We start from the raw sequence: 71,790 nt of genomic DNA on the forward strand, positions 1-71,790 counted from the left end.
GGGAGAACAGCAAATGCTCTGAACAGCCGACATCTCTCCACTCCTCTTCGTTTTTGGAGAGTGTCTCCTTACATAGCCCAGGCTAGCCTAGGCTGCACTGTGTAATGTAGGCTGGTGTCTAACATGGTAACCTCTCTACCTCAGCCTCCCCGGTGCTGGGCTGACTGGTGTTCATCCAAAGTGGCTGACTTCCAGCTCTTCTTCAGCAGACCAGCTTTATGACCAACCTGCCCCATCACAAGGGCAGGGCCCTGGTAGTTCTCTGAAGTCCGAGATGAAAAGCAGGTGGGGGAGAAACTGGGTTTTGGGGTCAGACAGGCAGGGCTGGGCTTGAAACTTGGTACTGGTCTGATAGCCTCTTAAACCTACATTTCATGATCTGAAGACCAGGGCTAACTCATCTGCCTATTAAATAATTCTTTTTTAAGATTTATTTTATGTATACGAGTACACTATGCAGCCATGAGCACTCGCTGCTCTTCCAGAGGGTCAGAATTTGAATCCCAGCCCTTGACTCTAGTTCTAAGAGATTCAAATCCTCTTCTGGATTTACATGCATGCCGGCAAAATACACATACACATAAAATAAAAAAATAAGAAAACATGGGCTGGAGAGATGGCTCAGCGGTTGGGAGCACTGACTGCTCTTCCAGAGGTCCTGGGTTCAATTCCCAGCAACCACATGGTGGCTCACAACCATCTGTAATGGGATCTGACGCCCTCTTCTGGTGTGTACTCATATACATTAAATGAACAAATAAATCTTTAAAAAAAGAGAAAAGAAACCAAGTCAAAAGACGGCAGGGGGTATGGCTCAGTGGTAGAACACCTCTCTACTATCATGGAGTCTTGGGTTCAATTCCCAGCACTGGAAAAAAAAAAAAAAAAAAAAGAGGATGGGAGATACAGAGGGAAGGAAGGGAGGCTGGGGGGGGGGGGGAGAGAATATGTTGTCCGAGCCTGGAAGCCAGAAACAGACAGATCTCTCTGAATTTGAGATCAACCTGCTCTACATAATGAATTCGAGGTCAACCAGAGATATATGAAGGGGTAGGGTGGGTATGAAGGGTAGGGGGAAGAAAAAGGAGCAATGTTATCATCTAGAGATTTCCCTGAAGTCTGTGGTTAATAGGCCGTATCCCCATGCCTTTCATTGCCCTCTGCGGAGTCTGGGGTTTCCTCCATGCAGGTCCTCCTGTTTGTAACCTCAGTGTCTGGAGCACTCTGAGAAGTGAGTACCTCCTCCCTTTGCGAAAGTGCCTGCGTTTTTTGGCCATGCCAGCCACACCCTTGACAGGCCTCTGCCATCTGCACCCCAGCCAGCCCCTCCCTTTCTGGCTCAGCTTTAGAGAACACTCTGGAGTCTTCTGGGAGCTGCCAGGCAGAGAGGCCTGACAGCTGATGGATTGCACCGGTCACTGGCTTTACTGGGTACCAGAAATAAGCACAGTCAGTCGCTGGTATAGCACACTTGATGTGGGGGTGTGTGGGGTCTTTCCCAGAACATCTCAATGTGTCTCTCTGGGAGTCCAATTTCCCTGATGGCCCGAAGGTCATGTATCTCCATTATTATTATGGAAAGGGGACCAACAAGGGGCCAGGTGACAGGACTGGGGGCCATTGTCCATCTCCAACTGTTCTTGGCTGTAGAGCAGAGAGAATCTGTTTAGCCAGGGAGTCTGGGGACCTGAATGCTTTTGACCTTGGCCAGAAGCCAGCAAATGTGACTCATTTTCTTCATCTGCACAATGAGACCATTGGACTGGATGTTCTGGAAGTCTCCAGGGCTGTGAATCAAGTTTCTCCTCTGCTGTTGCCTCCCCCGCCCCCTGTGCTGTCCGCTTCTTTGCTGCTCTGTAAAGGCTGAAGGGCTGCGGTATGTGTGCAGAAGAGACCGCCTAACCGAACAGCCTTTTCCTAGGCCTTTCTTTATACTCACTTGTCAAACTCAGTCTTAGCAAAACCATGCTACGTGAGCTTTGTGTGGGCTGCTAAGATGGCTTAGTAAGTAAAGGCACTTGCCACCAAGCCTGAGGACCTCGGTTCGAGTCCTATGGCTCCCATAGTGAAAGGAGAGAACAGAGAATGACCTCTGACTTTCATACGTGTGTCATAGTATGTGCAGTATACCCACACACTCACACGTGTGCACACAGATAAATATATGTAATGAAAAGAATCTGGAATCTTTCTAGGTTGGCTTAGCTCAAATCTGCTTCACCATCCTAGTGTTTCTTTCCTTTCCTCCATCTCTTCCTTCATTCCAGCCCAGCCTTGAACTTCCTGTGTAGCTAAGGATGAGCTTGAATTTCTGAACCTGCGGCTCCTACCTCCTGAGTGCCAGATTGATCACATCCCTCTCCTCCTCCTCTTCCCTCTCCTCCTCCTTCTCCTCCCCCTTTTCCCTCTCCTCCTCCTCCTTCTCCCCCTCCACCTCCTCTTCTTCTTTTGTTTCTTCAAGATGGAATTTCTCTATATAACCTGGCTGTCCAGGGCTGGAGAGATGGCTCAGTGGTTAAGAGCACTGACTGCTCTTCTAGAGGTCCTGAGTTCAATTCCCAGCAACCACATGGTGGCTCACAACCATCTGTAATGAGATCTGGTGCCCTCTTCTGATGTGTCTGAAGACAGTGACTGTACTTATATATAATAAATAAACAAATCTTAAGAAAAAAAATAACCTGGCTGTCCTGGAACTTGCTCTGTAGACCAGGCTGGCCTCGAACTCACAAAGATCTGCCTGCTTCTGCCTCCTGAGTGCTGGGATTAAAGGTGTGTGCCACCATGCCTAGTACACTTTTTTTTTTTAATTTTGTATTTTATGTGTATGAGGAGTGCTTTGCCTGGGCATATGTAAGTGCACTGTGTTCATTTCATGCTGGAAGAGGGGTTTGGTGTTTCTAAAATTGGAACTACAGACACTTGTGTGCCACCATAGGGGTACTGGGAACAAAATCCTGGTCCTCTGCAAGAGTAAATGCTCTTAATCTTTGAGCAACCTCTCTATCTGCCCCCCCCCCCCTTGAAACAGGGCCTCTTGTAGTCCAGGCTAGCCTAGATTGGAATGCAACTCAAAGCAGATCAAAGGCGAACATCACTGTACCTGTTGACCTTGAATTTTCAGTCCTGGCTCCACTTGGGGTTACAGTTGTGTATACTACACCCAGTTTTATCCGGTGCTGGGGATCAAATCCAGGACATCATGTATGCTAGGCAAGTCCTCCACCCACTCAGCTATAGCTTCTGCTCTTTCACCTTCCAGTTTCTTCTGAAACCTTTTCCCATCATTTACTCCTAACCCTGCTCCTTGGCCCAGTTGCCTGAACAGTGAGTTTATCCCCACCCCTGCTATGGTCCTATGTGTGTCCACATGACAGCATGATCCCTGCCCCTGCTATGGTCCTATGTGTGTCCACATGACAGCATGATCCCTGCCCCTGCTATGGTCCTATGTGTGTCCACATGACAGCATGTTATCCACAAATATCTGAGGCCTCTTCTGACCCCCTCTGGCAAAGCACACATACATAGAAAATAAAGTAAATACATCTTTAAAAGTAATAAAACAGGGGGGGCTGGAGAGATGGCTCATCACTTAAGGGCATTGACTGCTCTTCTAGAGGACCGGGGTTCAAATCCCAGCGCCCACATGGCAGCTCATAACTGTAATTCCAAGATTTCACATTCACACATACATGCAGGAAAAACATATAAAATAAAGATAAATTGATTTAAAAAAACAAACAAATCTAGCCTGGTATTGTTGTTGGTGGAGCATGCCTTTAATCCCAGTACTCAGGAGGCAGAGGCAGAACTCTGCAAGTTCTAGACTAGCCTGGTCTATATTACCAGTTCCAGAAGCCAGGGCCACCTAGTGAGACAGTGTTTAAAAAACAAGCAACCAATATAAATGACTATAAAGTGAAGAGAAGGAGGGTAAGGTAGAAGCTCCCCAAACCATGAGACCAACAGTCCAGTCTTGAGATGGTCTTAGGTGTCCCCCAAGACAGCCTAAAATGTAGCCAGGTAGAAGTGGGGGCCCTGAGACTGGGGCAACTCATTTTTGTGGCTTGCCTGGTATATGGTGGCTAGAGCCAAATTTATTAAATGAATACACATTTTGTTTGCGTTTTCAGACAGGGTCTTTTTGTGTAGCCCTGGCTGTCCTGGAACTTGCTCTGTAGACTAGGCTGGTCTCAAACTCAGAGATCCACCTGCTTCTACCTCCTGAGTGCTGGGACTAAAGTCACTACTGCATAACTGAATACACTTTTTGATGACAGATGCAGGTTTGGGAGGGGTGGGGTCCACTTCTGGAAGTACCTCAGAGAGTCAAGGATTACAGATAGCAGTAGACTCACCCAGGTTTATGTGTTACATTGGTAACTTTCACTGATTACAGACACGGACATAGGGAGATAGCTTTGTTGGTAAAATGCTAGTCCTGCAGATATGAAGATCCAAGTTCGATTCTTAGTACTCATTCATTCGAAAAGAAGCCAGGCATGACGATGTATACTTGTAATTCCAGAGATAAGAAGATGGAGACAGACGAATTCCTGGGCTTGTAGGACAGCTATCCTAGGCTCTGAACCAGTGAGAGACTGTCTCTCAAAAAACAAAGAGGATGTCACCGGAGGAACAACACCCACAACTGTCCTCTAGTCTCCATAGGCACACAGATGTGCCTTTCCACATACACGTAATTTACAATCCTTCCAACACACACACACACACACACACACACACACACACACACACACACACACACGGGGTGGGGGACTGAGGAGAGAGGGCCTGGTCTCTTGCTGTTGTGTGTTGGGATAGAAACCATGGGGATGCTTCATGTGAGTTCCATCTGATAAAGGTTGACCAATATAGGAGTGAGTAGCTACATCCCCAATCCGGAAGAGCTAGTTCCAGGCTCCAGAGCCTGGAGTGCCAAATGCCGACATCCTGGGGAAGGACGGCCCCGCCCATTCTCCAGGCAACGGGGGCAGGGATCCTTATTTCCTGTTTTTGCGCAGTGATCCCAGTCGTGTGTTTTCTCGGTCCCGCAAGAAATAGAGCAGAGGGCGGGCAGGCTGAGCCCGAATCCCCGAGGCACTGGGGTGCTGAGTTTCCTTACAAATACCCAAGGGAGGCTCAGGAGGCTGGGAGTCTCCCGCGGGGAGGTATCCTCTAAATCATCTTTCCACCACCACTCTCTGTCTCCCTCTAGTGCCTGCTCGCTGCCAACAACCTTATCTTTGATTCAGAGGTTCTGGAATTGCTGAGGGTCGGGGGTTGCTTTGCCTTTCATTCGTTTACGCATTCAACAAACGTTTCAAAGGTAACTGTGGCGGGGGAGGCGAACACCTTTAATCCCAGCACTTCGGAGGTCAAGGCAGGTAGATCTCTGTGAGTTCGAGGCCAGCCTAGTCTATAGAGTGAGTTCCAGGACAGCCAGGGTGACAAAGAGAAACCCTATGGGGTGGGGTGGGGTTGGTAATAACAGTGTACCGTCTTGGAAAGGTATTTCCTTTTTCCTGTGGCTGTTTGGCCTGGGAATCTGACAGGATGAAGGTCTCTGTGCTTTAAGAAAAAAATAGTGTTAGGCTGAGATGGCTCAGTAGGTAAAGGCATTTGCCAAAATGAGCTTAGTAACCCGAGTTTGATGCTGAGAACCCACGCAGGGGAGGAAGGAGATAACTAACACCACAAAGTTCGCCCACTGGCCTCCACAAGCGCTTTGTGGCATATCTCACACCAACCACATACAAGTGAAAGGCAAAAGCAAACTAGGGGTTGGGGAGATAGCCCAGTGGTTAGCTTTTACAGAGGGCTGGGGTTTAATTCCCAGCACCTGTACGGTGACTCACAACAGGGGATCTGACCTTAGTGGGCACAAGGCATGTACCTGTGCATACATGCAGCCCGAGCACACAGGGTGTACAATAAAAAAAGTGAATGAATGAACTAAAGAGAGAAAAGGAAAATAGTAAGAGAGAAGCGGTGTGTGTGTGTGTGTGTGTGTGTGTGTGTTTCTTCTTGTTTTGAGACAGAGTCTCTCTGTGTAGCCCTGGCTGTCTGGAACTCCCTATATAGACCAGGCTGGCCTTGAACTCTCAAAGATCTGTTTGGTTTGTTTCTCCCACTTACGTGCTGGGATTAAAGGCATGTGCTGCCACCACCCAGCTGTAATTCGCCTTAAAAGAACTGGGCTCCAACACCTCCTGCCTCTGCCTGCAGAGAGCTGGTGTTACTGTTCTGTAGCATCTGGACCAACATTCATGATTAGGGGGTTGAAGCTCTGCTGAGAGGCTGGCTCTTGACTTCCGCCACAGTTCCAGGGAATGCTTGACTCAACACCTGGTTACAGTCTGGGATTCAGCTCGGTTGGTTAAGCGCCTGCTGAGCCAAGCATGAGGATGTGAGTTCGGATCTCCAGGACCCACGTAAAAGCCACATATGGTGGCAGACATAACCGTAGTGCGGGGGTTTGGGGGTGTGTAAAGCAGAGACAGGCAGTACCTAGGAACTCCAGGTAGAAAAGCTTAAATAGAGGAAAGACATTTAATGTTGGTCTTTGTCCTACACTCACACACACACTACCCCCCTACTACACACCATATATATCACCCCCACACACATTACAAACCATACCCTACACTACACACACTACACACATCACACACACAGTACACTATACACCACACACACTATACTACACACATAGTACACACACCACCCACACTACACACCTCCCACACCACACACACACACACACACACACACATACACACACACACAGAGGTTAAACCCCATCACTCTGAGACAAAAAGGGTGGTGGGCAGAAGGAAGAGGAATGGGAGGACAAAGCTCAGCTAGGGCATGGTGGCCTGTGACTGAAATCCAAGTAATCAGGAGACGGAGGCAGGAGGATTATAGAGAGTTCTAGTCTAGCCTGGTCTACCAGGCTAGTCAGGGTTACATAGTAGTTACCTCACAAGCCTGGTGGTCAGAGTTGGATCTCGTAAATGTGGAAGAGAGCTCACTTCACACAGTTATCCTCTGACCTCCACACACATGCGGTGGCACATGCATCCTCACACATCTTGCACACCTATACACAATAAATTATTTTGGAGGGGATTGTGAAGCAGGGGTTTCTCTGTGTAGCCTTGGCTGTTCTGGAATTTGCTCTGTAGATCGGGCTGGCTTTGAACTCTTGGAGATCTGCCTGCCTCTGCCGCCAGAGTGCTGGGGTTAAAGGCGTGTGCCACCACTGACCAGCATCACACGCAATACATTTTAACAGAGCCTACAAATCCTCCCGGCTGGAAAGACATTTTCTGGACTCCATCTTTCTTCCCACTTGAACTTCAGAAGGCTACGAAGTCTCTTGCTCAGAGGCAGGTGACTGGACATGATGGGAACTGGTTTCTTGACGCCGCTCACCTCTCCTCACTGGGCCCTCAGGAGGATGAGAGTCCTACTCAGTCCTTACAGGGAGAGAGACCCCAGTCTTTCTCCCTGATGCTCGCAGTCACAGAGACACAGTCGCAGCCTGTCACCCGGGCACCTAGTGTATTTATTACAGTCCAAATGTTTTCCCGCACTGCGGAGAAAGAGGGAAGGGGAAACTGAGAGAAGGTGGGACTCCGGATCAGACCCCAGACTCCTCCCCCCACCAGAGCCCAGGGCATCTACCCTATTGGGCCAAGGAAGACTTCGAGATCCCTGAGGGCCCCAGCAGGGGGGTGGGCGGGGCTGGGTGCTGCAGAAGAGGGATGGAGGGGGGACCACCTCATCCCCATCTTGTCCCAGGCTGAGGGCTTTGGCTGGAACCTACCACCCCAGTTCTGAAAGCCTTGACCAAACCTGCCCCATCAAAGCCTGGTAAGGAGGCCTCCCTTGGGCAGGCTCCGAAGTGCACCGCGTGTTAGTTAGCTTGTGACCATGAGCTATCATTTGGTCCGTAACCCAGACAGCAGCCCGTACCAGTCTCCCAGTAGCCCTTGACCTGTTTGGTCATCTGACTGCATTGTTTGGGCCCATGCTTTAAAAAAAAAAAAAAATCGGATGCTTTCTACCCGTGTTCTTTCTTATCTTCTGACCTGAATTCCCAGTCTCTCCCTTTTGAGACAGGCTCTCCTGTACCGCAGTTTGGATTTGAACTCACTATGTAGCCTACAATGACCTTGAACTTCCGGTCTTCCTGCCTCTACCTCCAGAGTGCTGGGATTACAGGCATGCACTAGCATGCTTGGTTTTATGCTTTGTGTTGGGATGGAACCCAGGACTTCATGCATGCTAGGCAAGCACTCTACCAACTGAGCTACAGTCCTCAGCCCCTGAACTACCTTTGACTTCAGGGTTAGATACAGATGTGGTATATGCCACCTCTTGTGCTGATGAAGGCCCGGAGGGTGTGGCCTTGATGTGAGGGGAAGGAAGAGAGATGGGGCCAAGTGCGAACTTCTCATTCCCCTGGTAATACGCAGGAGTTAGGTGGTCCTTCCTTCTCTCTTAGATCTGGCTCGCTTTGCCATTTTCAGATCCACCCCGTGGGAGATTAAAAAGGAGGGGAAGGTCCCAGGCGTGGCACCTTCCAAGCTGTGCAGGGGTCCACTGAGCTCAGGTGAGGTGACAGCCGACAGTGGACTCTTGTGCCACACACAGGCAATGGGCCCCAGGCTGGTAAGCTGGCCTCAAGCAGAAGAGGGGCGTGGTGATCTGATCCCTGTGTTCACAAAGGCTCCTTGTTCCCTGGGTATGGTGGGTGGGCAGGGCGTGGGGATGGGCACACTTTAGGGACAGGACAATTTGATTCCTCCTCGTGGGCGGGTCACCCACCCTAGAAGAAGCTCTTCTCTAGTCCCACTTGCCCACGTGCTGCCCCACCCCACCCCGGGACCTCTGTAGCAGTATAGGGGTACAGACCCCCTCTTTCTCGGGTCTCAGGGCCCCAGCCTCTCCTTTTTCCAGGGCCTTCCAACCCTAGATGGGTCCTTCTGGGCTTAGAAGCCCCCACTCTCGGAGCTGCTCCGGCTGTGGTAGCTGGTACTGCGGCTCCTGGAGACACTGCAGGAGCGGCTGCGAGTCCCGTGGCTGCGGCTGCTGTGGCTTCCGTGGCTGTGGCCAGGGCTTGGGCTCCGGCTGTGGCTCCGGCTGGAGTAGTCAGTGCTTAAGAAGCTGGAGGAGGAGGAGGGGCTGGGCCGGTAGTAAGGGATGGGACGCTTTCGGGCACTGTGGGAGAGAAAAAGTAGATCCTAGGTCACCCAAAGCCCCAAGCTCTGTCCATCCGTAGCCCTCAGTCGGGCCCCAGTTCCCATCCAGCAGTGGCAAGGGCTTCCTGCCTAAGTTTCCTCTGAGTCTTGGCCTCAGGGACAACCCAAATTCCAAACTTCTGTGTCCTTTGCCAAATTCATATTGATTGTTTTGTTTTTTTTCCTTGTCTGCCTGTAGGGCAAAAGGCTCATATTCTTTATTGATCTGAGCATGTGCTAAGGAATATTTTCTGAATAAATGAAAGTTTACTGTGTCCATGTGTTTCTTTTTCTCCCGTTTGTTTTGCTGGGGATAGAGGATAGAGCTTCACAAATACGAGGAATGTTCTAGTACAGTTGAGGTACACTCTGAACTTCACAAAAGAAACTTTCTCTTTTTAAAAATATATTTTAAAAAATTTTAATTATGTGTCTGTGGGGGGGGGTATGTGCGTACGTGCAGGGGCCTTGGAGGCTGGAGGTTGTTGGATTCCCCAGAGCTTCAACATGAAACTTCCATGTGTGTCCTGGAACTTGAACTCGGGTCCTCTGCAAGGGTAGTAAATGCTTTTAACCCTGGAGCCATCTCTCCAACCCAAAATTTAATTTCGTTTTTCTTTTCTTTTTCTTTTTTTAAAGATTTTATTTTATTTATATGAGTATACCTTAGTTGTCAGACACACCAGAAGAGGGCATCAGATCCCATTACAGATGGTTGTGAGCCACCATGTGGTTGCTGGGATTTGAACTCAGGACCTCTGGAAGAGCAGTCAGTGCTCTTATCCACTGAGCCATCTCTCCAACCTTCACTTTTATTTTCTAAGGAAGGGTTTTATATAGCTTGGACTGGTTTCACTGTGTGGCCAGGGCTGGTCCTGAACTCCTGACTCTGTCTCCTGAGTGTTAGAATCACAGGCATGTGCCACCATTGTTTTTCTTCCTGCTTTCGTCTTTCCTTTGTTCCTTCCTTCCTTCTTTTCTTGCTTTATTTTAGACAGTGTCACTGTAAAGCTCAGCTAGCTTGTGATTTTAAGTCTTCTTGCCTCAACTTCGGAGTTCTGGGGTCACAGACGTGTGCCATTATTTATTGCCCTGCATGAGTGAAACTAGTTTCCTTCCCCCCTTTCTCTTCCTTTCCTTCCTTCCTTCCTTCCCTCTTTCTTTCTCTTCCTTCCTTCCTTTCTTTCTTTCGACAGAATTTCATGTATCTCAGGCTAGCCTCAAACCTACTGTGTAGCAGAGGATGTCCCTGAACTTCTGATCCTTCTGCCTTTAACTTCCTATGTGTTGGGACTGGAGGTTTACGTCAGCAGTTTGTGCATGAGGGCTCCGTGCCAGCATGTTTGCAGAGCACTGGGTTCTATGCATGTTCTGTAAGCATTCTCTTCACTAAGACACTTCCATAGACCTTTGTTTTGTTATTTTATCCACAGACCTTTGAAAGAGCTTTTAAATAGGGATGGCTGGCAAGTATCATTGAATATGGCCAAGTCCTGTCTCTCTGCCTCCCCCATCCTTTCTCTGAATAGAATATTTAGATTCTTTTGTCTGTTTTTTTTTTTTTTTTTTTTTTTTTTAAAGACATGGGTTCTCTCTGTAGCCTTGGCTGCCCTGGAACTCACTTTGTAGACCAGGCTAGCCTTGAACTTTGGAGATCCACCTGCCTCTGTCTACCAAGTGTTACGATTAGAGGCTTGTGTCACCAGCATCTGGCTAGATTCCCCCCCCCCCCCCAGACAAGGTTTCTCTGTGTAGCCCTGACTGTCTTGGAACGCTGCAGACCAGGATGAGAAGATTTAGACTTTTATAGTCACTCAAAGGGAACAAGGAGGAGACCCCTGGCCACTGCTGTCTCTTTTCCAGCTTGCCCCCATCTCCCACCTCCATCCCAACCCTTCACTCAGCTTCCTCCCGCTGGCCCAGAGTTAGTTTGAAGGCAGGGGGCTATGATCTAGAGAAAAGAAAAGAAAGTGGTTAATGAGGCTCTAATGCCCCTCCACAAGGGTTAATTCTGAGGAAGAAAACAGCTGAGCATTAGTATCAGGGAGGCAGCCTGGGACAGAGGAGCTGAGGTGGGCGCCCAGCTGGAAGATGTGAAATTCTGGCCATCTTAGGACCCTCATGTAGAAATGAATATGTCTGGGATGCTGCTATCTCTAGTGTGGTGGTCTGGCCTTCAGCTCTGAGTAAAGGAGGCAGCCTCAGCCTCAGAGTATCAAGAACTAACAGATGGTTCTCGACCTGTGTGGGTTGCAACCCCTTTGGGACCTCACATCAGATATTTACATTATGATTCATAACAGTAGCAAAATAGTAGTTATGAAATAGCAACAAAAATATTTTTATAGTGGGTGAAAGGTCACCACGACATGAGAGACTATATTAAAGAGACACAGAATTAGGAAGGTTGAGAACCACTGAACTAAGGAGAAATTAATTCGAGAAGACTGTCTTGGAGTTGAAAAGATTCTTAGGGATTTCAGCTAATTAGACACATCTGGCCACTGAGGGCTAGAGAGGTACATTCAGACTTCCTCAGGTGCCTCAGCAGGGCAAAGCTGGGCTCAGAACTCTGCCAACGGCAATCTATTCATACTGGGGTAATCTTGGGCTTCAGGGTAATTTTTGATTTGTTGGTACTAGGGATTTAATCTAGAGCCTTACATATACTAGGCAGATGCTCTACTATGGAGCTAGGTCCCCAGTTACTGACCGTGTGATTCCAGGCAGGTGCTCTACCACTGAGCCACGCCCCCAGCCCCTCACTGGGGGATTCTAGGCAGGGGCTCTACCCCTGAGCCACGCCCCTAGCCCCTCACTGGGGGATTTTAGACAAACATTCTACCAATCCTTTTAATTTGAGGCAAGTTTCTCAGGCTCGCCTTGAATCCTCCCCCACCGCCTTCCTACCTAGTAGATAGGATGAGAGGCCTGAGCCGCCACCAGTCCCAGCTTTTGGGTGATTTCATCTGCACACTCAGACCCCCCTGGAGTTCTCCATCACCTCAGCCACACCCCTCATTCCGCAGCATGGGGTTCCTCAGACAGCTGCCCCAGATACTAGTATGCTCTGCCCACTCCACCAATTCCCCAGGGTGTTGGGAGGTTAGTCAGAAAAGTAGACGCAGATGGTAAGCTGACCCCCACCAGACTAGCTCACATGAGTGTCACTTGGGCTGCCTGTGGAGCCCGGTCCACACGGCCCCCAGGCTGGCCACAGGCCACGCAGCAGGAGGTTCCTTGAGATGAAGGAGAAAAGTATGTATCATTGAAGGTGTGACAGACACGGGGAGGGAAGGAGGGATTCCCGACGGATGAATGGAATCTTCCAGAGCTGAACTCCATGCCTGCGGCTGGCCACCCCAACCCATACACAAACCAGCTCAGATCCATGGCACCTCTTTCTTCCCAAGTTTATCACTTCTGCCTCTCATGCTCTGGTACCCTCGTCTCTCCCCAACTCTTCGATGACCCCTGGGTCCACTAGTTTCTCTTCGCCCAACCCATCTCTCCTTTAGTCCCCCCCACCCCCACTCCCGTTTGACAAAACCTGCCTCTATTCTCAGTATGAGAACTAGTCCATTCTAGAAGGCTCCCAGGCCTGTGAACCTTGACTCCCTGCATCCCTGGCTACCAATAGTAGCCCTAGTCTCTTCTCATCCCTAGTCCCCTTTTTACCTGGTGATGCGTCTCGGCTCCATGAAACTGGGCGAGTCCCGGCGCCGCTTTCGGATCGGTGAGTAGCTGCGGGAGCGACGCCGGGTGCGGGCGGCCTCAGCCTCGGCATGCCTTGCACGGCCTTCGCTGTCCTTGTCCCTGTGGGACCCATCGTGGTCAGGGATCCCCGCCATCTGGGCCTTAAGTCCGGGTTCTTTGCCATCCGCCCCCTCCCACCACACACTACTTACCGGCCAAGAGGTTTCTTGGGCGACGGAGAGAGGCTGGGGCTGCGGGTCCTTTTGTCTGGGGAGCGCGAGCGGGATTTGGAGGGCGAGCGGCTGGAACTCCAGGACCCGGGATGGGGGCCCGGGCTGCGAGATGAACTGTTCCCCTCCGGGCCGCCCCGTCGGCCGTGCGCGCCCGGGGACGGCGAGGTGCTTGCCGGCCGTGCGCGCGGGAGTCGCTCCTTTGCCCTAGAGGAAGGAGTGCGGGGCAGGGCTCAGTGGTGTGCACGGCGGGGCAGGAGAGACTTAGGTTGTGTGGGTGGCAGTAGAGATCCGTGAGCTCACCCCATAGGAAATGGGCGTCAAAGAGACAAATTGGGGATTCCCTGTGGGGTTATTAACAAGAGAGGGAGACTCCATTGGAAGTGTTGGAATGTTGAGGGGGAAACACCAGTAGGAGCGATCAGTGAGGGGCCCTATGTGGGGTGATCAGTGAGGTCACTGTTTGGGGGTGACCAGTGAAGAATGCTCCTGTGCAGTATAGGCAGGAGGTCGGCTCACCGTTTCCCGTGTCCGCCGTGACCTCGATCGGAGCCCGGCTCAGGCCCGGGCCCCGGGGCGCCGCCGCCGGAGTCGCTGCTGGAGTGCGCCCCGCTGAGCGAGCGCGACGAGCCCCGAGGCGGCGCGGGCTTTGCACGCCGGCGCCCCCTGCGGCGGGGCGCATTGGCCGAGGACCGCGATCGCCTCCTCCTCCTCCGCCGGCGCCGGCGCCTGGCTGTCCCTCCGGCCGCGCGGCCCCCGCGGCCCTGCGACGACGGCGCGGAGCGAGGACTCTGACTGTCCTTCCCACGCGCGGGCGGCGTGGGCGCGGCGGCCGCTTTTTCGCAGGCCCGGGGCGAGCTGGGCTTCTGACGGGGAGAGAGGCAGAGAAGGGCACGGAGGGGCGGAGAGGGGGCGAGACAGGCCGGGAGGGATGCAGAGGGGACCAGAGCAGAAAGGGTAGCGGATGCACGGGACGGACGCCGGAGGGCGGGGGAAGAAGCAGAAGGGGGGCGGGGAGAGGGTGCAAGCGGGATGGAGAGATTGGAGAGAAGAAGAGAAGGGATGGGGGGGGCACGTGAGAGGGCAGTGGGGTGGGGGGGGGAGAAAAGGAGAGAGGGCTTTCACCGGGCCTAGGCCGCGGGCTGCAGCCCTGGAGCATCGCACACACGGTTCCCGCGCCTGCCCTGCCTCTACCTCTCCTGAGTGTTCACCTTCTGGCCTCAACATAGCAGACCATGCAAGGTTCTCGGCATGCATAACACAAGAGGGACGGAGCGGTGGGAATGGAGGCTGCAGGGGAGGGGAGAGCTCCAGGATGGGGCACCAGAGGGGTTGGCATTGTCCCCGCATGGGGGACAGACGATTTCCCCCCAGTTGAGAGAAGAGAGGTAAGACACTGGTAGGTCAAGCCAAGTCCAGCCCACCAGGGCCAGGCTCCCCCCACCAGGGTAAAGGGCATGGGGGGGTTGTCACACGGCACACAGATGGGGGAGGGGGCAAGATAACTGAACTCAAAATTCAACCAAAGGAGTCAAAACAGAAATAAAAAAGAAAACCAAAATAATAATAATAATATAATAATAAATAACGGAAACAAAAATACCACAAATATCATTATATACCCAAATCAAAATGATCTGCTGGGGAACCTAACTTTATTATTATTATTTTCTTTCTGTTAATATTTGGCTTTGTTTTGGCGACCCTGCCGAGAGCTCAGGGATGTTCAGTAGCTGACCGACTGTCTTTCTGTTTCTCTCTTTTCTTTTTCTTTTTCTTTTCATTTCATTTCTTTCATTTCATTTCTTTTCTTTCTTTCTTTCTTTTCTTTTTTTTTTTTTTTACGTTCTGATTTTTTTTTAAGTCCCTCTTGGTTAACGTCCACTTACCAATAAAGTGGCACTTCCTCCTTTAGTAGGTAAGTTGTGTAAGAAAAGGGAAAAGCGTGGTAGCATAAGTTCATCATTAAAGTCACAAAAACGCAAGAGAGATAGAGAGAGAGAGAGAAAAACGCAACCACCCCCTCTAGGCCTGAGAGGAGGCCAGTTCACCTCTAGCGGACCAGCAATGTCCAGCTTCTTGGACGTCAGCCGGTGCCCGAGGCTGACATCTGAATAGGGCTGTTCATTTATTTCTTTTCCAAGAGTGAGTTAGGACCAGAAAGGGAACCTGACACCATCCGAGGTCCTGGCTGGGAACTAGGAATGGAGCCTGCTACTACCTCAGTACCACGGAGCCCTGGACAAGTTAATATTCCCGGTCTAGGCTTTGGTTTCCCCATCCGCACCACGAGGGTTTGGCTTTTGCTTCCCAATGTCTCTTCCAGGGTAAATAGCACAGGATTCCCTGGTTGGTCCCTCCCCAGATCCCCACCCCCCCTTCACAGAAGGACCCTCCTGACTTTGGGCCCCAACCTTGCAAGAGCAGATGCTACTTACTATTCTTGCCACTATTCCGTTTACAGGTCTGTCCCTGCCACTTCCACAGTCATTATCCAGCCAGGTCTGTAACCTCGGGTTTGCTTGTCTGAGACAGAGTTTACTATGTAGCAATGGCTGGGCTTGAGATTCATTCCATCTGCTTCTAATTCCCAGGGCTGGGACTAAAGGTATGCACAATCATGCCAGCCCTTACTCTTTTATTCCTTCTTTCTTTTTTCTTTTTTCATCTTTCTTTCCTTTGTTTCTTTTTCTTTTCTTTTTCTTTCTTTTTCTTTTCTTTTCTTTTCTTTCTTTCTTTCTTTCTTTCTTTCTTTCTTTCTGTTTGTTTGAGACAGGGTTTCTCTGTTTAGCCCAGGCTATCCTGGAATTTGCTCTGTACACCAGGGTGGCCTGGAACACAAGAGATTCACCTGCCTCTGCTTCCTGAGTGCTGACACCTGCATCATCCACCACCCAGCTCTCCCTCTGCCCCCATTTTTTTTCCCCCTTGGACAGGATCTCACATACTACAGGCAGGTCTAGAATCTAGAATCCGATATGCAGCCCAAGATGACCTTGAACTCAGGATCCTACAGGTGTCACCTCTTAAAGGCTGGGCTTACAGAAGTACATCACTATGGCCAGCTTGTTCTGGTTTCAGACACGGTCTTATTATATAGCCTTGAACTCGAAATCCTCTTGCCTCCGTCTAATCTCCTAAATGCTGGGATTACAGGTGTGTGCCATTGCCCACCACCATTGGGCACAATCCCAATTTTTAGCATAAAATAGGGCACTAAATCCTTAATGCTGAGGGAGGAAGAATTGACTTCACTAAGGGTCAGTCAGGGAGTTCCAGGCGCCAGCAGGGGTCTGAGCTGAGTTTGTTCAGGGTATCTTGCTATCATTGGAAAGGAAGCTTGATTCCCTTGGCTGTGGAAGTTTCTGGCAGAGGGGACCCAGAGGGGGCAGACCTCTGTCTTCAGGGCTCCATAGAGCCCCACAATGAGCTAGAGACAGGAAATGGACCTCGTTAATGGAATGTACAGCTGATGTGTGATTGGTTGTGGTTGGCTGAAGCAACCAATGAACCAGGTATAGCTGGTGAAGACACACTGTGGAAGTAACAAGCCATGAAGACTTCTCCCAGGAGAGCTGGTCTTTCTCCCAAAGCAGTGGCAGGCTCAGGTAGCCAGAGTGGGTATGACCTGCTAGTCATCTGTCCCACTGCGCAATCCTTACTTCCCGGTTAGCTTAAGCTAGGTGAACCGGAGGCCGAGTTTTGTTTTATTTTAGACAAGGTCTCTTGTAGCTGAGGCTGGCCTAGAACTCGGAACTCTTGATCTAGTTGAAGGTCTGATTCTTCTGCCTCCACCATCTGAGAGCTGGGATTACAGGTGTTTTGATGCAGTGCTTCATGCATGAACGCTAGGCAAGAACTCTACCAACTGAGCTACATCCCTGGCCCCATTTAAAAAATTCAGACAGGGTCTCACGTAGCCCAGGCTGGCCTCAAATTCTCTGTGTAACCAAAGATGACCTTGGACTCCTAAGAATTCCTGTCTCGGCATGTGTGCCCAGGTTAGACCATGCCCAGCTTGAGCCTGGTTGTTGTAAAGATACCTTAATTCTCAAAAGGCATCTCCAGAAGAACCCTCAGCTTCCTCCCCAACCCCAAGAGGCAAATAACATCTTACACAGTCCTTGGTCTGTACCAAAGTTCTCTCATTGAATTTCCCTCTAGGATGCAAATGAGAGCTCTGTCTCTAGCATCTCCAAATGCATCCTATGTCCAGAGTGGTCAGCTTGTCAACTAAACAGAGATACCAGGTAAGGGAGCCTTAGGAACAAACACATGGTAACTCACAACCCAGACTCACCATGCTCCCCTCCTTTAAGGCTACTCTGGTCAGGGGAGGCAGCAAGACCAGCGGTGAAGGAGTGCATACTAGGATTGGGGTCCGATCAGAATCAGAGCTAGAGACCTGACTCAAGGCAAGGAACTCAAGATCAAGGAGGAAGAACAAGTCCATGACGTTCCTTGCCATAGACAAGCAGGAACCCTCTCCTACCTTTTTCCTCTGTCAGTACTACAGTCTGAACCCAGGGCCTCATGGATGCTAGGCAAGTTGGTCTCCCAGTGAGCTACAGTCTCAGCTCCCTCCTAACTTTTAACAGGGTTCCATGTAGCTCAGTTAGGACTCAATATATAGCCAAAGTTGACCTTGAATGTTTGTTTGTTGGTTTTTTAACTAAAAAGGTGGTTGCTTACTGCCATGACAGTTATGCCTCCATTGTGTCATCCTGCCAGAGATTGGACTTCTATTCTTCCTGTCTCACTTCCATGAGCACCAGGATCACAGGCATGAACCGTCATGCCTGACTTATGTCCTGTTTGGCTTATAACCTAATGCTTCATACATGCTAGGCAAACACTGGCAACGGAGCTAATTATACCCAGTCCCACGCAGGTCCATCTTGACTTCCCTTGACTTGGAGGTGGGACAGAGTATTAGGAATAGAAAGGATCTGGATTGGATGGCTGAATACCAATGTTTCTGTCCCCAGCCATTGAGGTCCAAGCCAAGATAGGTGGCTTCCTACCTTCCTACCTATGTCTTGAAGTCCCAGCTCCTCATCAATTTCCTGTTGATTCCTTTTGAGCCTACTGACCTCACCCAAGCCCAAGGAGAACCCCTTGAGGGGATTTAAGTTGGCTATGAGAACTTATGCTAAGTCTCGTATTAGGTGGGCCCTGCTTCCCCACTGATAAGATGGGGATCAGTGGAATCTTGGTTGGGTTGGCCCAAAAGGGATTGGCTTTAATGCTGGCCCCAGTCTAAAAGGATCAGAGCCGGGGACGAAGGCCTGGGGTCAGATGGAAAGTCCCCTGCAGCCCAGGGCGGCAGAAGATATGAAGAAGGTACTGCCAGGCATTCATCATCCCTCCAGAAGCTGCTAAGAAACGGTCAGGCCACCATGATCCTGCCTGAAGCGCGCATCTCAAGTCTCAGCTTGGCTGGGCCTCCTTCTTCCTAGGGGTTGAGTGAAACCCAGGGCTTTCTTTTTTCCTTCCTTTCTTCTCTCTCTGTCTTGTGCTTGTGCTCCCATGCGCACTCACAGGTGTGTTGTGTGTGTGTATGTGTGTACAGGTGTTTGTGAGTGTGCACGTGGAGGCCAGTTATCAATCTTGGGTGGCATCTTTAGGAGCCTGCCATTCTCTTTACATGGCCTTTTTAGCTCTATATGTTTTAAATTATATTTATTTATTTAGTTATTCGTGTGTGTGTGTGTGTGTGTGTGTGTGTGTGTGTGTGTGTGTGTGTGAAGAGGACAACTTGAGCAGGCCTGGTAAGCATCATTATCCACTGAGCTATTTTCAGGACCCAGGGTTAGTCAATTAAATTAGACGAGCTGACTTTCTGCCTTTGTCTTCCTAGAACTAGGGTTAGAAGCACAAGCCACCATCTTTGGCTTTCTAATGTGGGTTCTGAGGCTTGAACTCGGGTCCTCTTGCTTGCAAAGCCAACATTTAATACACTAAGTTATTTTCTCAGCTCTGAGAGTAACATCTTTTTTCCCCCCTTGTATAAGAAAGATTTGAGGGTCAAGGGCAATAAACAAGAATGAAGAGAGGAGACAGTGGAAGCAAAGGGGACAGGGGACAGAGGCAAGGGAACACTTGAAGTGATTTGCCTTTGTGTCCTCTCTGCACCCCAGGACTGCTGCCCACTTGCCTCTATCCCACTGTCTCCCCTTGTTGAGATCCAGGAAGCCTTGAGGGGCGGAACCTCCATGTTCTCCTCAGGCTGAGACACCTCCCCCTTTCAGACTCCCAGCCCTATCTTTCTTGTGAAGAACTACATTGCCGGCTCCCTCCCAGCAAGCACCGTTCAAGAGAGCAAGAGTGTTCTCAGGGGTGAGCTGGTCTGACCCTTCCTGGAATAGACATGGGAGAAGTAGCCAATCCTTCCTTCCCCAAAGCTGAAGGTGGAGAGTTATCAAGACCTCACAATGGCTACGGGGAGCTCAAACTTGTGTTTTCTTCAGGCAGAACAAGAAGCTAATAGGAGAAGTTGGGGATGGTGGCTCCCTAAGGACCCACTCTGACTGCCATTTTCTATGCAGCTAGTTGAGCATTAGAGCAGGCCATCACAAGTCTCAAGTAATAGGGTTCTACTTCCACTCACTTCGGCTACTGGCGACTGACTGTCTCTTCCTGATCATTCTGCAACAAGGGAGACCACTGAATTCTCAGATTCAGAAATTCAGCAGAAGAAAGGACACTGGGGACTTGGAGGAGTCCCTGTTCTGGGGGTAGGTAAGCAAAGATTTTATACCATTCTGAAAACGCCACAGAATCTTGGCCAAGTAGGTTCTTAAGGTCTAGAGCCCCTGACCTGCTCCAAACTCTCTGAAGAGACTCTTCCATCACATCTAAGCTACAGAGCCATGGCTCCCCGAGGTACTGTTACTGTTCCAGAACGCTGAAGCCTGTACCTCTGGGCTTTATTGTGTTGCCATAAAAAGACTTGGTCTGTCTAGAGTTCATTCAGCCTTGGTATAGTAAGCCCCAAAGGGTTTATTGGGACTTAACTTTGAACTCGACCCTCAAGATTCTCACATCCCATTCTTCTACTGTTTACTGTCTAGGTGAGCCCTGGAACCCTGGAACATGTGTGACCAAAGCTCCTAGCTAGAAGCTGTCAAGGATGAAGGTTAGGGGTTCTGCAACCACTCGGGACAGTAGCAATCAAATCAGCCCCACTGATACAGTACAGGAAGAGACGTGAGGATTGAATGTCAGACCACATACAAGTGCATTCAGCCAACAATGAGAAAGAGGGAGGCCGGAGGAGGAGTGGGCAGAGGATCAAGAGATGGAGAGGAAGAAGCAGAGACAGTGGAGATGGGAAGGAGAGAGGATGGGCCTGCAAGGTCATCAGGGGTCAGGAATGGAGAGTGGAGGGAACCAAACTATAGCCCAGGGGGCAGTTCAGGTGGCTCAGTTTGGAGAAAGGGTATGAAAAAGGTTAAAGAAAGAAAGAGTGGAAAGAGAAAAAAGTCAACTTAGAGCCAAGTAGAGGGAGGGAGGGAAAGAGAGAGAGGAGAGAGAGGCAGACAGAGAGAGAGAGATTGATTCAAACTAAGCAGAATGGCCGCACATATCTGAGCTGAGACCCAGAGAGCAAGTGCACAGCTGTGCTGGGTACCTACCTTCTCGGTGGTCAGGGGCAGGGACACAACAATTAAAAAAAAGGAGGAGGTCTCTGCACAGGGAATGCAGGACACCGGTGACTCCAAGTGGCCTTTGCTCTGAGCCAATGGAGGGGAAAACAGCCTGCCCAGTGGCTTCTGGGTGTCACCTCAGGGATGGAAAGGGCCACTTGTCAGCCACCTCTGTCAGATTCCTTATTTGTTTAGTTATTTATTTATTTTAAAACCTTTAACCACAGGCTCCAATAGCCAAGCTTTTCTTAATTCTTCACATAATAAACTCCCCAGAGGGTGTGCATGCAGCAATTAATGAACGCAGAAAACTACAGGGTGGATAGAGAAGGGGCAGGCAGCTTGGGAGAGAGGCCCAAATCTAGAGGAGAGAGATGGAAAGGGAAAATAGGCACAGAGAGATGGGGCACACAGAGAGAAGAAGGAAACAGAAAGGCCAGACAAAGAGAGGGAGGCTGGTTAAATGAGGCCATCAGCAAGGATGCAGAGGGCAGGATGGGGACTGCATATTTAAAAGGAAAAACAACCACAGGTTCCATTTGGAAGATGAATCTTGCCTCATATGGTTTCCCTCAATTTTTTTTTTTTTTTTTTTTTTTTTTTTTTTTTTTTTTTTTTGAGACAGAGCCTCACATAGCAGAGGCTAGCCTTGAACTCACTACGTGGTTGTGGCTAGCCTTGAATACCTGATTCTCCTGCATCTACCTCTCAAGTGCAGGGATTCCAAGTGTGCACTACTATACCAGATTTCATTTGGTGCTAGGGATCCAGTCTCAGTACGGATATGTGTACTAGGCAAACATTGCCAACTAATCCCCATTCATAACTCTCTCTTCCTTTTTTCCCTCGCACATACATTGTAGGCCAGCATTCTACTGCTGAGCTAACTCCCAAGCTGTCTTTTTACTTTTGATTTTCTTTCTTTCTCAGACTAAGTTACTGTGAGTGACCTTGGCTGGTCTTGATCTTGTGATCCTCCATCTTTCGATTATAGGTAGACACAACCAGGCCTGACTGACCTTCCAGAGAGATACCAATGGCTTGTCCCCGGACAAGAGCAGTGCTTTTCTCCAGCCTAGAATGCCTACCTTGGAAAACTTTACCTGAATTAAATTTTCTGCTGCTTTTAGGCATGTTCTCTCTCTCCCTTTCCCTCTCCTTCTCTCTTTCCCCCCCCCCCCTCATTCCCTCTCTCTGTCTTTCAAGACAGGGACTCTCTGTATAACTTGTGTAACCTGGCTGTCCTGGAACTTTCTCTGTGGACCAGGCTGGCCTCCCACTCAGAGATTAGATTGCTTCTACCAAGTCCTAGGATTAAAAGCCTGATGCTGGCTTCCATGCCTTCCCACACGCACTATCAGTAACACAGGACAAACCAGTCCCTTCCTCTCTGTGTGGTCCCTAGTTTCTTGCAAGGTCCTCTGTGAACTCATAACACCAGCTTTGTTAATTTAAAACATGAGATAATTCCAGTACCCTGGGATTAACTACAGGGCTAATTGCCCCTCCTTACTTAAAAGTAATATTGGTATGGCTCTTATTTTTTATTTGGAGTTGTGTTCCCTTTTAAATTCCAATCACAAGAGAGGAAAGTATATAAAGATATGGGCATGACTAACGGAGACTTGAAGTTCAAACACCATCTCTGAATTAAAAGAAAGGCTTCCACAGTAACACACACAAAAGCAAAGTTTTAGAACACAGAAGAGAGAAAAGGAAAAACAAAACCCCAAACAAACCCAGAAAGATAGCTTGTATTTCTGTACATTACAATTCAAAAAAAAAAAAAATTTAAAAAGTAAATACAAACAAAAAAAAAAAAAAAATAACAGGAAAAAAACACATAAACTCCCCCACCCTCAACTAAACAAGATATGGAATTATAGTATTACCACGTTTCAAATGGGAGGCTAAAAAACAAACAAAGACATAGGTGGGGTTAAAATGTTGAGCTTCTCCTTTTTCCATATCTTTCTTCCTTCCTCTTTTTCTTAAAGATAGTGTCTTAATACCCCAGTACATTTAAAATTCTTTTTTTGAAACAGTGAAGTCACCATTGACACCCCACCCTCCCTTCATCTCACCTTTCTGGGTACAGAAAAACCAGTCTCTTTAACACCTCTACCCCCCCCCCCCAGTATTTTTTTAAAAGAGGATCCAAACGTAGATCAGAGACCCAAGATGATCTCAGATTGTGCAGGAGACAAGGGTGAGGAATAAGAATCTGAACTATGATCTATGGTAAGAGTAGACAGTGTTCTTGGAAAACTCCTGTGGCCATGTGAAAATGGGGTCTTGTTTTGGGCAGGAGATACAAAGTGTTGCCTAGACCAAATGCTGACTCAGCCTTTGGCACAAGCCATCTAGGTACTCTTGCCATTTTGTCAGCACTGCAGGCATCTGGTTACAGTACTCATTTTGTTTACACATGTACAAAATCTTTTCAAGGGACCTTGGGCATGGAAATTACTCAGATTTTCAAGACCCCACAAAAGGAATCAGAAATGGGATGGGACCTGGTTTGAAAAAACAAAACTGTGTTTTGGGGCTATCTCGGGAGGCCACAGATGGAAGACTGTACTTATCAGTCTTTTGTGCTTTGGAAGTTTGGGAATGGCCACATTACTTTTCAGGTTAGCCCATCAGTTCCAGCTCCTGCTGGGCTGCTTTAAGATACTCCTTTGTTCCCACTCCCATACCCAAGACAGATCCAAGGGACATTGTTGTCTTCACAACTGGTATCCTAACCAGAGGCTCAGGAGGTAGGCCAAGAACCTGGCATTCTTTCTAGGTAGGACAGCCTAGAGACAGGTTCATCCATAGAAATCCTGAGAATGAAAGCTTCGTGCCTGTTTCCCTTCACCTTCCTCTCTGATGCCACAGGAGGAAGAGTATTTCAGAAAAGGGAAGGAGTGAAAGAAAATAACCAAAACCAAAAAATCAAAATGAAACTGACATGTACAGGTTCACGTTGGCTGCAGAAACCTGAAGTGTGGGGAGGGGCAGCTCACCACATGGATGAAGCGAGGCATCTTGGGTAATGCATGGCTGCTGTGGAAAGGACCCTGCTATCCTATCCCAAGTTCCTGAGGATACCCGGAGGCCTTATCAGCATTGCAGCTCCCTGAGAGGCCTCAGCCTCATGATCTGATTGACAGACAGATGGGGTCTATAGTTGGGGCAAACGGTCTAGTGTTTTGTTTGGGCTCCTACGTTCACCTCACCTGCTTGCAGATCTAGAGGTGATTGTGTCCCTCCCGAGGATGGGTGGGCACAGTTTGTGGTGAGGGCAGTAATTGTAGGAGAGTTATAGTTGTCTCAGTACTGATAAGCTTGGGAAGAGAGGCTGACAAGTTGGAGACACCGGTCCAAGGTGGGAGTGCTGGGCCAAGTACAAAAGAAGCTCATTACAGGGTCCCGAGAGAGAAGTGGGAAGGGTTAATGGAAGAAATTAAGGGGAGGGAAGTACTTAGCGAAGGGGTAAGGACTTTGGTGTCACATGACACCCGCTGGAATTTGAGTCACTTCACTCTAGTTCCTGACTGACATATTTACAGTCTTCTCTTGCTCCCTGAAGGCAAGAAACCTCAGCTCATCCCCCAGCAGCGAATGATCCCAACTATTTTTATGGTCAAGCCTTCTCTGACCTTCACTTTGCCAAGCCGAAAGTAGCCCAGGTATGCAGGTGCCCAAGCACCCCCAATCTCTCACCAGAAACCAGGCCCAGGTGGGAACGACATCCAACCGACATCCAACCGAACAAGGCACCCGACACCCCTTGAGGAGCACAAGTCGGAGGGATGAAAACAGGGAGAGCATCTGTCGGGTCACCTACAGACCCATTATGGCCCCGCCCCTTCAGCTACCCCGCCCACCCTGAACGGCGCAGTCCGCACAAGCGGTGTGGCGAACCCTCCACAAAGCCAAGCGTACGTACATCGGGCGGGCTGTGCGCCGAGCCGGGGCGGCCCCCGTGCGCTCCGCTTCGCTGTCTGCTGCCTCCGTTCTGCTGGGGCGACCCCCATTCGCTGCCGCCCGATGGGGACGGCGACCGGCTCTCGCTGGATCGATGGCTGCCTGTCTTCCGTCCGTCATCTCGATGCTTGGGGCTCAGCCTGGGAGAGCGGAGGGATGGGGGGAGCCGGCGTGGGACGCCCCCTCTGCCAGTGACCTGGTTCCCAAGTCGCGCTTTCACGGCGAGAGCACCCCAGAGCGAGCCAGCCCTGCACTACCTGGATTTCACATTTAATTTCTTCCTCCAGGTGGACACCAATTTGCTTCTGGCTGGTGAACTGGTTTTGGGCACTGCCCCAGGCAGCCCAACCCTTAGGGATACAACAATCCCCTGCACCCCAAGTGTGTATGTGTGTGTGTTTAAAGACAGTCTCATCTAGCCCAGGCTGGCCTTCAACTCCACATCTAGTCTAAAATGACCTTGAACTTGACCTCCCTACCTTCATCTCTGAATCGCCCGGGCTGCAGGCATGCACTACCGCAGTTGGATTGTGCAGTTCTGAGGGTCAAACCCAGAACTTCGTGCATACCAGGCAAGCACTGTCCCAGCCTGCTCAGAAGCATCCCCTTTGACCCCACGCCGAAGATTCAGCCTACCTGTTAGGCGATCCGGAATCGCTGTAGTGTGAGGACACTGAGGGGCTGTGGGAGCTGACACTACTATGGTGGTGGGACCTTCTGCCTGGAGACTCAGTGTGAGGCCTGGGGTGGGCGAAAAGAGTCAGTCTGATGGACATGCGATTTGCCTTGACCATGGTGCAGCCTGGCCTGACCTCAGGGACTTGGGGTAGGTCCCAGAAAGGTCACTCTGGGATCAGCCCCACCCCCAAGTATGCTCTCTTATATAAATCACCTGAATGGGTCTTGTCTTAGTCTGGGTATAGGGTCTCCAATTCATCTCTGAGAGTTAGGGAAAAGCACTTTTCCTGGAGACAGCTCCAACTTCCAAAGACCATCTCATCTCTCACCTGGTCTTGGAATGGAGGTGTGTGGCTGAAAGGGCAAAGGGACGGAAAGAATGCAGGGGTGGCAAGGCACCTAGGCTCCAGCAATCCTAAGGTCGCTGGCTCACAGGGCTTCCTCAGCAAATCTTAACTTTTCCGTCTGGCACAATCAGACAACTATCCTTTTCAGTTCAAGTCACCGTTGGAGGTATGATTCGAGGTGAGGGTGGTTTGGGGGTACCGAAAGGCCAGGTTTCCTGAGGGGTGAGGGAGCAGGGAGTGTGTTTACCTCTTTCGCTCTTTGTTTTTTTCTTTTCGTTTGCTCTTGAGGCTTCTCGATCTGCAGGGAGCAGAGACCAAGTCTGAGAAGAGCGGGGCAGAGAGTGGCTGTGTAGAGCGCTGGAGCCCAGCTGAGCTCAGGTACAGAAGCTTGGAAACTCGATTTGCCCTTCTCTTAGACCTGGATTTCCCTGGCTGAAGGGATCTGCCCAGCTCACCCCGTAGGGTACAGCCAGGTTTCATGACGAGGGGGGCGTATGCATGTGCCGCTGGCGGATGCACCACCTGTCTACGGCCGTCACAATCCGTTTTCCACTTAACGTTTAATAATCTCACTCCATCTCCTGTCCCCTCTCTGATGCCACCAAATCCTTTCAAATCCCAAACGAACATAACAGACAAAGAAATGTATTTCCAACAAGCGAGAAAGGAATAGGAAAAGACCTGGGAGGGGGAAGTCGGCTTGCTTTGGGCCTCAGTTTCACCTAGTAGTACTGTCCTAATCAGAGGGGCTGTACACAGCATGTGGCCACTAGGGGGCAGCAGAGGCCCGCGCTACCCATTCGTTCTGGGAGGGAGGGAAAAACCGGGTGGGGCGGCTGGGGTGGGAATTGGGAAAATAGAAAGGGTAGGGAGGGGAAGATGTATAGGCTTTTCTACCACTAAGTACAAATGGCCTTCTGTAAATTCCACCAGCAGAAGGGCCTGGAGGCTATACTTGCTCAGGAGTGCGGGGACGGAGGCCTATATCTTTTGACCCCTGATATTGAGTTTTCTACTAACTTATGCCTGGGTCCGTCCCCCCCCTCCACTTTCCCCTAGTCATCCCTGAAGTCATACCATGGCCCAGCCGTCAGGCCTGTAGAGAAGCATACGCCAACCTATATGCCAAAACTCCACCTGTAGCCGCAGCCTGGGCATCCCACCTTCTCCCCACTGAGCCCGCCCAGTTCACAGAGATGCTCTGGCCTGGCATGTCGCATTCCTTGCAACTTGGGGTCCTGGTGCTTCCACTTTTAAAGAGGGCATCCCCTGACACACCCTCTGGACACGGGAGGGAGTTGCAACTCTTTCTGGAAATTCTTGGGGCTGAGGCCGGCAAAGGCTAAAAGCAGTTCTCGGGCCTACCTGTCTTTCAGCCTCGCTTGCACCAGTGAAAGAGCCTCTGGAGGGGGAGCCAGAGTGGATTCTGAGATTCCCCCCTAACTGCCCCCCCCCACGACTGTGGCTTTGGTCCCTAAAGGAGACCAGCAACCTCTGTATGCCCGTTCAGGAAAGTACAGCTCACCTGTATCGTCTCTTCCTCCGGGACCCAGAATCGGACCTGTAGGATGAAAAATCCTCCTGAGCCCCTGTGGAATGGCTACTGAGGAGCCCAGCCCAGGCAACCGCCAGCCCAGGTCCTGAGACAGACTGCTGGCAGGGGGTGGGGTCGAGAGGGCAAAGTACCTATCTCGACGGTGTTTCTTCACACTCTTCTTCTTCTTGCGCAGGGGGGAAGCACTCCCACAGCTGTGGAAATGGGTGGGCACCAGTGAGCTTTCGGGGGAGGGGAGAGGATGTGTGCGGCTGGTGGGGCTCAAGGTCTGGAAGCTGGGAAGGGGCCCTGAAGTAATGAAGGCCAGAGTGCCTTGTATAGAATGACCGGAAGTTTATGGATGTGATGCTGCAGCCTGTGTCTTTAGTCACCGCTTTTGCCTTTGTGTGCGCGCAGATGCATGTATTCACGCATGTAGAGCCCAGAGGTCAGCCTCGGGCATCATTAATGAGGTACCCTCCACATACATTTATGTATCGTGTGTGTTTGTGTGCACACGGCAAGGGGGCATACATGGAGCACAGAGAAGACAAGACAGCCTTTGTGACCTCTGTCACTGTGGAGCCCCTGGGGACTTCTGAGTCAGGGTCTTTCACTGGTTTCTGGGACTTGCTGACTTGGCTTGTCTAGGCCAGCTGGCCCACGAACCTGGGAATCCATCTGTCTCTGCGTCCTCTGATGGGATTAGAAACGTGTGTGTGTGTGTGTGTGTGTGTGAGATGTGGTGTGTGTGTGCTTATGTGTGGTATAATATGTGTTTGTGTCTGTGTGTGTGGTGTGATGTGTGTCTGTGTGTGTTTGTATGTGATGTGTGTGTATGTGCGTGTGTGATGTGTGAGTGGTGTGGTGTGATGTGCTGTGATATGTGTCTGTGTATGTGTGATGTTTGTGTGGTGGTGTGGTGTGATGTGGGTGTATGTAATGTGTGTGTGTGGTGTGATGTCTGTGTGTGGTGTGGTGTGATGTGTGTGTGTGATTCTAGGGGTCCCACTTAGATGTTTATGTTTCCAAGGCACACACTCTATTATCCGAGCTATTTCCTCAGAACCTTTATATTGTTGTTTGTTTAGTTATTTTTGTTTGTTTTGGAGGCAGGTCTTGCTGTGTAGCCCAGGTTAGCCTTACATTTATGATCTTCCTACCTTGGCCTCCTGAGTGGTGGGATCACAAGAGTGTGCTCATGAGGGAAGGGGAAACTTTTTTTTGGGGGGGGGACTTCTGGTTTTCTTACAATGCTGAAATGAAAACCCAGGGCCTTGCACTAAGCCAACTCACCGGCTCTGAGCTGTCCCATCCCTGGGATCTCTGGGCTGGGTATGTAAACATTCCTGAGGTGTCAGACCCCATTTCTGGAAGGTACCCTTAGGTTCTTTCCCACCCACAAGTGTCCCCTTCCCATGACCCCAGCCCTCCCCTCTGCACACACCCCCACCCCGTTCCTGTCCCCTTCATCACTGACCTGCATTCTGACTCTAGTCGCCTCTTTTTGCTGAGGGTGGATGGCAGAGAGAAAGGACAGATGTTTCCGGTTAGCTAGTGGCCCCAGTTTGTCCCTCAGGATTCGGTGGAGGGCGGGGGGAAGGAGGGACATAGAGATGGAGGCGTTGTAGTTGAGGTTCAGTAATGACCCCCTTCCCAGGGACACACACTCAGGATGGTGAGTCCTGGGAAGATGAACTACCCAGTGGGGGCAGGACTTAGAGTGGGCGGAGCTTAGAGAATGGGCGGGACTAAGGTGGAGATGTCAAGCTGCAGAGGGGCAGGTTTAAGTTTGCAGATTCTAAGTGTAGCATCCGTGTCCCATGTGTGTCCAAGATGGGAACCCCAAGGCCCTCCCCATCTCGCCCTAGGGCCATGCGTCACTCTCACCGGCTCCTCCGATGACTGCCTTTCTTTTTCTTCTTCTTCTTGGGAGGGGGCGAAGCGGAGCTGCTGGACCAGTGCTTGGTCCTGAGCGAGAAGGGGCGGCAGCGGGAGGTGAGGGAGGCGACCCCGTATTACCCTCCCCTCCGCCGCGGCGGCCGCTCACCTGTACCCCCGGTGCCCGCGGTAGCAGGCGACCGGGCAGTCGCAATCAACTGGGCCGTCGTCCTCATCGAAGGGTGGATACTCCAGGCCAGGCGCCAGGCCCTCCATTCGTCGCGGGGTCTCTACCACGCTAAGGAGAGACAGAGACGCTGCCCATCCGCCTCAGAGAGGCCTTCCGGCTTCTGCAGCCTGCCCTGATGACCTCTGGGTTATTTGTGGCTGGGGAGAGGGGGCTGTGCCTTAGACCAGGGGTTTGCCATCCCCAGCCCTGGACGGCCTGATGAAGATCTGAGTGACCCAAACTCCGGAGCAGTGGTTTGCAAAAGAGAGAGAAATGCCAAGTCGGGCAGAGCGGGTCTGTTATGCCGGCCATTAGGAATGCTGAGGCAGGAGGTTTTCAAGTTCAAGGCCTGCCTGGTCAACCTAAATAAGAATGGATGGATGGATGGATGGATGGATGGATGGATGGATGGATGGATGAATGAATGAATGAACAAAGGTCTGGGGATGCAGCTTCAAGGTGGAGCACGTGTATAGAATTACCCAGGGAAGGGCTTGAGGTCCTGATCTTAGCTGTACAGTACCTGCCTATAGGGAAACCCTTGGTTCCATTCCCAGTAACACACACACACACACACACACAAACAACCAAAAACCGGGAATGCAGAGTTGGCAAAGTGCCTGTCTAGCTCATCTGCAACACCTAAGCTGGGGTGGCAGGGCGCACCTCAGAAATTCAAGGCCATCCTTTGATACTTAGGGAGTTTGAGGCCATCTGGGTTACAAAGAGAGCCTGCCTCAAGCAGCAATACAACAATTAGATCCGCCTCATTTATTGAGCTCCTCCTCACCCCTCTCCAAGTCTTCCTCCAGTGACTGTTAGCTTGTCTCATCCTGGTGTCCCTACTGGCCTCCCTTTCCCTATTCTTTCAAAGAGCCCCTCCCCCATAGCTGACATCTGCTTTTCCAGATCCCTGAGCGCCCCCTCCTCCCTTGTCCCTCCCCTCCCTCCTCTTTTCCTTCAGCCTTGGCCTCAGCCTCTGAAATATTCATAGCCTCTCCTCACCCCCCCCCCCAAGCCTCCAGAGGCCTTCTTCACTTCCAGGCTCCAGCTGCTGGCTGTCTTCATCAATCACAGAGAGTGCCGGGGTGGGGGGGTGGGGAGTGGGGGGGTCGGCTCTCTGCATCTCCAGCATCTCTATCCACTCCCCTTCTGTCTCAGGATCTCAGAACTCCACCTCACCCAGCAGGAGCCAGCCATCTCCCATTCCCAACTCCCAGTCCCTCTGCCGGCCTCCCCACCCCCAGGCATCCTCTACTGCAGATGCCTGGCGTGTGGATGCCTGCATCTCAGTGCTATCTGGGCATCCCACTCCCCTCAGGGACTCATGATGGCTCTGTCCCTGAGCCACTGTGTGACCTGGGACCCGATAAGGTCCCTGTTCTCAACACAATTCTTTAAAAAAGATATCTGGATTGTTAAAACATTCTTTTTTTTAAAAAAATGTTTATTTACCTACATATGTGTGGGAGTGGGGCTCACATATGCCACCGTGAGTGTGAAGGTCAGAAGACAGCCTGCGACCATCATTTCTCTCCTTCCACCACGTGGACTCTGGGGATCAAACTCTGATTGTTCCGCTTAGTGGTGAGCTCCTTTATTCTCTGTGCCATCTTGGTAGCCTACATTTCTTTCTTTTTAATCAAACAAGCCTACAAATGATCTTCCACAGTAATGGGCTCCAGGGTGGCAGCCTCTACCTCCCTCATCTTTCACTCTGGTGGAGACAGTTCCCTGGCTTCAGAAGAACAGCTCTCCACCCCCCCCACACACACACATGCACGCTTAGGGGCTGCCCACACAGAGTTCATCCTTTTTTTTTTTTTTTTTTTTTTTTTTTTTTGTGCAGAGAAGGGATCCCAGCACCAGGGTAGCAGCTTTGGATTCTCAGGATGGATTTGAATCCAGAAACGAGTGTGCTGGCTGACCCTCCGGGACTTCATCTATACAAAAAAAAAAAAAAAAAAAAAAAAAGATTCCCCTGGCTTTGAGCAGAGGATTAAGTAAGAGTCTCCCTCTGAAGGGCTCAACATAGAGGCCGATCTGCGCGACTGGAGCATAACCCAGTAGTGATTACTTGGCGGGGGGCATCTGCTGGCTTACACATCACAGACACGTGGGAACAGCACACAAAAGACGGAAGGAAGGGAGGCTGGCTGTGGTGGTGTGGTAAGGGAAGGCTTTTCATCAGGCACGGTGGCACACAGGTATAATCCTGGCACTCAGGAGGCAGGAGGATCACAGGTTTGAGGTCAGCTGTACTACATAGGAAGCCCAGGGTGAACGTTTATAGAAATTCCATCTCAATAGCTAAATAAATAAACGAACAAGGAAAGGCTGACGAAATGGCTCAGCGGGTAAAGGTATTTGCTTCTAGTGACCTGAGCTCAGTCCCCAGAGCCCATGTGGTGGAAGGAGAGAACCGACTCCTGCAAATTGTCTTCTGACCTCCACACACAGAACGATGTGTGCATTCCCACACTGCCTCTCTTTCTCTTTGTTCTCTCTCAAAATAAATAAATAAAAAGTAAGAAATAAAAGGGCTGGGGCTCAGCAGATGGCTTGGCAGATAGATTACTGCACAACCGCAGGACGGGAGTTTGAGTCCCCAGCTCCCACATAAAAAGCCAGGCGTGGTAGCACGCGCCTGTAATCCCAGAAGAAAGCGTTGGAGTTAGGAAGAGCCCTGGGCCTCCATCAGTCCAAAGTGGTGAGTACCAGGTACAGAGAAACTCTGTCTCAAAAAAAAAAAAAAAAAAAAAAATCATGTAGAGCCCAGTGGTGGTGGCAAATGTTAATCCCAGCACTTGGAATGCAGAGGCAGGTGGATCATTGGGACTTCAAGGCCAGCCTGATCTACAGGGTGAGTTCCAGGGCTACACAGAGAAAACCCTTTCTCAAATAATCAAAGGGTAGTGGTGGAGAGAACAGACCATTGTCTTCTGACTTCCACATGCACACACATGTATAAACACATGAGTAAGTGCATATGCTTGTATACATGAATGCACATGCATATACCATGCACGTATACAAAAGACAAAAATCAAAATCCCAGGGCTGGGGAGATAGCTCAGAGATTAACAGTATTTTCTGCTCTCCAGAGGACCAGAGTTCAACTCAATTCCCAGTACCATGTCAAGGGACTCTAAACTACCGCCAATCCAACTCTGGGACGAAATGTTGTCGTCTTTTGACCTTGGCAGGTACTTGCATACACCCACATATCCATATGCTTATCAACATAAATAAACTACAATCAGGTCATTAATTTCAAGTTATTATTAACTAAATTCTGTGTTTAAAAGACAAAAGCTGGGCTGGAGAGATGGCTCAGTGGTTAAGAGCACTGACTGCTTTACCAGACGTCCTGAGTTCAAATCCCAGCAACCACATGGTGGCTCACAACCATCTGTAAAGAGAGCTGATGCCCTCTTCTGGTGTGTCTGAAGACAGCTACAGTGTACTTGTATATAATAAATAGATAAAATAAGTAAATAAATCGTTAAAAGTAAAAGAAAGAAGAAGCCATGTGTGGACATGGTTCAATGATAAAAACCTTTGTTAGTGTGAGGCTTTGAAATTAATCCCTAGCACATTAGAAAGCAATAGTTATGGTCCAACTTTCAAAAACCCTGACGGCCTTGGGGCCAACACATGGCTCTCTGGGAAGCTTTGGAAGGGTGTTAGAGAGACTAATGTGATCATCATCTTCAATTCAAATCTCTCTGCTCTTCCTCATCCTGAGGCTGCTGGCTTCCTCCCATCTGTCCTTGTCTCTCTCCACTGACATGTCCAGCCCCCTGGAGCTCTAGGTCCCTCACTTTCCACACATCTCCTCAGCCACACAAATGCCTGACATGTAAAACCCAGTCTTTAGTGGGGACTAAATGTAGGGACATCACATGTAACTGGAGGGAGGAGGGTGAGCTGGTAGGAGGAGGAAGCCTCAGTTGATACAGAGTTAAGCATGATGACGCTTAGATACAAAATCAAGTCACTCCCTTTGGGCAATGCCTAGTGGAGGACCTTTCTAGACTTTGTAACTGCCCAGTGAGGTTGGCCACTGATATTCTTCATGCACGCCTTGTTCCCTGCTTCTTCCCCATTCTCTGTGCATTCCTTCTCTGATGGCTCCATCTCCAGGGTATCTTCCTCTATAACTCTCAACTTTAGTTGAAGAAATCAATTTTATATGTACAATTGTTTGCCTGTAGAAGTGTACGTGCACCATGTGCATGCAGTGCCTGTAGGGGCCAGAAGAGGGCGCTGGATCCCCGGAACTGGAGTTAGAGATGATTGTGAGCCACTATGCGAGGGCTGGAGTTGATCCTGATTCTATCAAGAGTAACTAGTGCTCAGAGCCACCTTTCCAGCTCCCCCCTTAAGTTTTGGAGACGGGGTCTCTCACTGAACCTGGAGGTCACTGTTGGAACTAGACTAGCTAGCCAGCAAGGCCCCAGCATCCACAGCATTCCACCTGTCTAGTGCTCAGCTTGCAGATGCACTAGTGCACTCGGCTTTTACCCGAGTGTAGAGAAGCCAAGTGCAGCTCCTCCTGCCTTCCTAGTTAGCATTCTCCCCACTGAGCCATCACCGCACCCCCCCCCCATCTATCATCACCACGTTTTAACTGTTACTTTTTGTGTGGCTATGGCCTCACGTGCTGAATGCCAGACTTCCTTAACATGTTTTTTTGTTTGTTTGTTTGTTTGTTGTTTGTTTTTGTTTTTTGTTTTGTTTTGTTTTGTTTTTTGCTCTTAAATCCGAGTTTGTCACCTATAATGGCTCATTATATGTATGGAATATGTCTATGGGTAAGGGAGGATGGAGTCACTATAGAGGTGACCAGCTCGGACATGCACAGCTGATTATGAGATGAAAAGGTGTCTCCGGGTCACATGCAGCGGCGCTCGCCTGTGATCCCAGCATTTGGGGGTGGGGAGGAGCAGGAGGATCAGGAGGTGAAGGCCAGCAAGGAGGAGGCCAGTCTAGGCTACATGAAACCAAGAATGGAGGGGGATGGGGAGATGGCTCAGTTGGCAAAGGGCTTCCCGTGCAAGCAGGAGGACCTGAGTCCCATCCCAGCACCCAAGTAAAAAGCTGGGTGTAGGGATGTGCCCGTGAGATCCCAGCATTGGAGAAAGAGAGGGAGGTCCTGGAATGTGTCAGCCAGCCCATTCAGTTTAATGGTGAGCTCTCAGCCAGCGAGAGTCTGTCTCAGAAAATAAGGGAGATGGAAATTGAGGAAGATATTCAAAGTTGATCTCTGGTCCCCACATTTATGTACACACACACACACACACACACACACACACACACACATACACAAAAGATTGCCTCTCACTGGCTTTTCCTTATACCATTTTTTTTTGTCAGAAAGAGACTTTTGGACTTTGAGGGAGGTAATTTTAAAATTACATCCATTTATTTATCGAATCTATGTATGCACGCATGCGTGTGAGTGTGTGTAGTATGTGAGCATGTGTGCTACAATGCTGGATTTTATTCTTTCTATCACTCTGCAAGTCCCAGGGATCAAACTCAGGTTATCACTGGCTAAGTTACCACACTGGCTAGTCTGCCACCACTCTGGTTACTTAACTGGTTTTGCTTTCCTTTAACCAGGTCCAGTCAACAGAGGATCTGGGATAGCGGTGGGGATTCTGGGCAAAGGGTCTTCTTCTCTTGCTGCCCATCCACTCAGACATCATGCCACTGGCCTCACCCAGGCCCTGAATAGTGGCAGGAACAGGAAAGAACTGGATCTGCATTCTCCTATCCCATGCCTCCCAGTGCAGGGCAAACATTGGTCCTATGTCTATTATGATAATTGCTAGTTCGGGTGCCAGACAGTATTTCGAGCGTTTCCCAGCATTTATCTCATTTAATCATTGAATATTCAGAACAAGCCTTTGACATGGGAACTGTCATTAACATTCTCATCTTACAGATGAAATGATGAGGTTCAGAGAGGCCACACCTCGCCTAAAATTAGACATGTTGAGAAAATGACTAGACTTTGTTCGCACTGTGTTAGGAAGTAGCTCGTAAATATTGCCTCTGTAAGCCTGCTTGCCCAAACACTTTGGCTTATTATATAAGCATGAGACTTTTGAAAGAGAGCGGCTGGTTGCTGAGATGGCTCAGAAGGTAAAAGGCACTCGTTGCCAAGTCTGATGACCTGAGTTCATGTGGTGCCCAAATGGTGAAAAGAGAGAGCTCAGTCCAGCAGGTTGTTCACCACACGCATGGCATGGAACATGTACATTTATGCCCCCCAACACACAGGTGGGAGAGAGAAAGAGTAAATAAACCAGAAGCAAAATATGAATAGGTATACTTTTGGGAGGTGGTGGAAATTTGGGAGGCGGGGCCAGTTGAAGGAAGTGGGTCATTGTGGGGAATGTCTTTGACAGGCACATTGTGCACTTCTAACTTCCCGTTTCTCTGACAGTCTCTGGCTGCAGAGATGTACGCCATTTATTCCAACATGCTTCCTCTGCCACGGTGAATTAAACCTCTGCCGTTTAAGAAAACAGCCCGAGTTGTCTGTGTCAAGTACTTTGACCACAGGTCTGGAAAGGTAACAAACACACGTGTTCCCATCCCAGGGACCAGTCATCCAAAGGGAAACATCTCTAAACAACATTGCCGCTTCCTGTCAAAACCCTTCTCCTGGCTTCAGGCTTTTGCAGGGTCATCTCTAGACATGGTATAGTCTAATTATATTGGTACAGTATAATTCTGATGGCAGTCTGGAGCGAGGATAGTCCCAGGAAATGATCACTCGTGTCAGTCAGGCAACACACGGGCAAAGAGGGACTGCTTCCTAGGGGTGGTCCCACGTCTGTTGTGAAGCCAGTGTGAACTTATAATGACCCACAAAGACCCACAGGGTGGGGCCACTTCAGTCTGGGTCTGCCTTCATTGTTTACAAATATTTTCAGATGAGGATTTTTCATTTTATTGTATGTGTGAGTGTCCTGTCCGCCTGTTTACATGTGCATCACGTACATGCGTGGTGCCTACAGAGGTCAGAAGAGGTCATCAGATCTCCTGGAACTAGAGTTGGGGATGGCTGTGAACCACCATGTGGGGGCCAGGAGTTGAACTTGGGTCCTCCGGAAAATGAGAAGTGCTCCCAATCACTGAGCCACCTCTCCTGCCACCTGCTCTTGTTAACTGTAGGGGCTTCCAAGTTTGGGGGTAAGAGTACAGTTATGTGGTAGAGAACTTATCTAAAATGCTCCTAAACACTAGTCTATCATTTGTGGAATGTCAAGATAGGAGGCCAGGGCATAAATACAGAGACTCAGGACTTTATAGAGTCTGGAGGAAACCCTAGACTTGGCAGGCAACATGGAGAGAGCCAGGCGGAAGGGAACCAGACCTGTGGTCAAAGTACATGACACAGACAACTTGGGCTGTTTCGCTAATGGTATCAGAGGTTTAATTCATTGCGGCAGCGAAACCATGTTAGAAGTCAATAGAAATTGAGCAGTTGTTGATTGAAGTCAAAGACAGTGTTTGCTGTGTGCTAGGTATTAATCCTCACACATTTATTTATGTTTTTCTCAGGCTGGGAATAGAAACCAGAGCCTCCTGCATGCTCTTCAAGGGGTTCACAGCTGAGCCACATCCCCAGAGTCTTACTGGGGTGGGTTCTTGGTAGACACTCACTCCACAGCTGATTCATACCCCAGTGCTACATGGAAGATTCAAGGCAGGTGCTCTACCATTGGGCTAGCCTCCAGGCCGAAGGAGCCTACGAAGGGATGTATCCTGCTTTCATTTTAAATATAAAGTTATGAAGAGCTAGAGAACTCAAGGGTTTTCCCAAGTCAGATAGCTGGGGTTGTGGTGCAGCAGGGAGCCAGAGGCCAGGATGCTCACCTTGGACTTAGAGATTTTGACACATGGATGGAGCGTCTGTCTCTTTCCCCTATACATCAAAGGTGTGAAAACTGGCTCAGTTGCTGGGTCCATAGGGAAGCGTGTGGCCAGGCGGTGGCAACCTCACCTTTATTTATGTACACCTCAGGCCCAAGAACAAGCTTGGTTTCAGCACCACGGATAGCTACCAGCCTTCGGTGCAGCCCTTGCTGTTAGCGCCTTTATCACTGTTTTGTGTGTGAGTGTGTGCTGTATATGCATGTGGGGTATGTGTACGTGGGCAGGGGTGTGTTGGTGCCCGAATGCATGGATGCAGAGGTAGGAGGACAACAACATCTCGCTCTACCACTGTTATTTTCTTGAGTCAGAGTCTGTCACTGAACCTGGAGCTAAGCTGGAAGCCAGCAAGTCCCAGAGAACCTCTCCCCCACCCACAGTGCTAAACTCCTACTTCTTGCCTTCCAAGTGCTGGTATTGCAGCCATGTGCCAGCGCACCCAGTCTTTAATGCCATTATATGCACCTAGATAGAAGGCTTCTGGTTCCACCCTCTCCCTACTCGATGAAACTGACGCTTTGTGCAAACATTGGGAGAACGACACTGTTTTAGGGATCACAAGTAGAACCAATAATGATCTCACTTTCAGGCCGGGGATGAACGCCAAGTGGATTAAATATATGTTTGCCTGGCAAACGTATGGGGCCTGGCATTCCATTCCCGGCTGAGCGTGGTAGTGCATACTTGTAATCCCAACACTCTGAAGGCAGAGGCAGGAGGACCACAAGTTCAAAGTCAGGCTGGAAAGATGGCTCCAGGGTTAAGAGCACTTGCTGTTCTTGCAGAGGACCAAGTTTGATTCCTGGTATTCATGGCAAATGGCTTACAACCACCTGCAAATCCAGTTTCAGGGGATCTGAAGCTCCTTTTAGGTTTCTGTGGGTACCTGCACATGTTCATGCTTTCTCTGTCTCTGTCTCTGTCTGTTTTTGTTTTTATTTTTTTGAGATAGGGTCTCACTATGTAGCTCTGGTTATCCTGGAACTCCCTGTGCAGCCCAGATTGGTCTTGCCTGCATCTGCCTCCTGAATGCTGGGATTAAAGGCATATGCTACTGTGCCCAACTGTTAAAAACAAAAACAAACAAAAAAGGATGAAAAGAAGTTCAAGGTTATCTTCAACAATAGCAAATTCCAGGCCATATTGTGATACATGCCACACACACACACACACAATCACTCTGACACAATCACTCTGATATCTTTCTTTCCTTTCTCTTCTTCCTTCCTTCCTTCCTTTCTTTCTTTCTTTTTTTGATGCAGGGTTTCTCTGTATAACAACTTTGGCTGTCCTGGAACTTGCTCGGTAGACCACAAACTCACAGAAATTAACAACCTTAGTTGTCCTGGAACTCACTGTGTAGACCAGGCTGGTCTCAAACTCACAAAGATCCACCTGCCTCTACCCCCTGAATGCTGCGATTAAAGGTGTGTGCTGCCGCCGCCACCGCCGCCACCACCCTGCACCAGAAACCATTTAAAGATATTGGTCATTTTTATTTACACGTGGTGTGTGTGTGTGTTGTGTATGAATGTGTGCCGCATGTGTGCAGGTGGCTGAGACCATAAGAGGACTTTGGATCTTCTAGAGTTGGAATTTCAGTTGTGGGCAGCGCAACAAAGGAGCTGGCGACTGAACTCTGATCCGCAAGAGCAGTTACGGCTCTTTACTGATGAGCCATCTCTCCAGCCTCTGATGCCCCCACTTTGTGAACACAATGACTGAAGAGTTATTTGCAGAATAACTTAACAGTGGCTTATACCACTAAAGAAAAATGGTTTTCCCCCTACAGGCCAGCAAGATGAATCAGGGGATAAAGGCACTTGCTGCCAAGTCTGATGACTCGAGTTCACTCTAACATCCACACGGCAGGAGAAAATTAATTCCCAGGAGTTGTCCTCTGACCTCCATATGCACACCCTGGCATGCATGTACACTAACGCACAGACACACACACACACACACACATGCACACACAATAGGTAAATAAATGTTAAAACCAACATTTTTTCCCCCTAGCAACTATCAACTGTTCATAGAGCCTTGGAGAGTGTTTTCTTTCTTGAGACAAGGTCTCTTTATATATCCCAGGCTGGTCTTGAACTCACTGTGTGCCATGACAATCGTCCTGTCTCAGAACATAGAATCGTTGATTAGTTCTTTTTTAAAGATTCATTTATTATATATAAGTACACTGTAGCTGTCTTCAGACACACCAGAAGAGGGCATCAGATCCCATTACAGATGGTTGTGAGCCACCATGTGGTTGCTGGGAATTGAACTCAGGACCTCTGGAAGAGCAGCCAGTGCTCTTAACTGCTGAGCCATCTCTCCAGCCTAATTATGTTTTAGTGGAACAAACATGGACAGAAGCTTGGGGACTCAGAAAGGCATCTGCTGCTGAGCTGGGACCACTGCTGAGAGAAAGACCAGGAGCCTTTCTCTAGCTTCTTGCACATCCTCAGTGCTGGGTAGAGAAAGGGCCATTGGCAAGCAAGACACCCTTGGAATGTGCTCTGAAGGATTTGCTGAATACATTATCAGGCACAGCACTGGGCTACCCTTTGCCATTTCTCCACTCCATTTTCTACAGTTTTTCCCCATGCTGGGGCTTGCATTTAGGACCTCCAGCATGCTAGGCAGTGGCTCTACTGCTGAGCAACACCCTCAGCCCCTCACTGGGGGATTCTAGGCAGGGGCTCTACTACTGAGCCACACCCCCAGCCCATTAACATTTGGCTTTTCACAATCTAGAGCACATCACAGGCTTATTCTGGAGTTCATTTTACAAGTAGGAATAACCGACCCACTGGCTAACTCGTAGCTTGCCTGTGGTCACATTGTCAGTTGGTTGCAATGTTGAGGTCTGAACATTTCTGAAGTCCCCTGGCTTGTAGCCCATAGACAGGACGCAGCAAATGGCCCTCAGGAATCCTCAGTTGTCTGTACCTTGTACTCTGGGCCAGGCCAGAGCGTCTAGTGGGCAGAGTTTATGATCTTCCTTCACTCACACCATCCCCTAATGGCGCATTTGGAGAAACACCCACACACACACACACACACACACACACACACACACACATCCAGTTGCAGCCTGAGCTGTTCCCTCCCCTGCTGTCACTCAGGCAAGTACTCACATGTGGACCCCAGGCCGGTCCTCCTTGGTCAGTACTCCCTCCTTCTCCATCAGCATCTGCCGGAAGGTCCCGACCTTCTGCCGGATCTCCTCCTCGGAGTATCTGTGGGGAACAGGGAACAGGTACTTCACTGCTAACTCCAGGCCACTCCTTCAGCGCACTCCCACCTGCTCTCCAGCTCTTGGTCACTGAGGGTGTCTACTTTTCTGTAGTTTTGTTATTCTCTCTCAATGTACTCTCTTCCTCTCCATGTCCACACTCCCCACACCTCCCCACCTACCTTTGGCTTTCTTTCAGTCCCTTCCTCTCCCTTTCTTCCTTTCCTTTTTCTCCTTCTTTCTTTCCCCTCCCTCCTTCACACCTGTCTTCCTTCCCCTTCCTCCCTTTCTTTCTCTTCCTTCTTCCCCTCCTTCTCTTCTCTCTGTATTATATATTTCTCCCCCTTCCTTCCTTCCCTCCCTCCCTCTCTCCTTCTTTTCTTTCTTTATTTTATGAGTACACTGTCACTTTCTTCAGACACACCAGAGGAGGGCATCAGATCCCATTACAGATGGTTGTGAACCACCATGTGGTTGCTGGGAATTGAACTCAGGACCTCTGGAAGAGCAGTCAGTGCTCTTAACCACTGAGCCATCTCTCCAGCCCCCTAATTTAGTTTTCAAAAGTTTTTTTTATTTGTTTGCTTGCTTGTTTTTCAAGACCTGGTTTCTCTTTGTAGCCCTGGATGTCTTGACATGTTCTCTGTAGACCAGGCTGGCCTTGCACTCAGAGATCCACCTGCCTCTGCCTCCCATGTGCTGGAATCAAAGGTGTGGGCCACCACCTTACAGCATTCAGAAGCTTGTTTGTTTGTTTTAAAGCAAAACTCAAACAAACACGTTCTTTATGTATGTGGGTTTTTAAAAGGGGTTGCTGAGGGATAGAATACAGGGCCTTGTACATGTTAGGGAAACATGAATTATGTTTCCTAAGCCAAGGCCCAGCCTCTCTCTGGGTGAGTCTCACAGTCGGTCTGCCGCCAAGGTAGTCTCAGCCTTTCAGAACATCTTTTGATCCACAAACTTCTAGGATCACCTTAGAGAGATCCAAGGCAGCAACACAAAGACTTAACACATTGTGTGTGTATTGACAAAAGGGAGGTCACCCTACCAGGGAGGGTGTCACCAACTGTGTTTCCATAGTAACCTGTACCTCCAGAATCTTGGGAGTGGTCCTTGCTCTAGCAATGCTGTTAGCGTGTTTGCTCTGTACTACCTCAGAGATACTTAGAGCTGAAGTCCCCCCTTCTCTCCCTCACTTTAGTCCCTGAAACTAATTAATTAATTAATTGGTATACCCCCCAAATTTTTTTTTTTAAAATGTTGAGAGAGCTGGAGAGATGGCTCAGAAGTTAAGAGCACTGGCTGCTCTTCCAGAGGACCTTAGTTTAAGTCCTGGCAGCCACATGATGACTCACAACCATCTGTAATGGGATCTGATGCCCTCTTTTGGGTGTGTGTGAGAAAAAAGCACTCATATACATTAATTAAATAAACCATAAAAATTAGAATGCTTATATTTCTTTTTTTTTAATGTGCTTGTTTTAATGTATATTTGCAGGTGTCCATGGAGGCCAGAAGAGGAAGCCATTATACCCCTTGGAGCTGGAGTCTTTATAAGTTCTCTGAAGTGGGGGCTCTGAACTCTCTTTTTACGGCTTGAGCAGCAAAGCATTTTTTTTTTTTTTGAGACAGGGTCTTACTAGGTAGTTTTGGCGTCCTGGAACTCACTCTGTAGACCAGGCTGGCCTTGAACTCACAGAGATCCACCTGCCTCTGCCTCTCGAGTGCTGAGATCAAAGGCATGCACTCTCATTCCCTGGATCTTTGTTTTTGAAACAGGTTCTCACGTAGTCTGGGCTGACCTCAGATTGGTTGTCAAGAACAACCTCACATTCCTGATTCGTGTGCTTCTCCCTCTGTGATACTGGGATTGTAGACAACACAGCACATCACATGGTCTTGTGCAGTACTGGGAAGGAGTCCAGACCTTGAGGCATGCTAGGCAGTTCTAAACCTCATCCCAGCCCAAGCTCTGGGTTTTATTGGGATTTGAAGTGGGCCAAGGGCTTTCTCTGAGCCTATAGATTCTAGACAGGTTTCCGTATCCAGGCCTGCGTCCACCAGGAGTGGGAACGTCTCACTAAACCAACTTGGCACTAAACAATTTTAAAAGTTTATTTTACTTAATTTATTCATTTACTTTTGGCCAGGCATGGCTGCCTTTAGTCCCAGTATTCAAAAGGAAAGAAGGAGGGCCGGGGGGAGGAATATCTCATAGTTTGAGGCCAGTCTGGTCTACGTTGCAAAGGTTAAGCCAGGACTACATAGTCTGTAAATTATTATTTATTTAATGTGTGTTTGCATATACACGTATATGCATGCATGCATGTTTCTGCATGCTTGTATATGTCTATGTGTGTGTGCAAGCACGTGTGGTTGTGTGTATCTGTGTGTGTGCGCGACTAAGGACAGGAGTGACTTCTGAGCCCTGGACCATCCATCTCAGTGACTAGATTAAGGAAGGGGTCATGACAACTTTGCCGAAGCTGCAGGAAGCCTGGTTACTTAGGAAAACCCCTGTGTTTTCTAGCCTGACTAGCTTGGCATCTCTATCCATTTTACAGATTGTAAAAACTGAAGCCTTGAATTGTCATTTATGTTTATATGTTTTATGCTTTCAACACTAGGTCTATCCAGGGCGTGGGGAATGCACCCCTGTGGCTTTCGTGAGTTGGAGCCTGGTCTAGAGAGTCAGAGACAGTTTCTAGATGGTCTGAACTAAGGCATAAATGAAAGGTTGGGCTTGTGGTTCCGCTTAGTCCAGATCTTACTTCCTTGCTAGACTAGGCTGCTGGTTCCCGGTGTCCTTTAGACTCAGCACCAGGCTCCAACCCAGACATCCAGCCCTCCCTGAACATGTCAACTCTATTCCAACCCTGCCCTCGATCTGCCCAATCTTTCTGACCCCACCAAGGCCAGCATTGCAGACTAGAATCAACATTAAATCAGCCCCATAAGACATGGGACCTGCCACAAGTTTGACCAGACCCCGGGCCACAACCCAAGTTTGCTCCTAGGTCCACTCCCCATGCCAGGCCAAGCCCCGTTTAGTCCCGGGTCTCGGCCACACCCCACCCTGTTGCACCACCACATCCAGGTGAGGTCCCCTCAATTAGAACAGTCACGCCCCACAGTCCCCACCCCTGTTAATGTACCAAACTCCAGAGTGTAGCCCAAACTCATGCCCATTTCAGCCCTGGCTCCACCCCACCCTGTCCTCAACCTACATTGCTGTCACATTAAGTCCTTGGGCACAACTCTACCACTGCCAAGTTCACAATCAAACCCCCACCCTGGACCCATGTCACACTCCAGCCACAGTCCCTTCCAGTTCTCAGAGAAATAGCTTCGAGCTCCAGGAGTAAAGATTGACCATTCCCTGTCTAGGTGCCCCTCTGGAAAGTTTAGCTACACCCCTACTGTGCCATTCCTCTCTGCCATTCCCCTCCATGGCACCATAAAGCAATCCTGACCACGCCCCTACTCTGACTCCTCCTCACCAGGTACTCAGTCTCCATCTAGCCTCATCCCATTCTGTTCTGATTGAGCCTACTATATCCAACCTCGCCCTGTCTTACCTTTCTTTGCCTTGCTGCATCAAACTCCCGACCACAGTGTAACCAAGACCCTACCATTCCTTGCCCTAGCCACGCCCCGCCACGCCCCACCACGCCCTAGCCCCGCCCACTACTTCTCCAGCGCCAAGTTCTGGTCTGATCTCGCCCCACCCACATCTTGTCTGGCTCCGCCCCCTCCCGCCACGCCCTACTCACCCCTGCTCCTCCATCATCTCCTGCAACTCCATGCACTTGAGCTCCACGCGCCGCTTGCGCTCGTGGTCCAGGATCTCTCGGTGTGCGCGCTTCACCAAGCCCGGCTCGGCGGCGCGCAGCTCCTCCTCCGCGCGCGGCCAGGACCCGGACGAGCCGCCGGGCTGCGGGAAGCCGTTGGCAGCGTCGGGCGGAGCTGACATGCCGGTAGCCCCGTTGTTCACGGTGGAGGACATGACTCAGGTCCTCGGCGGCGGGCCCTGCGGGACAGATAAATCACAAGGTGGGGTGGTCACTTAGCTCTCCTCCATTGGCTAAGCTCTCTCTCTTGACTTAATCCTGGAGGTTTAGGGCCCACTCGCCGCTCTAATCCGCTTGTTCTCACGTTGTACAGGGAGGAGCCGGTACCGTCACTTCAGGACATGAATGTACTCCACGCTAGTTTTCCCCCATCTGTACAGTAGGTGGATGCAGGCCAGATCTTTGTATTTTGATTTTCCTTCACTTTTTCCCTCCTTAGACAAGATTTCCTATAGCCTAGCCTAGCCTCCAACTTGCTTTGTAGTTAAGCGTGACCTTAAACTTCTGATCCTCCTGCCTCAGTCTACGTGTTGGGGCTTACAGGTATGCACGGTCACGCCCGGTTTATGAAGTGCTGGGGATGGAACGCCAGGCATTGTTCATACTAGGCAAGCGCTCTACCCGCTAATGCTCCAGCCACTCCAGTCCCAGATGACTTTAGATATGACTTTAAATATGACTTTATATGAAGCTAGTGACATGGTTCAGAGGGTAAAGGCGCTTCACACACACACACACACACACACACACACACACACACACACTTACGTGATAGGAGAGAACCAACTCTTGCAAATTTTCCTCTGACCTCCACATACCTGAACAGTAGCTCATGCACAATAATAAATAAATGAGCACAAACGTTTTTTGTTTTTTTCATTGCTTGTTTTTTTTTCCCCCCTCCAGTCAGGGTTTCTCTGTGCAGTACTGACTGTCCTGTAACTCTCTCTGTGGGCCAAACTGGCCTCTAACTCAGAGATCTGCCTGCCTCTCCATCCTGAGTGCTGGGATTAAAGGCATGCACCATCATGCCTATACGGCCTAGGAATATAAAAATTTCAAAAATCTTATTTTCTGGTGCTAAGATGGAACCAGGACTTCATAAATGACAGGAAGTCTACCACTGACTTTAGCCTTAAAAAAAAAGAAAAGAAAGAAAGAAAAAGAAAAGACACTCCCGGGTATGGTGATACATGCCTTTGGTCCCAGCACTTAGGAGGCAGACGCAGGCAGATCTCTGAGTTGGAGGCCAACTTAGGCTACAAAGAGAGTTCCAGGATAGCCAGGGCTACAAAGAGAAACTCTGTCAGAAAAAAAAAAAAAAAAAAAAAAAAAAAAAAAAAAAAAACAAGTAAAATAAAAAGATATTAAGAACTTATTTTCTTTTATGTGTGAAAGTTTTGCCTGCATGTATATATGTTCGCCATATACCTGCTTGGTTCCTGAGTTGTCCAGAAGAGGATATCAAATCCCCTGGTACTAGGTTTATGGGTAGTTGTTAACCACCGTCTGGGAATCGAACCTGGGCAAGAGCGACAGACAAGTTCTCTTGACCACTGAGCCACCTCTCCAGCAAGTGCTTAACGTCTTAGCAGCATCTCCAGCCACCGGGCTCAGTTTAAACCAGCCATATCCCAGGGTTGTGTTGTGGTTTTTCTCAGTTTTCCTCCACAGCAGCCCTGCAGAAATGGGGGTTTCTCCCGCTTCGTTCTCTTCCCGCTCCTGATGGAGTTAAAGTCTTCACTGCATCTGGCTAACTCTTCCAAAACTAACATTGCAGGAGGTAGTCTCAATAGGAGCATCTCTCCTTTGTTCTGGAAATAATGCCCCCAAGGACTGCCCAAGGTGACGTGGAAAAATCAGCTTTCCAGAAATCCATGTCCTCTGTGTGCTAGGGGTAGAGCAGAAGCATGGCGCGCAGGCACACACACACACACACACACACACACACACACACACACACACACACTCAACCTCTATCTTAACAGAGGGAACCGCCTCATAAGCTATTTCCGGGTCCTTTCTCCAAGGCTCTGCTAGTTGCTAAGCAACTGAAGGTCTTATTCTCAGGGTGTGGGATGCAAAGGATAGAGGGAAGGGTTGGGCATGTATAGATTGGAGCCATCTCAGCAACATTCTTCCCTCTCACCCTTCTGGGGATGGAATTCAGGGCTTTGCACATGCCAGGCAAGCGCTGCACCAACTGAGCTGTAAACTCAGCCCCAATTAGCTTTTTCAAGAAAGGACAGATATCTCACCAACAGGGTTTTAGATCAGGCTCTTCTACTCTTTGCTGTGTGATCCTGAGGATATCACTGCCCATCTCTCTGAGTCTCTGGTTTCCAACTGTGGCTAGGAGCACCATCCACACATTCCTTCTGATAGTTCCTGGGGGCTTACAGAAGGAAGTTGCTCGTAATGGTTCCTTTTAATTGTCAATTTAACATAATCTGGAATCACCTGGGAAAAGAATCTTCAGTAGAGGACTGTCTGGTTTGAGTTGGCCTGTGGGCATGTCTATTGGGGGTTATCTTAATTATGTTAATTGAAGTGGGAAAGGCCTGTCCACTGTGGGTGGCGTCATTTCCTGGGCAAGGAATCCTAAACTGTTTAAGGGTGGACAGTGTGAGCTGAACATGTGCGCTTTAATTCATTGCTTTTGCTCTTGGTAGTGAATATGATATGACCAGTTGCTTCAAGTCCCTAACACCAGGATTTCCCTGCAGTGATAGATTTTGCAACATTAACTTTTGTGAACCGAATGAACCCTTGACCTCTTGAGTTGCTTTCCTCAGAGTAATGCTTTTTTTTTAGACAGGGTCTCACTAGGAAGCTCTGAGCTGAACCTGGCTATGTAGACCAGACTGGCTCCAAATGGATAGAAATCTGCCCACCTGCGGCTCCTGAGTGCTGGGATTAAAGGCTACAACTTCTGGCCTTTGTAGGAGTATTTTATTACAGCAACAAGAAATTAAGACACTATCCTAACTCATCCCTCTTCCTCTCTAACCTAGACAATTTCCCACTTCTGCCCATGGAACAGCCCTGAACCTCAAACTCAGTTCTCCTCAGGTACACACACACCATAAACACACATATACACACATACACACACCACAGCCACCCACACACATACATACACTCCCATCTACCCACATATACACATGCACGCACACACACACACACACCACAAACACACATATACACACCACACCCACCCACACACATACACACACTCCCACACCCCCCCACACTAATCCCCCCCTCACACAATTTTGATCCCTCACCTTGCTCCTCACTATGCTTCCCATTCATCCACTCATTCTCTTCCTGTGACATCATCTCCCACTCCCCCCCCCCGTGTCAGCATCTTACAGGCCTCTATGTCCTCAGACCCCAATCTTCCATGAGCAACCAGGAAAATCAACCCCAGGTCACATAGGCTGACTCGTGTCTTGGGTTAGACTCAAATAGCCTGTTATGCTGGTATGTCATTGTGGTACAACCCTGCCATCATGGTCTAACCACACATCTCTTCCCTCTCTCTGACCACCCACCAGGCCTGCCAACTTGCAGCTCACCACCCCGTAATGCTTTTTTTTTTTTTTTTTTTTTGTGATGGAGTCTTACTCCATAGTCTACACTGCTCTTGAAGTACCATATCTCCCAGGTTGTCCACCAATTCACTTTCCCCTACCCTCAGCCTCCCGGGTGCTACAGTTTCAGGTTTTAGCCACCATGCCTAGCTTCCAGAATGCTCTCTCTACAGACTCCTGGTCAACACTCACAGGCACTTCTTTAAGAAGCCTTTCCTTATCCTGATGGCTGGTGCCACCTTCTCCAATCTCTTGTCTCTTGCTGTTGTCACTGTGGATTCACAAGCCCAGGGTAACCCTTGGAGCTTCTGAGTCTTGCTACCAGTCAAGTGCCCACATAAATGGTACTGGAACAAATCAAAGACCATTACAAAAGGTGGGTGGGGTAGGAACACATGGTACAGTCAGTCCTGCTGTCTGCACACTCTCCTTGTTCTGCTTTCTTCTCCTTACTTTTCCTTGTGCTGGACATAGAATTCAGGGTTCTTCCCATGCTTCACAAGCTGTGATTTAATTTCATGTACCTCCAAATGTGTAGAAAGAAGCCTGCAAAGGGGTACCAAGGCTTTAGTGCTTGTCTTTGGGTGATAAGAATGTTTTTCTTTCTGTGTGTGTGTGTGTGTGTGTGTGTGTGTGCATGTATTTGTGTTTGTTAGGAACAAATGGAACTCAGGACTTTGTACATGCTAGCAGATACCACTGAGCCACACCCCCAGCCCCTCACTGGGGGATTCTAGGCAGGGGCTCTACCACTGAGCCACGCCCCCAGCCCCTCACTGAGGGATTTTAGGCAGAGACTCTACTACAGAGTCATGTCCCCAGACACAGGCAGATTATAGGAAAACACTTATACCACTGAGTTACACTGCCATCTTAAAATTTCATCTCTTACCACATTCTGTTCTAAACCAGCCCCCAGCCTCTAACTCCCCTATTTGGTCATTGCTCAGGTAGTTCAACTGAGTTCAAATTCCTGTTCTTTTCCACTCAAGGAGCTTCTGTTCTATCCTTTGGATTCCAGCCCAAATACTACTTCCAAATACTACATAAAGTCTTGATCTAGGGCGGGAAGTTTGAATCAGCCCCCCTGCAGTTTTGACCCACACACCTGATACAGCATTGGAACACTGTAGTTCAGCATGCTTGTGTCTGGCTACCATTCGTGGCTGTGAGCCCTTGTCACTCGGGGAACACTGCCCTAGCTTCTCAGAGGAGATCCCATACTCATGATGCAGTCAGGACTTAAAGGCTGTAGACACTTTTGAGACTTCAGCCCCTGGAACCTTCATGTTGTCTCATGTAGCCCAGACTTGCCCTTAAAATCATGTGTAGCTGAGGATGACTTTGAACTTTTGACTCCTTCCTCTGCATCCAGGGCTGGGATGACAGGTATGTACCACCACGCCTGATTGGCGTCATCTTTCGCACAGTCACATGATTCAAGAAGGGCTCACTGAGCTGATGTAAGCTAAAACACCTTCAACAATGCCAATCATAAAATCTAAAACATGTAACTTTTTTGGGGGGTTGGGGAGTGTGGTTGGTGTCAACACGACCTTTAGACCTAGAATCATGTGATGTACTGCAGAAGAAACACAGAGACTCTAAAAATACTGTTTAGAATCACCTACCAGGCTGGCCAGATGACTCAGCGGGCAAAGGCGTTTGCTGCCAAGACAGATGCTCTTGGCTTTGAGCCTTGGAAAGCACATTGTGGAAGGAGAGAGTCTCCAGTGGTCTCACCTTGTTCTCTGACCTCCATCGGTGCTCTGCGGCTTGTGTGCATGCGCACAGGCATAAGTTAAATGAATTAAAAATGGAGAATAATCTAAGGACTGTGTGTGGGGGGGCATATATGAAACTTAAATAGCTGGGCATGGTGGGGCAGGAAGGTTGTGAGTTCGAGGCCAGGTTAGACTATGTAAGTATATAAGACTACATGGATTGTCTCAAAAAAAAAAAAAAAAAAAAAAAAAAAAAACTACTACTACTAATTAAGCTTGGTGACAACCCGAGGGTAGAGTGCCTGCTTTGTAGGCAGGACAACCCGAGTTAGATCCCCAGAAATCACGTAAGATAGGTGCGTACTCCACTTCCTGGGGAAGGTGGGTGCAGTTGGATTCCTGGAGTTCACTGTCCTACTTGAGGAGCTCTGCGTCAGTTAGAGACGTTCTCAGGAAACAACAAAACAACCAGTCAGCCCAAAACAAAGAAACACACCCCCAAAACAAAGTGGACAGTACCTAAGAAATGTCCCAAAAAGTACATAAGTACATGTGACTTCCATACACATGTGTACACACACACACACACACACACACGGAGTGGGGGAAGGGACATAGTCTCTCTCTTCCTATGTCTTGAAATGGAGATGTGGCTCAGTTAGTATAGTACTTGCCTCCTATGTGTGAAGCCCTCAGTTCTATCCCCAGCATTCCATAAACTAGGATGGTGCACGCCTATCATTTGGTCACATGGGAGACGGTGGCAGGAGGATCTGAAGGTCATCCTGGGCTAGTGAGTTCGAGGACAGCCTAGGATACCTGAGATGCTGTCTCAAAACAAAACAAACAAACAAACAAACAAACAAAAAGACACTGAGAGGGGGGCTGGGGAGATGGCTCAGTGGTTAAGAGCACTGACTGCTCTTCCAGAGGTCCTGAGTTCAAATCCCAGCAACTTACATGGTGGCTCACAACCATCTGTAATGGGATCTGATGCCCTCTTCTGGTGTGTCTGAAGACAGCTACCAAGTTCTTAATACATAAAATGAACCTTGAAAACATTGATAGGTTGGAATGTAGCTCAGCAGTAGAGTTCTTACATAGTCGGCATAAGGCCCTGAACTCACACAAAATTCTAAGATTTCCTAATTGAAATTGGAAACACTTCTGGCCCCTGGCATTTTTTTTTTTTAAAGATTTATTTATTTTGTGTAAGTACACAGTTGCTCTCTGAAGACACACCAGAAGAGGGCATCAGATCCCATTACAAATGGTTGTGAGCCACCATGTTGTTGATGGGAATTGAGCCAGGAAGTGATGGGAATTGAGCCAGGAAGCTCTAGAAGAGCAGTCACTGTGCTTAACCACCGAGCCATCTCTCCAGCCCCTGGCCCCTAGCATTTTTGATAAGGGATCTGTAGCCTGTTTTTTTGACCTATTATAACTGGTTGGTTCACCTGCACTCAAATTAGATGTAGGTATCTGGTGGAGGACCACAGTGCTCTGTTCCTGTGCTTGCTCAGTGAGTGGATGGACCACTAGTGCCCTGAAGATCAGATTCACCGAGGACACAGTCTGGAAGCACTCACAGGAATAGAGTCATAGCCCCAAGTGGCTGAACAGATGGAAAGAAAGGAATGAATGTATAAAGGTAAAAAGGGGGATTTTGAGGAACAAAAACAGCGCATGGTGAATCTGGGTCTCCAAACTGTCTAAGGTTGGAATGGGTTAGACCATGTTTAGAAAGAGTATATTTAGGAAGCACTGAGGAATTTTCAATGACCACATACCCAATTTAAGTCAATATGATGAAGAGGCTGCCAGAAGTCCAAACTATCTTCAGCTACATCAACAAAAATATGATCCTGGGAAGGAGGGAGATTGGAAGATACAGGTGGCTAGACTCCCTGTCTCCGCGCATTTGAGGGATGGAAGAGGATTCAGGTCACACCTGGCTGAGACTTCTGCTGAGGACTGTGAGATGTTGTCAGACTTGGCAAATAAAAACATGGGCTCCCTAGTTAAGGGAAATTTGAATTTCATGAAGTTCGTTTTTGGGACAGGCTTCTAAAAATTATTCGAGGTTTCTCTGAAGTTCAGATATAATTGGGTGTCCTATATTTTATACGTCAATCAACCTGTGATGTATCTCAGATGAAACTCTCTGGAGGTGAGATTGTTGTTGTTCCCTAGGTGATTCAGTTTTGTTTTCTCTGCCTGTCTGTCTGTCTGTCTGCCTGCCTGTCTGTCTGTCTGTCTGTCTGTCATTGTCTGCTTCCAGAGCCTCATTATGTAGCCAAGCATGGCCCAGACCTCTCTTTTAAGATAAAAAACTCTGAGACAGAGTCTCCTGTGCCCAGGTTGTCCTTGAGATCGTTTTTTTTTTCATGAGTATGTATGGGGTTGCTCAGAGCTTGGATGCGTGACCTTTCTGCTTCAGACTCCAGAGCAGAGACTCCATTGCCCTGCCTCTTCATCTGTAAAACAGGGCTTAATATAAATCCTTCCTCTCAGAGAGGCTATGAAGAGTGAAGAAACTGACGTGCGTACAATTTCTGTTCCAGCCAGATGAGGCCAAGGAAGTCAGGTCATGAGTTCAAGTCCAGCCTGTGCCATACAGTAAGTTCCACAATAGCTTGGACTGCAGTAGTCTTCTATTGTCTGCTTCTGTCCCAAAACAAGCAAGCACACACACACACACACACACACACACACACACACACACACACACACACACTGCTGGCGATGTAGGTCAGCGCACATAAAACCCAGCACTGCATAAATGAATCATGCTGTCACAAATCTGAAATTCCAGCACTCAGGAGGATCAACTGTTCAGTGCCATCCTCAGCTACATAGGGAGTTTAGGGTCACCCTGGGCTACATGAGGTCCTGACATAGGAGAAGAGAAAGAGGTGGCAGTGGCGGGGGTGATGGAGACCCCACAGTAAGCTGCAAGAGCTAGAAGCTGGGAGGAGCTGGTGTCTCCTGGTAGTGAGAGGGTTACAGCGGCTTCCTCCTGGCCTCCTTGGAGTCTCTGGGGAACAGCAGAGCTGCTTGTGTGTTACCCAACACTCCAAAAGATGCTGTTGCAGCTGGAAGGAAAAGAGACCAAACAGCTTCCTTTTAATTATTCAGTGGCTGGAGCTTCCTGGGGCCCCGGTTGGAGCCAGAGGAAGATCTTGGCGGAAGCATCTTGCAATAGGAGCCAAGGTAGGAGCCTAAGGGAGAGATAGGCAGCCTGGCTTGTTCAGTGCTGGTACCTCAGTGCTTTATGGTCTCCTCTCCTGCCCTCTCCTCTCTAGTCCAGAGCTCTTTGTCCAACCACCAGGACTTGGGCCAGGGCTTAGCTTGACTCCTTCTCTGCAGCCTCAGTCTATGCTATCGAACAGGATAAGATGGTGACCCAGGGCACGCAGGCAGACAAGGCGATTGTGCGCAGCCCAGGAGGAAAGCAAAGTCTGTTTTGGCAGCATATGGGTTTGGGCAACCTGTCCAGCCTCAGGCTAGCTCCCATCTTTGCTGCAATAATCTGCTCTACTCAGAACACACTGATCCTTGAGTCTGGAATGTCTGACTCCTCCATTTATTCTGCCAGAATGGACAGGTGTCACCTCCAGCGGCTTCCTAAAGTATGTCCTCCTTGGGAGGATGTGCCTCTGGGGTCACCCGATCACTTCTGTTCTTGTTCCAATATGTTCTGTCTTGGGCTGAGTGGCATGTTTATTTATTTGTTTATTTATTGTCTCATATAGCCCAGGCTGGCCCTGAACTCCTTCTGTAGCCAAGGATGATTTTGAACTCCTGATTCTTCTGACGATAACTCCTGAGTACTGAGATTACAAGCCCTAATCAACACACCGAGCGTTTTCAGTACTCAAGATCAAGCCCAGGACCCTTGAGCAGCTAAGCTATATCTCCAGCCATAGTTTTGAGATAGTATCTCACAAGATAGCCCTGGCTACCCTGGAACTCACTATGTAGACCAGGCTGGCCTCAGACCTCAGAGCTCCACCAGGCTCTGCCTCTCAAGTGCAAGGACTAGCTGTGTGTGCCACCACGCTCATTTCCCATAGTGCACTTCACTTGTGATTCTTCTGTTTCAGCCACTTGTGTGCTAGGATTACAGACGTAATCTACTACAATGCCCAGCCTGTCAATGGTCTCTCTAAGGAAAGCAGTTGAGTTCATCTATCTTCCTGTCCTTAGTGTCTGGTGTGGGCTGTCACACTGGGCAGCCATCTGTGACCAGCTCAGCCCTCGGAGGTAGAGGCAGGAGAATCAATAGTTCAATGTCATCTTTGGCTACATAGTGAGTTCAAGACCTGCCTGTGCTGCACGAGGTCTTGTGACAAGATAAACACCCTGGGGCAAGCGAATGGGAATGGCTCGGCGGGTAAAGCTGCCTGCTGCCAAGTCTGGAGGCCTGAAGACCTAAGTTCAGACCCTGACTTACGTAGTGGAGGGAGAGAACTGACCCCCACGCATTGTTCTCTGACGGCCACACGTTTGTGTCATGGTACACACCCAATAAACAAACAAACAAACATCCATATTATACAGCTAGCCTGGGTTTGTAATGGTGGGGCGCTCACTTCCTCTGTCTCAACATTGTCACCTTGTCATCTTTAGGGACTTCAGTGGAAGTCATCCTTGCTCCGGTCCTTGTCCTTTTGACATTTGCATAAACTACATTGTCACCTCTTCCCACTCCCTGATGTCCCCAGGATCTGAATGAAACAGGAATGACTCATTAGTCCTCTAGCCAAACTCCTCCCCCGTCCTAGGGTTTCCAACTCCAACGCCCAGCTCCCAGAGCCAGGGGGCCACTGCCATGTGCTCGGTAAAGAGGAGATGCAGTTTGGGCCATATAGCCCAGATGACTTCAGTGTAGACTCCTGAGTTCCAGAGCTGGCTCTGCAGAGCACTGTATGGGACAGACCCCTCAAGCCAGGAGTTCAGTCTAGCAACGTCAACCAAGGTTGGCAGGCACCCCACACTCTAGGCTCACAGACTCTGGGATAGATCGGAACAGTCAATACCGGCTCTCGAACACCATACACAGCAAATCAGTAGACAGCTATTGAAACCAGAACTGAGGGCTTAGGATGTGGCTGGGGGAGGGGGGTATGGTGCTTGCCTTCTGTGCACAAAGCCCTGTGCTCTGCCTCCATTGCTGCCAAGCCCGATGACGCGAGTTTGGTCCCCAGAACCCACACATGGTACAAAGGAGAGAAATAACTCTCCTCCTCCAGCCTCCATGTGACTGACGGTTGTGCCCATGTGTGTTTGTGCACACGTTTATATATGCACACATGCACACACAACATAATAAAGACATGTAAAATAACGCTTTGCCAACAAAAAGTCATCCTCAGCTATATAGCCAGTGCAAGGGCAGCATGGAGAAATGAAAGCCTATCTCAAAAATAAAATAAAACAAAGGCTGGAGAGACCGTTTAGTTGGCAAAGTTCATGGCAAGAGGTAGGGCATGGGTTCAAGCCTCAGTGTGTTCTTTAAAAGTCGGTGTGGAGAGCTGGATAGTGGTAGTGGCGGCACAGGCCTTTAATCCCAGCATTTGGGAGGCAGGGGCAGGTGTATCTCTGTGAGTTCGAAGCCAGCCTGGTCTACAGAGTGAGTTCCAGGACAGCCAAGGCTACACAGAGAAACCCTGTTTCCGGTGTTGTGTGTGTGGGTGGGGGGGGGTAAGCTGGAGTAGTGGCTCTGGAGTTAACAGCATTTCCTGTTCTTCCCAAGGGCCAGAGTTCTGATCCCAGCACCTGTACCTGTAACTCCAGTACCAGAGTCTCCAGTGCCTCCAAGTATCTTACATCTTCTGGCTTTCCAGGGTACCCACATGCTAGTAAACACACACTCATACATCACACAAATACATTTTTAAAAAGTCCTAAAAAGAAAAGCCAGACAGAGCTGCTAGGTGGTGGTGACCCACACCTTTAGTTCCAGCACTCGGGCGGCAGAGGGAGGGGGATCTCTGAGTTTGAGGCCAGCCTGATATACAGTGAGTTCTAAGCCAGCCAGGTCTACACAGAGAAACCCTGTCTTGAGAAACAAAACCAACCAACCAACCCAAACACTGGACAAGGTAGTGTGCATTTGTAATCCCTGGTAATTTCTGGCCAGCTTACCAGGCTGAGTGAGGCACTGTCTTTAAAAATAAAGTGAATTCCATCTGAGGAGCAAAACTTAAGGCCCTATAAGCTGGATAAGTTAGTGCACAAATGTACACACACACACACACACACACACACACCCAAAGCCAAACCAATGAGCAAGTGGCCGGTCACTGCTCCTCCCTTGCACTGTAGAAAACAACGGGCTCTTTCTTGAGTAACCAACTTCCTTCTCCTTGGAGATCTCTGTGGCCTTCCTGAGGCTGTCACCTTTTAGATGGAGACTTTTTCTATGGCTGATGGCACAACGGGGAGGATTTGAGGGCAAGCCAGTAGGGGCCAAAGAGTCACTTCAACCTAATTGGAGAAGGGGTTGCCTCGTGGCTAAACTACCACAAGAGCTGGGTTATTAGCAGGTGGTCCCAGGTCACGTCTTCGAGGATCAACCCACACTGGCCTCCAGGGCTGACACTGGCATGAAATCAGAGGATAAGAAAACCCCAGGCTGTACCCAAAAACTAGGTTGAAGAATGGAAGACGAGTTAGAAACTGTCTGCCCAGAATCCTTCTCGTTGACATCATCAATTTCCTTTCTGGGTCTCTTTGTCCCTGGAGAAAAGTCACACCTGGGAGGAAGCTGGACATGTGGTGCCTATGTATAATACCAGCATATGGAGACTAAGGCAGAAAGATCATTAGTTGGGGCCAGCCTGGGCTACTGGGGTGGTTTTTATTGTCAATTTGACAGGATGTAGAATCATCCTAAAGACATATCTGTGACACCTCTGTGAGGGATTCATCTAGATTAAATTAATTGAAGTGGGGGTTGAAGAGATGGCTCAGTGGTTAAGAGCAATGCTTGGTCTTCCAGAGGTCCTGAGTTCAATTCCCAGCACCCACATGGTGGCTCACAACCATCTATGATGAGATCTGATACTCTCTTCTGGTGTGTCTGAAGACAGCGACACTGTACTTAATATATAATAAATAAATAAATCTTAAAAATATTAATTGAAGTGGGACAATTCACCCTAAATGAGTGTGAACCTATTCCATGGGCTGTGGCCTCAGACTGAATAAAAAGAAAAGAGTGACCTCTAAACACCAACATTTGAGCACATGTACATCTGCACACAACCCCACATATTCACACATACATACTGCACACACCCCTGTACATACCACACACACACACACACACACACACACACACCTGCATACACTGCACACACACCTCCACATACTTGCATATACTATACAGCATATCTGCACAGACCATACACACACACACACACACACACACACACACACACACACACACCTACCTGCACATAATACACACATCTGCACCTGCATATACCATACACATATATTTGAAGATAACACACACGCACACACAACACACTGAACAAGCAAACAAATAAAATTTGGCAGGTAATGCATCAACTCGGAAGCTATGGTAGGAGAGATGAGTACTGGCCAGACAGCTGCTTTCTCCCACTGGGGAGAGTGTTGGTGGGGTCTGAGGCAGATACTGCCTTTGCCCACACAACCTCATTATGGAAAAATCCCTCTATTGACTTGACTCTAATCAGGCAGTCTGCCCTGGGCATCCCCCTCAGGTTCCTGCTGGGCCAGCTGAGATCAAAGAGAGAGTCAAAGAGAGTCGGGCTGGGGGCTGGAGCATCGCCCGACAGCCTTTCCCATCGATCCAGATGTGCCTGTCGTTGCTAGGCAACAGCCTTCAGTCTCTCCTGGTCCTTCCTCCCCCGGGGGCTGCAAGATTGGGCAGTAAAGGGAGTGAGAGACAGAAAGAAAGAGACCACGTTCATTCTCTTGTTTTTCCTCTCCTCACTAAAATCTCTGTTATCAAGCTTGGAGTCTCTTTTCCTGCTGGGGAGGCACTCCTGTTTTGGGGACTCCACCCTCTCACCAAATGGATCCCTTTATCTTGCTGCACATTTACATGCATCTCTGGTGTACTAAAAACCCACACACCCACTGCCCCAAAGAGGAGTGTGGTCTCTTAGGAAGAAAGACCAGAGACTCACCAGGAAGGTCTAGAAGAGGGAGGTGGACTACTCAGGGGTCAGTGGGAAACTCAAGTCTCAGGAAGCTCTGGCAGAGACATCTGTAGTCCTCACCCTTGGGCCATGGAGGGAGGAATGCCAAGCCTGTATTGTCAATAAGGCAAAGCCCAAGGAAAATTCACTGAAGTAAGAGCGCTGGCTCCAAGTCCCAGTCTCTTCTGATCCGATTTAGGGAGACTGTCTCTAAAGACAAATCGACACTCACATTTTTGAGTGGGTTGGCTTTTTTTTTTCTTTCTTTCTTAAAACGTAGGATGCATTTCATAGTAATTTTTCCTGTTGTTGTTTCAAGTGCTGTAATCTAAAACAGTAAGTCATGTTTTTTCAACAGGCATTGAAATGTACTGCGGGCTTCAGAGGCTGGAACTGACTGAATAATGTAAGCCAGTCCCTCTCACCGGCTCTACTGTGCTGCATGTCTCGGCAGCACCTTCCTGCTTATCTATCTTTCCTGGGTTTCTATCTCCTGGTTTTCCGAGACAGGGTTTCTCAGTGTAGCCCTGCCTGCCCTGGAACTCGCTCTGTAAGACGAGGCTGACCTCGAACTCAGAGACCCAGCTGCTTCTGCCTCTTGAGTGTTGGGATTAAAGACCTGCATCCCCACCCCATGCCACCCAGTGATTTTGCTTTTGTTTTATTCGCTGTTCTGGGTTTTAGGAAAGTTGGCTGTGTGTGTGCCACACCCTAGCAGTTGTTCGACGATGACCTACTTATATCACAGCATATTTAGAACTAGATCTCTTTTCGGGAGGACTTCCCCTGGAGGTGGTAGAAGGAGATTTCCTCTTTCCACAGGTCCAGGTGAAGGTTTGACAGTGAAGACCAGAGATCAACCCCAGGCATCAGGGGCCATCCATTCTGGACTTTTGAGACCTGCATCTCATCGGTTAAGCGAGGCTGGCTGGCCACTGAGCCCCAGGGATGCTCCTGTCCCTGTCCCTCCAGTGCTGGACTTACAATTGTGTACACCATGTCCAGCTTTGGGCATCAAATTCAGGTTCACGCATGTACAACCACCACTCTACATCACATCTATTACCCGTTCCCCCAGCCCTCCTTCCCCCCCTTGATCCCTTCCAAATCTCTTCTCTCTTTGCGATACTGCCTCCCCCTGTAGCCCAGGCTAGCCTCCAACTGTGTGTTGCCCAGGAGCACATCCAATTTGTAAGACTCCTGCCTCAGCCTCCTAACCACTATGTCCAGTTGTCAAATCTGTTTTACCTGAAGCTGAAAGGACAATTTTAATATGGTTTTGAGCGAAGATAAAAACCGCAACAGGGCAGGCTGGCTCACAGCTCAGCAGCTGCTGGGCTGGGGCTGGGGCTGGGGGTGGAGAAGAGGAAGAAAGGCCATGATGTTTGAGTTAGAATTCAAGAAAGCAAGTTGCCTTGGCAGGAATGTGGCTGTCCAGTGACAACCTGAAGGACTTAGCTCTGCCTTTCCACTATGTAGGTTCCCAGGGGCTTAAACTCAGGTCACATCAGGCTTGGTGACAAGTGCTTTTACCCATTGAGCCATCTAGACAGTCCCCAAACCTTCTTGTAAAGTATCTGAAGGAGAAAAGGAGGAACTAAAGCTCTCAAAAGCTCAGCACGGTAGACAGAAAGGTTCTGACCCACGGTGGTTCCTGGAAGCCCTTGGTCCTGGCCCTGTCTGCCAATTGCTCAGCCTCAGCCCTACGGTATGGTGCCCATCTGAGACCTCTCTGCCCAATACCGGACGCACACACTTCAACTCTGAGAGGCACGGCTTTCCAGGGTCCTTGACAAATGGTAACCAATTAATGTCAATTAATCTGATTATCCTAAATCATTAATTAAGCAGTTAATTAGCAACATCATTGACAATAACCCTTGGATCCCTCAGGGATGCCAAGTGGGGCTATGAAGGAGGCTCTCAGTTCTCTGAGAAGGAAGGGGTGAGTCTCTCGGTGTTACACCAGGAGAGATGGAGACTCTTGCCTTCCCATGCAAGCCTGTCCATGTGTTTTTCTTGCTTTGTGATCAGCACAGGTCCCACTCCTGCTGTGAGCTCTGCCTAGACCCTGGCCAGGGTGGAAAGGACAATATGAGCTGGGGTTGTTAGCACAGGCCTGCCATCCTCAGAGAACCAATTACTTCGGGCCTGCCTGGGCAACTTAGTGAGACTGTTTCCAAATAAAAAGCAAAAATAGGGTGGTGGGGGGGACACAGCTCAGTGACAGAGCTTTTGCTTAGAATCCCTTAGTGAGGGTCTGGGGTTCTTACTGGAGGTGTATTACCCGCTTTGCAAACCCAAGGTCCTGGGATCAATCCCTAGTAGAGGAGACTTCTGTAGGAGAGAGGCCAGGCCAGGAAAGGAAATTGTGTCTGTCTGAGAGGCTGCTCTAAGGTTCCAGAGCTACTCTGCGGCTGCTGCCTCCTCCTTCCCAGACCACATGTCTCTTTCTTTCTCACCTTCCCCAAGGCCACAGGGACTCTCCAAGCTGCACAACAGTTTCGTGTGGGAGCAGCCAACCATCAGGTCACTCTGAAGACAAGAGATTGAGCATCCCTATGCCAGCCTCTGCTTCGTGGGGACCTTAGGCAACACAGGAAACAGGACCTTGCCCTTAAATGGCAACAAGTCTGGGAACCTGGGGACAGGGCGTCCCACTGAGGTTGTATTACCTCTGAGCTGAGGACCCTGCCTTTGTTCCCATCCCACTCCAAAGGATGCTGTGAGGATAAGAAAGATGGGTGAAGTCAAGCAGCAGAGCCTGGTACCCGGGAGATGCTGAACGGGGAGCCAGAGCAGAGAGAGTAGAGTGTGTGTGGGGGGGCTGAGCAAGAAGGAGCCTTGAGGACACGCAGGAGACAGTTTGACTTGACGCACCTCACAGAAGCTGTCTGAGCAGAGTGCAGCAATGAAGGAGAACGGGAACATCGACGAGACGATGAGGAGGAGGAGGAAGAGCAGGAGGAGGAGAACAACGATGAGGACAAAGAGGACGAGGAGGAGGAGAAAGAGGAGAAGGACAAAAGGCATTCCGGGCAGAGTGGACCACATATGCAAGAACAAGACACTGATCCTCAACTCCATGAAAAAAAAAAAAAGAGCTTGTTTTTCCAACACCCAAGGCCTGGTGCACACTAGACAGGTGCTGAGCCACAGTCTTGGCTTTTTAATTTTTGTTTCGAGACAAGGTCCAGGCTGGTCTTGAACTCTCCATCCCACTACCTCACTTGCCCAAGTGTCAGAATCATCTCTTTATGTTTTGTTTTCTCTCAGTTTTCTGGTCCTGGAAACGGATGAGGTTCCACCCCCGAGCTCCACTTCCAGCTCTTCTGCTTCCCAACTCTAGTGTGTCCTGGCATCTGGGTGCCTTAATATTTGACCCTTGCATCTGACGCTCAGATTCTGAACCCTCTATTCAGATTGGGTCCTGGGAATTTTCTTATCACAGGTTTTTTTTTTCCCTAGAAACACAAAGGTAGGCCTGCTGCATCATTGGATCATGATTCTGTAAATTTGAAAATTTTGAATGTCCCAGGTTGGCCCCAAGTCACATGACCCATGTCCTAAAAGATATCATCGCCCCCCCCCCCCAGTTTCCATCTGTCTGAATCCTGCTTGCCTGTCTTCAAACAGTTCTGTCTGGTGGGTCCCACTGGGAGCGTCCTTGGTGTGTTATGCTGCCTGCATGAGAAAAATGGAGCCGCACATCCCTCACATCCTCACTGGCAAAAGTCCCCACAAGCTGCCCGTGTCTTCTGCTGAGTCCCAAGTTCCTTGGCCATGATTTTCCTTCAGTTCTCTTCCTCCTTCAGGGGTGCCCTTCATCCGGGCAGATCTGCATGGATTCCGTGAGGTCCATCTGGGATGCTGGCTCTAAAGTCACCCAGCCAGGCAGCCCAATCCTGCACCAGAGCCCTGGCCCACTCTCAGACACGCCCACGTGGCCTGTAGAAACATTACCAGCTCTAGGCAGAAAGGATACTTTGTATTTGCGGTGCTGGAGCTGGAGCTGGAGCATCCCGCCCTGTCCAGACAGAACAAGCAAGCATCCTTCCACCTAGCTATGCCCAGCCTCTCACTGAGGAAATCTAGGCAAGTTTCCTGCTGAGGAAGGCTTCAGAGCGAACATGGTTCTGCAGCTTCCTTTATCTAATATTCGTCATGGGGCTGAGGATAACAATACTTATGAAACTAAGTTAAAAAAAAAAAAAAAAAAAAAAAAAAAAGCACCAGACTTGGCTGAGGAGATGGCTCAGTGGTTAAGAGCACTGACTGCTCTTCCAGAGGTCCTGAGTTCAATTCCCAGCAACCACATGGTGGCTCACAACCATCTGTGATGGGATCTGATGATGTCCCCTTACATCATCATCTCATACATAAACAAAAGTTTTTATAAATTTATTAAAGAATAAGAAAGGCACCCAGCAAAGGCAGGGTGACTGATGCAGGTAGGAATGAGTGTATCTGCTGTCAGATGAGGGGATGGGGAAAGAACTCGGAAGGCAGTAGAGAGCAAAGTGTGTTTGCTCGCACCTGTAATCCTAGCACTGGGGAGGCAGAGAGATCAGGAGTTTAAGGCCAGCCTTGGCTATGTATCAAATCCAAGACCAGTGTAGGATACAGGAGACCTTGTCTGCAAAATAACAAACAAAACCATAAAAAACGAACACAGGGTTGATAATCAGCTTATTGGGTAAAGGCATTTACTGCCAAACTTGGTAACCCAAGTCGTACACTCCGGATCCAACTCCTGAGAGTTGTTGCCCTCTGATCTCCACTGGGGCATGCGTGCCTGAACACAATAAACGAAAATAAAAAATCTAAACAGACAAACGAACTAAAAACAAAACAAAACAAACCAGACAACAGGAATGGAGGGGACGGTTCAGTCAGCAAAGAGATCACTGGGCAAGCTGAGGGATGAGTTCAAGGCCCAGATCCCTTGATTTTTTTTCTTCCCAAAGAAAACGTATTTATAATTTCAGGAATTTATAGGAAGCAGATCCCTAGGGCTTCCTAACCAGCCAGCCTCATCTACTAGTTGAGCTGCAAGCCAGGGAGAGACCCTGTCTATTAATAAGTAAATAGATGAATAAGACAATGCCTGCCATTTTCTCTGCCTTCGTAAGTGCGTGCACATCGGCGCATGCACACACTGATATACACACTCATTCACACACGTACCTATGTGCACCCCCACCCCCACACGCATACTCCTAAAGAACAAAGAGAGATGCTCTGCAGAAGGATACTGAGTGTGAACAGGGCCGGGTGATGGGAGGGGGCAGGACTGACCACCAGCAGGGTCGGCTGAGTGGCCCAACTTCCATCTCTTCCAGGATACTTCTGGTGCCTTTCTGGGGTGGCCCGGCCCACTCTGCTAGCCAGGAATCTTTGTCAGGTGCTAAGGGGTATGCCACCAGCTGGGGATAAGGCGAAGGCTCTATCCCTGCCCTTCTCCCCACCCACTGGTTTTCCTTTCTCTCTAGAAGATTCTAGTCAGGGCACATGCACACCTAACCCTGTCAGGTCTCCTGGGGACTCAGGGCCTGTCTCTCTTTAGTTCTGCGGGCACTTCTTGCCTTGGTGAACAGTGGCTTCGCCTTCAATGGAGAGTAGTTTCTTCTTAGCTACAGCCTCTTAGCGTCTGGTATATTTCTCTTTTCCTCTCTCTCCGACCCTTCCTGCCTTCCTCCATCCCTCCCTCCTGCTCTCTATTCCAGATCACGTACCCCAAAGATGGTCTGACACTCTAGGTCAGTGGTTCTCAACCGCCCTAATACTGTGACCCTTTAATATAGTTCCTCATGGCGTGGTGACCCCCAACCATAAAATTGTGTCTGTTGTCACTTTGTATCTGTCATTTTGCTACTGTTAAGAATCACAACCTAGATATCTGCATCTCCAATGGTCTTAGGTGACTCCTGTGAGTCTTTCAACTCTGTCCCCCAAAAGTAGCTGCTACCCCCAGGTTGAGAACCACTGCTCTAGATTCCCCTGCCTCCTCCACTTGGCTCACCAAGGACTCTCCACCCTCCTTGCCATTACCCTTGCTATGCTGAGCATCACCCCCTGCATCTTCTTTATCCATCTCTAGGGCCCATGGGGAGCACCCACTCTCCTGGGACCTCCCCTGTAGCCCACCCTCCATCCATAGGACCACAGTTAGCTTCCAGCTAGCTGAACCTCCGAGAGTTGTAACTGTCAGTTCCCACACTGCTCTTCAAGGTGAAGGTCAGGGCAGATTGACCGTTGTGTCCTCAAGGCTCACCCAATGCCCAGGAACAAAGAGACACCCACTGAGTATGAACCATATTGATCCAGATGGTGACTACAGTGTCTCGGGTACATACCAGATTTTACTTTATAATATTAATAATATTATCATCATTATTATTATATTTTTGAGACAAGATCTCTCTGTATAGTCCTGGCTGTCCTGGAACTAGCTCTGTAGACCAGACCAGGCTGGCTTTGAACTCAGATCAGACCAGGCTGGCCACAAACTCTGAGAGATCCTCTTGCCTCTGCCTCCCAAGTGCTGGGAGTAAATTGTGCACCAACACCCAGCCGGGACTTTATTCTTTTGGAATTTGGTCAAACCCTTCAACTACCACTTGTCCTTGGGTGCCAAGAGGCAGATCCACACTTTAGTAGGCCATCCTAAGGATGCAGCTGAAAGCAGAGCCTAGGCGATGACTATCACCTGATTCTAGCTCTGAGCTCTTTTCACTGAAGTCATGCAGGATCCGTGATCTCCCCTGGGGATGTGTGACCTACTCAGACTATCTCTGCCAGCAGCTGTGGCCACTCCCTTAAGCAGCCCCTGGCACAGGGCGATGACTGAAAAAGCTACTACATCACTCATAGGCTCATCTGCCCCATAGTGATCTCTTTCAGGGAAAACGCAGAGCCCCCAGACCCTGAGGCTGTGCCCATGTGGTCACGGGTGAGGCTTTCTTCTCTGCTCTCATTAGCTTACTAGAAAAGCAGCCTCACCCACAGCCAGGCTTTATACAGCCTGGGCTCAAGCTCCAGCACAGGGGGAAAGAGTATGTTATGAACAATCTCTGAAGACATCTTAGGATGCTCAAGCTGGACTGGAAAATAATGGACGCAGACTTCTTCCCATAGCTCATTCTCAGTGATTTAATTCCATGTACCTCCAAATGTGTAGAAAGAAGTCTGCAAAGAGGGTACCACAGCCTTAGTGCTTGGGTAATAAGAATGTTTTTCTTTCCGTGTGTGTGTGTGTGTGTGTGTGTGTTTGTGTGTGTGTGTGTGTGTGTGTGTGTGTGTGTGTGTGTTAGGAATGAATGGAACTCAGGACTTTGTACACGCTAGCAGATACCACTGAGCCACGCCCCCAGCCCCTCATTGGGGGATTCTAGGCAGGTGCTCTACCACTGAGCCACGCCCCCAGCCCCTCACTGGGGGATTCTAGGCAGGGGCTCTACCACTGAGCCACGCCCCCAGCCCCTCACTGGGGGATTCTAGGCAGGTGCTCTACCATTATGCTGGACATCTGTAAAAAGTTTTTAAATTGCCAGATGGTGTTAGCAGCATACACCTTTAATCCCATCACTTGAGAAGCAGAGGCAGGGGGTCTCCTGAGTTGGAAAGCCAGCCTGGTCTACAGAGTGATCCAGGTCAGCCAGGGCTATACAAGGAAATCCTGTCTTGAAAAGAAAATTAAGTTGATTTCATTATTACTACGTGTCCCTGTGTGTGCATGCTTACGGGTATGCACACGTGTGTACACATATGTGTACCACAGTGGGTATGGGAGTGGTAAAGAAATCAGTAAGTAGTTCTTTTTAGGAACCAATTCTCTCTTTTTACCTTCTGGGGTTCTGGAGATCAAACTCAAGTCATCAGGCTTGGTGGCAAGGTCTTGTACTCACAAAGCCATCCCACTGGCCCCAGGTCTGATGGTTGGTTTTGGTACATTGTCCAACGAAATCCCCCTGTGTCCGTCTCTGAGTGTGTGTCTGTGTCTCTCTTCCTGAAATGGTCTTGATCTGTAGCTTAGATTGTCCAGAAACTCACAATGCAGCCCAGACTGCTCTCAAACTCCCAGCAACCCTTCTAGCTCAGCCTTCCAAGGGCTGGGATTACAAACCTGAGCCGACATGTGCAACCGTGTTTTTGTTTAATTACTTGCTTATGTTTCTATGTAGTCCTGGCTGTCCTGTAACTTGCTCTGTAGACCAGGCTGACCTCAAACTCAGAGATAGATCTAGGCTACCTCTGCTTCCCAAGTGCTAGGACTAAAGGGAAGGCCCCATCATACTTGACTCCTTTCTTTTCTCCCCACCCACCCTCTTTTTTCTTTTTAAGAAGGGGCATTGATGATCGAACCCAGGGCCTTGAGCACGCTAGGCAAGTGTTCTCATTGAGCTATATTTCCTGGGGTTATTCATGTGCACCTTTGCCAGCTTGAAAACAGATCGTTTGTAAAATCAAAAGATCCAGCACATGCTAGGTGCGGTGTTATATACCTCAGCCTAGCGCTGTGACACATATTGAGACCCTGCCTAAGAAAAAAAATTCAACACAATTTGGTTTTGCCTTCCTGTCTCTGTCCTGGGTAATTCTGGAAAGTAGTGGGGGAGGAAGGGACTCCCACCCTCATCTCAAATGAAGAAGCTGTCTGCATTCCAGGATCAGGGAGCTTCTTATAGTTTTCAGAGGCCCCAGCAAGATCCTGAGGGATCCAGGCTCTGTCTGCCAGCTTCAGCCGGCACAGCAACCTCTGCAGTGGGCAGGAGGCCAGGAGGGTGGCAGAGACTGAGACTAGGCTGCCTGCTGAGGAAACAGTGCTGCAGGCTGGCAGCTTTTAAAATGGTGGGATCCCTGGGGGGGGGGGTTGGTGGGCTGCTCTGCACCCTAGGTCTACATAACCATTGAAGGGTCTCTCTGAAAGTCCAGTGGGTCAGCCCAGACCTTGATCAGTTGTCCCCAAGAGAACCCATTTCGGATGATACAAGGCTAAGAGAGCTGGGCTGCAGGTGGAACTGTCGTCCTCCCGTACCCATGACCAAGAAGGGAGGGGAGGAACGAGAAACACAGGTGTCACCACATGATGAGCAAGGCTGGACCAGACTGCTGTGGTGATTGCTAAATTTCTCCCTATCAAAGGACCCTAGAATGCTTTCTCTCTAACCTTTCTCTCTCTCTCTCTCTCTCTCTCTCTCTCTCTCTTCTCTCTCTCTCTCTCTCTCTCTCTCTCTCTCTCTCTCTCTCTCTGTGTGTGTGTGTGTGTGTGTACATGAGCGTGTTATGGTAGTCAAAGAACAACTTGTGGGACTTGGTTTTCTCCTTCCGCCATAAATCTCTGGCATCAAACTCAGGTGATTTGGCGGCAAGTGCCTAAACAATCTAGCCAGCACTTCCCACCTCCTTTCTTGAGGCAGGGTCTCTCCTTTTTACCTGGGGCTACCAGTTGGTCTATGCTGGGCAAAGAGTCCCAAAGACCTGCCTGTCTCTGTCTCCTTAGTGCTGGGATTACAAGTGAGCGCCACCTTACTCGGCACTTTTACCACTGAGCCATCTCCGCAGCCCAGTGGGTCTCAACCTGCCCGTCACGTCCTTTTTAGCGTGTCAAATGTCCTTTTTGCAGGGGACACCTAAGACCATCTGCATATCAGACATTCACATTATGATTCATAATAGTAACAAAATTACATAATTACAAAATTATGAAGTAGCAACGAAAATAATTTTATGGTTGGCGGTCACCCCAACACAAGAACCTGCATTAAGGGGTCACAGTATTAGGAATGTTGAGAACCGCAGCCCCAGCCCCTGACCCCTTCTTCCTCTCCATGTTAGGCCCAAACTCCCTCCCACATCTAACTTCTCTTTATTTACAGGATACATCCATCCTTTAGGGTCCCCTCCATGAGCCTCTTGCTCCTCAGCAGGTCCCTATCACGGATCCCCTTTCTCGTCATTAACCCCTCCCCAGCTTACTGACCCTTTTCTGGGATGAGGTTGCAGAACCAAGCGGGTCTCTCATTCCCCTGGACCCCCTTACTTGCCCTAACAAGTCACTCCTGTTCAGGCCCAGCATTTCCCCAGTTGAATTCAGCTGCAAAATTTCTTTTTCTCCCTAATTCCCCACATCATTCTCAGCCAGCATCTCCTGTTGCCTCTGTCCTGTGTGCCCAGTTCTGGGGGCCTTCCTGGCTCTGATGAAGTATTCTGGTAGGTATAAGGAGGGCATTTTTGGTAGCCTAGCAGGTCACTCTAAATCCAGGCTAGAGGCGTGTCTAATCTTGGCTCACTGTGATATATTGGATTCTGGTATTATTTTCCCTTTTGGAAGTTGATTCTGTTATTGGGGGGGGGGGACAGGTGGATTTTGAAATCTCATCTACAGCAGCCAATAAATCAAACCTTGAAACATTGGAGGTGATTTCCACTTCTACTGATGGAATCACATACTTCCTGGCATGGTGTGTGTGTGTGTGGTGTGGTGTGTTAGAAGGGATTGAACCCTGGTTCATTTAGTAAGAAAATCATCTACCACTGAATTGTACACCCAGTTGTCTTCTTATTTTGACACAGGCTCTTGCTAAGGTGTCCAGGATGGTGTTATGGTGTTGAACTTATTCCGTTGCCCAGGCTCACCTTGACCCCAAAATCTGCCTATGTCAGCCTCCCAAGCAATTGGGATCACAGTCCTTCACTCTAAGGTCTGGCTTGACATATGGATTTATAGAGTACAGAGCTCTTAGAAATCCTGATGTTGATGGGAACTTTGGGTGCTCATCTTGTGAGGCTCTATTATATACAGGGAAACAGGGGACTTGTTGAAGGTCATACAAGGAGCCAAGATTGGAGCTGGGCTCCAAAATCTCCTTGGACTCACATCTCTAGCCCTGCAGGGTTTTTGTTTGTTTGTTTGTTTACTTCCCCTTACCCCTGACTTTTGCTAGTCCACAGTGCCCTGGGAGAAGGTCGCCAAGACCAGCATAGAGAGCGGAGGGCAGCAGTGTGTTCTAGAATCCACTGTGGGACCCAGAGACAGTGGACTTAGATTACCCCAAGACCTTGGCGAAACCACATCACACTTCTAAGTTTTGTTTGGATCTTCTGCAAAGGGAAGATAGTGTTATTTTCAAGACAGGGTTTCTCTGTGTAGCCCTGGCTGTCCTGGAACTTGCTCTGTAGACCAGACTGGCCTCAAACTCAGAGATCCACCTACGTCTGCCTCCTGAGTGCTGGGATTAGAGGCGTATGTCACCCCCATTCCTACCCTACCCCTAGCTGTCAGTAGCGCCTCTTGACCAGGTCATATGAAGATGATATGTGTGTGTGTGTGTGTGTGTGTGTGTGTGCATGTGTAGGGTCATGGTTGTGTGGATAATTCAAAGTGTAGGTTAAGGAAGAGATTGAAGCTGGAGAATGTAGTTCAGTGGGAATGTGCTTTCTCTTAGCATGTGCAAGGCCTGGGTTCCACCCCTAGCATTGCAAACCTGCCATCTCCTCCCTCTTGAGTACGCTGAGTGGGGAAGCCATGGTATTGACCTTGTAGTGAAGAATATGTGGGCAGAGGAGGAGATGGGGGTCGACAAGAAGGATGACTCCAACAGGACTGACAGCTGCTGTGACCATGGGCTGTGTGAGGGGTTGAGAGCTAACCACTCAGAAGGAAATGGGCAGCCACCGGCTGTGTGAGGTCATCAAGAGCCTGCTGGGAAGAAGAGGTGGTTGAAGGTATGACAGTGACCAGATGGGACTTCTCCTGGAAGTGGGATAGTGATGGGGGACAGGTTGCAGTAAAGGTACCCAAATGTCAGTTCAGATCACATCCTACCATCAAATGTCCTAGTGACCTTGGGCCAGTCACCTCCCTACCTCACTGTGTATGCCCAAAACTCCACACCTGTCAGCTGACATCACGAGTCAAGATCCCCACCCACCCTTATCCAGACCTAGACAGCAACATGTTAGGACAGGTCGCCAGCAATGATATACTTCTTCCAGGGAAGAGAGCTCAGTGGCTTTGTGACCTTGGGAAAGTCAGTCTCTCCTCCTTTCTCAGCTCTGAAAAAGGACCAATGAGGTCTTCCTTGGGAAACATGGATGAGGACTAGCTGCATCCATTGCAGCTATGAGACAATCACAGGGCCTGCTGTGATAGCCTCAGCTAACTTGGTTCTCAGAGGAGATGTCCTTTGGGAATCAAAAGACATTCTCCAAATACCTCTAGATATTTCTGCAGGGAAAGTTACTTGTAATCTATTTGCTAACATTCATCCAGTGTCAGCATAATAGTGTATTATATATTTATATGAAGAATAATCGTATAATATATTAAACATTTATATAAAGTATAATACTATACACATACATACATACAAACATACGTATTTTAATTCTCCGTGTATCCCTGGCTGTCTTGGAATTCACTCTTTAGACCAGGCTGGTCTTGAACTCAGAGATCCACCTGCCTCTGCTTCCTGAGTGTTGGGATTAAAAGCATGTGCCACCATCACCTGGCTCGTTCACATTTATTTATTTGTGGGGGGACAGATGTGACACTGAACACATGAAGGTCAGATGACGTCTTGTGGAATTTGGTTCTCTTCTCCCGTAATGTGGGATCCAGGGGCCAGACTTAAGCCGTCAGGCTTGGTGGCAAGTGCTTTTACACACTGAGCTGTCTCGCTGGCCTAACACCTCATTGTTTCAATAGCTCCCCACTCATTTTATAGATTATCCCCATAGTTCAACTACAAAAGATTCTGCCCACTCTCTCAGCGAGTGCCCCTAGTCACCCTCAACAACAAAAGAGATTGTTAACATTTCACATGTTTACACAGTAGGGGGCAAGCTCAGAAAGGTTACAAGGCTTACCTGAAGTCAAATAGCCTAAATTTGATTTCCTGTTTTCTGACTTCAGAGGCTGTGCCTCTCAAACCACCCACCACTCACCTCTGAAGACCCAAACCACTCTCTTTTTAATCATCCTTCCTGAATTTCTCCTCCACCCCACACAGGTGTGTGGGATAGGATTTAAAGTTTAGGAATCCCAAAGCTAGTATTCTGTGGGAGTAATTTCCTAGTCAACATAGTTCTATTTCTGATTTGGGGTGAAGAATTTGGTGCTAGCTTAGGTCATGACCTTAAGATGACCCTATGGGTTTAGGAACCCTTGCTTGCCCACCAATGTAACTGCCCTTTACTCTTGATACAGGATACAAAGCCAGTCCAGGTGTGACCGTGCCAGAAGCAGGTTAGTGGAGAGGTGTCAGGGGACGGAGAAGTTATGGCTGGGATAGAGCACAGACATTGGAGTGCCACATCTGACCTGAGAGGCCTTTTTCTGGATCTCCCTGGTCTGTCCTCATGGGCACCAGTTGTCAGAAACAAGAACTGCAGGAGGCCTCAATGTCCAGCCAGGAGCCCTCGAAGAAAGTGGGAGAAGCTGGCAAGCAGAGGCTGCGTCTTTCTTCAAGGAACCTTATCAGAAATCTACCTCAAGGCTAGACCTACCCTGGGCCTTAAGAATTCTTGCAGAATGTCCTTCCAAACTCCCAGTGGTTATTTTTACATCTGCGCCCTCCGCCCTCTTCCCAGTGTGAGAATAAATGTCAGCTTGTGAGGGACCCAATTCTCACTGCCAGCTCCTACCTCCCTCGGGAAATTGGGTAGCTGGGAAAAAGGCCAGACTGTCCCTTATGCAGGCACCCTCCTGCTGGACAGAGGCCCAGCATCCAGGTTGGGGGGGGGGGGTGGCTGCTCTC

The 71,790-nt window shown here is 49.1% G+C and overlaps 1 protein-coding gene across 1 annotated transcript; it reads right to left on the bottom strand.

The window, feature by feature from the left end:
* Positions 1-7,589: 7,589 nt before the first annotated feature.
* SRRM3 (serine/arginine repetitive matrix 3) lies at positions 7,590-44,667 on the bottom strand (the record flags this gene model as incomplete). Its single annotated transcript, XM_080940481.1, has 14 exons — positions 7,590-9,231; positions 12,930-13,067; positions 13,160-13,384; positions 13,697-14,043; positions 24,764-24,941; positions 25,438-25,542; positions 26,074-26,124; positions 27,352-27,387; positions 27,513-27,575; positions 28,841-28,870; positions 29,251-29,331; positions 29,411-29,539; positions 40,561-40,662; positions 44,435-44,667. The coding sequence occupies 14 exons, from the start codon at positions 44,665-44,667 to the stop codon at positions 9,003-9,005; spliced, it is 1,947 nt and encodes a 648-aa protein (XP_080796607.1). The 3' UTR covers positions 7,590-9,002.
* Positions 44,668-71,790: the final 27,123 nt, after the last annotated feature.

The sequence above is a fragment of the Micromys minutus genome (assembly GCF_963924665.1).
Source record: "Micromys minutus genome assembly, chromosome: 29".
NCBI lineage: Eukaryota > Metazoa > Chordata > Mammalia > Rodentia > Muridae > Micromys > Micromys minutus.